The sequence below is a fragment of the Strongylocentrotus purpuratus genome, unplaced genomic scaffold (assembly GCF_000002235.5).
Source record: "Strongylocentrotus purpuratus isolate Spur 01 unplaced genomic scaffold, Spur_5.0 spur5_scaffold_20, whole genome shotgun sequence".
Classification (NCBI taxonomy): Eukaryota; Metazoa; Echinodermata; class Echinoidea; order Camarodonta; family Strongylocentrotidae; genus Strongylocentrotus; species Strongylocentrotus purpuratus.
The window spans coordinates 27,364,473-27,436,561 of NW_022145606.1; the positions used below are offsets into that span (position 1 = coordinate 27,364,473).

General features: G+C 37.1%; 2 protein-coding genes and 1 long non-coding RNA gene across 3 annotated transcripts; all 3 read right to left on the bottom strand.

The window, feature by feature from the left end:
* Nucleotides 1–4,820: 4,820 nt before the first annotated feature.
* LOC105444645 (fibrillin-3-like) lies at nt 4,821–16,690 on the bottom strand. The gene is made up of 10 exons (XM_030993813.1): nt 16,684–16,690; nt 15,671–15,864; nt 14,934–15,087; nt 13,405–13,568; nt 11,676–11,778; nt 11,025–11,204; nt 9,042–9,175; nt 7,996–8,136; nt 6,541–6,615; nt 4,821–4,991 (listed from the first exon to the last, which is right to left on the bottom strand). The coding sequence occupies exons 1-10, from the start codon at nt 16,688–16,690 to the stop codon at nt 4,821–4,823; spliced, it is 1,323 nt and encodes a 440-aa protein (XP_030849673.1).
* An 8,114-nt stretch (nt 16,691–24,804) lies between these two features.
* Nucleotides 24,805–26,722, bottom strand: LOC105444643. Its single transcript, XR_004065573.1, has 3 exons — nt 26,598–26,722; nt 25,304–25,414; nt 24,805–24,956 (listed from the first exon to the last, which is right to left on the bottom strand). It is a non-coding gene; the product is annotated as an uncharacterized LOC105444643 (long non-coding RNA).
* Nucleotides 26,723–31,176: 4,454 nt separating this feature from the next.
* On the bottom strand, nt 31,177–35,931 carry LOC105444629 (plasminogen-like). The gene is made up of 4 exons (XM_030993814.1): nt 35,708–35,931; nt 35,289–35,438; nt 32,574–32,768; nt 31,177–31,625 (listed from the first exon to the last, which is right to left on the bottom strand). Exons 1-4 carry the CDS (start codon nt 35,763–35,765, stop codon nt 31,252–31,254), a joined length of 777 nt encoding a protein of 258 aa, XP_030849674.1. The 5' UTR covers nt 35,766–35,931; the 3' UTR covers nt 31,177–31,251.
* Nucleotides 35,932–72,089: the final 36,158 nt, after the last annotated feature.

A 72,089-nucleotide genomic window follows, 5' to 3' on the forward strand; every position in this document is an offset into this window, starting at 1 on the left:
ACAAAATTACAAGTGCCATAGCTAACAAAGAGCATGTTGTAGGTATATTCTGTGACTTGAGTAAAAAGCATTTGATACGCTCAATCACGCTATTCTACTCTCCAAACTCAGTCATTACGGAATTCGGGGTCAGCCACTCTTATGGTTTAAAGATTATTTAACAAACAGAAGACAATATGTTACATTTAATAGTTATGATTCTGATCCTCTTTTAATTCAATGCGGTGTTCCTCAAGGCTCCATCTTAGGTCCACTGTTATTTCTTCTTTATGTAAATGATATTATCAATACATCCCCCCTTCTTTCTTTTATCTTATTTGCCGATGATACAAATATCTATTATTCCCATAAAGACCTTAATTCGTTAAACAATACTTTGAATTATGAAATTAACAAAGTATCAGATTGGTTTAAATCCAATAAACTTTCACTTAATACAAAAAAGACTAATTTCATGTATTTTAAACATCATTCTTATAATACAGAAACACCTATATATATCAAAATCGATGGTATGCTACTAGAGAAGAAAACTACTTCCAAGTTTTTGGGTGTTCTTATAGATGAAACCTTGACTTGGAATGATCATTTACACCAAGTTACAAGGTGCATTTCCAAAAGTATTGGAATAATCTCCAAGTTAAAGTTTCTTCTACCCCATGCAATCTTATTCCTACTATATAATTCGCTAGTTCTCCCGTATATAACATATTGTCATAGTGTATGGGCAAATTGTGGTTCGACAAAAATTAATTCTATTTTGAAACTGCAAAAGAAAGTCATACGTATTTGTACAGGTTCGCATTTCTTAGCTCACACTGATCCTTTATTCTATAAACTTAAAACACTAATAATTTTCGATCTGAACACTACTCAAGTAGCAGTTATTATGTTTAAGTACATTAATAATCTGCTTCCACCATCCTTTGGTAACATGTTTAGGTTTAATAATTCCGTTCATTCATACTCTACTCGCATATCTGGAAACTTCCATCTTACAAACCCCAAATTATCAATAACACACAAATCTGTTAGACATTCTGGCCCGGACATTTGGAATGATTCACCCGACAACATAAAGTCTTGTTCAACCATCTACTCCTTAAAAGCTACACTTAAACGACAAATAATACAATCATATGCTCCCCTCTCTTTAAATTAGTATAACAAAACCGTGACTTATTTATTCTTTATCATGCAACTGCTCACTGCACCTGCACTTGCACCGCACTCTCTTGATCACTCAGTTTTTCGAAGAGAGTTATGTCGCCAATTCTTTTTACGAGGCCGCCATCCATCTCCAGCCTAACCGCTCACGATGGTGGTCTCCTGCGTTCCAAATTACCTCTCTAATTTATTAAAAATATTTCTTATGTTATTGTATGCTACGTACATGTTTATCGAATGATATAATTGTACATGATTTTTCATTCAATTACTTTTGTAAATATTGTATTCATTGTATTTGTTATTGTTCGAAATTTTGTACTTTGACTTTGAATTTGTATATTTTTGAACGCAGAAATAAAATCAATCAAACAAAACAAAGAACTGTGAGTTATTTCCCGAGTGGAATATGAATAATTATATATGAAATGGTCGTCAGTTTTCATGTGCAGTAGGTCATAAATTCGCTGACACCAGACCAAACCCGTAGTCTCATCAAAATATACCCCTAGTCTCGCGGAGAGTCTTCGGTTTAGGGAAATGTAAGATAATGAATTTTCCATATAGGGCGACTGGTGGAGAATGCAGACAATTAAATAACAGTTGTTGGTCATGCAACTGAAGGCTAGTCATGGTGATTAAAAACACTTGTAATTGGGTAAACACCCACATGGTGTCGAATTCCCCATGAGAGCCCACTTGCGTGCGTCTTTAACTATACGTTTATAGACAACCTTTTAATGTGATACCACAAAGGAGAACAACACATAATACAATATAGATGATATGTGCTGATTTCATGAACGAAATAGTGTACTAAAATGTTGTCAGAATCCAGAGCTAGTCTGTTGGAGCCATTGATATATCTTGATAAGCTCGATGACAACCGTTTTAATACTGGTTTAGTTAAATCTTGCAATTGAAACAGTTAAATAATTAGGAGGCCTTTGATATATCTTTCCATAGATAAATACAATGTGATACAAAAAGATTACGTGGATGGCATTTAGATAATTAACCGAGCGCAAAGGCTTATACATTGTCCTGATGCGCAAAGGGTATTCTACGGTTAACCTTTTATTAAATACGATGACAACGTAAACAACAACAAAGCAAAACACACAGTCCGAATAAAAAAAATAAAAAATAAAATTCTACTAAAAACAAAATGAAACAAAACAAACATCCCTCTTCGAGATCAAAAGAATATTTTTAAAGTACATTTACAACACGAGCAAATAATATAACTTTTTCACTGACCATCGTTGTCGTTGTCGTTGTCGCATTCATTCCCGGTACCATCCCTATCGTTGTCTTGCTGATTAGCGTTAGAGTTTGTAGGACAGTTATCACACGCGTCACCTGTGCCGTCGTCGTCGCCGTCCGCCTGGTCGAAGTTAGCCACGAAGGGACAGTTGTCCTGCGGGAAAGAAATGAACAAAAAGGCGATGATTTTAATCATGATGATGATACTCATTATGGTGATAATAATGATGATGATGATGCTTAGTGCTGATTATGATGATGATAACGATGATGATGACAGTGATGATGACAGTGATGATGATGGTGTTCATGATGAATATGCTAATGATGATGATAATGATGACGGGGATGATGATGACAATGATAATGATATTGAAATAATAACCTGATAAACATAAACATTAATAAAGGTAAACACAAAAAACGATTAAAATTGAATTTAAAAAAAAAGAGCGACCAGGTATAGTTCTGGCTGAATTATCTGAACAGGTATTGGATAATGTGATAATGATAACACATGGTTTAATTTGTATTATTTTGTTTTGTTACCCGTGGTAGCCCCATTGTTATTAAAATGTTTTTCGTAAGGGTTCCTCCATTGACTCATGATAACCTTTTAAATCCCTTACAGAGTAATCATGCTACTGGGGGTGTTTCACAAAGATCCTGAGTTAAACTTATCTCAAAGTTGGACTTAACATTTATGGAAAGCCATTAGCATCTATGGAAATATTTTGTAAAAGATATTTTAAAAGGCATGGAATTTTGATTCAAATCATTCATATTTTCTATTATCAAGGAGATTTCATTTTCTTGATGTGGAGTTTATAAAAAGTCTAAATAAGCTCATCGGGCCCTTCGGACCGGATGAGCTAAAAAATTGAATTTTCGCTTTTAAATATATTTTATTTTATGGCTACAAATGGCTCTCCATAATATTTAAGCCCAACTTAGAATTAAGTTCAACTTAGGAACTTTGTGAAACACCCCCCTGAGACAGTTAAATAATCTTGATATAATGTGGCACGGTGCGATACGTTTAGTTACATATGGCATACACCGAGTTAAAACGTATATGTTATTCGGATAAAGCATTAAGACCGTGAAACGAACATAGCAACTCAATATATTCATGAGATGAATGTGACCAAGGGTCAAATCCGTGCATAGGCAATGCAGAGAAGAGAGTTATACATTAGACCAACTCGTCAAACGTATATGTTCAAGTAATTCTAATACACGAATAATACACATCAGTGAGGGCATTAGTAAGAACTACCCACGCAAGGGACCTTTGGAACAGACTAACACATCCGACTGGCGATAGCCAAGGGTGTTTGGACTGTTTTAAAGGTAGGCCAACTGAGTGTGCGTAATTTTACTAATGCCAGAACAAAATGATGTGTATTATTTGTTTTTATAAGATTATGTTTTATTTGTTTTGTTATTAAATTATGTTTTATAACATAATTTTAAAAAAAATACTTATTACATGTTTTTAGTATCTGATAATGACCAGTCATTATCAAACTACGTGTAAGGCAAAGTACATGCCTGGTCACTTGTACGCTCTCAACCAATCATTTCATTAGGATACACATCACCATCTTATTATGTTTAATAATATCTATACAAACAGGGTCTTACGTCAGCATTTCTAATCCTATCGTTGTCATAGTCGGTTTCACACGCATCTCCTATCCGATCCCCGTCAGCATCCTCCTGCCCACTGTTAGGGTAGCCCGGACAGTTATCCCCGAGGCAGTTCTCGTCCGACGTGCCCGCGCATTTGATCTTGGAGTCCACGTGACCATCCAGGTCAAGGTCACGACCGCAGGTGAACCCATTTCCGGCTGACCCATCGTCTTCATCACACTGATGACGTCAATAAAGAACGCGAAATATTATATATATATATATATTTACCATAGCATTGTAGATATTAACTCTTATCATGCCACAGGGCTAATCCCCATTGTGCCAAACCCCAAATCCCCCCCGTGCCAGATTGTTTTGGAGATAATCTGATGAACGCGATAATTCTATGAATGGCGAGTGCAAAACACACAGCACACTATAATGAGCATGAACAATAACTGCTACTTTGAAAGTGTGCACGCACGCACATGGCATCATAGCAATGGTTTGCTCGCATGTACAAAGCACTATAACGATAGCGTTCATGCATCCTCATGGCAGGCTATGAGTTAATATAAAGATACTGATATACACAATATATATTAAAAGAGAAGTGGTAACAGTACGATAGAATAATATCTTATTTTATAGGTCATGACCTTTCTTTAATTTCGAGGATTTTTTTTTGTCCCCTCTTCTACAGTAAATTTTTCAATTTACAACATTACAAAATCTGAAATATTGAAAACTCAGTGAGCACTCCATACCAAACAGTAATAGTATCCTGGCCGTGTATAGTGGCAAGAGGCATGCTCGTCACATTCATGGGTTCCTAATGCACAATGATCTACACCGAGTGTACATCCAATCTCGTTATTACCGAGGAAACCCGATAGACACCCTCCACAGTAGTAACTTCCCTGTATGCCAATAGATGAGGGGAAAGAAAAAAAGGTGGGAGAAGTAATGTTTGTTTGATCTACTTCGCTTTATTCGTAATTCATACACCAGCAATAATCTTTGGACATGAATAACTATAAGGTTAAAGCCATACTGTCCTACTGGTAACTACTTGTTCCCGCTATGTTGAAAAAACATTGCCTAATCGGTAATCATTGGTCCCCCATGATCCTTTTTTCTTCTTATGTTAATTGAGAACTAAGTTGATGAGATAACCTTGAGTGACCTTGCAGAGTGGTCTAATCCCTCCTATGAACTAGTACAGATAAACTTTAATCGATGTTGAATATGAATTTTATATCCCTGCTGGTCGTGTACACATGATTATATACCACATTCCCACATTCCGAATTTACGCACAACCACACGCCACATACAGACGCAAACCCTCACCCACACAGGGTTGCAAACCATAACAAGTAGCTTATCAACGACGGCATTTTCACAGAATATGCTGTATAAATTGAAGGACATATAACTACTGTTTTTTAATTTTAGCTCTTCTTTATAGAGGGGAATATTAAAGACCGTCAAATACTACTGGGCTAGAAGGGATTATCACCAGACAGCGAGGTCACTGACAGGTGGCTATCTCATTATCTCAGCTCTGAACTAACATAAGAAAAAGAGGATCATGGGGGACCAACAGGCACCGATTAGGAAAAGTTTTCTATATAGAGGGAGCAAGTAGCTACACGTAGGACAGTGGGGCTTTAACGGTAAGCCTATATATGCAGGATGAAGAACTGCCGTTTGGTCAACATCCTCTTCGTCTGCTACCCAATTAGTCTATACCCATACGGTCTACACACATTCCCGTCTACCTTCTATAAGTTAATAACAATCATCAAATCGGTATTGGACCTTAAAGATGGTAGACGAAACGGGCATTAGAAAAAATGGGAAATAGACCAAATGATTATTAGCCTAAATGATCATTTAAGCCCCACTGTACTACTTGTAGCTACTTGCTCCCTCTCTATAGAAAACTTCCCCAATCGGTGTCTGTTGGTCCCCCATGATCCTCTTTTTCTTATGTTAATTGAGAGCTGAGCTGAGTTGATGAGAAAGCCACCTGTCAGTGACCTCGCTGGGTAGTCTAATCCCTTCAGGCCGAACTAGTACAGACGGCCTTTAAACGAAATGATGTGTAGACGAGACCATTATTAGACCAAATGTTGACCGTAGACGGGCTGGGTGTAGACCCTACGGCTATGATTGAATCCATGACTAATAAATTCATATATGTCTAAGATTAGACTGGCGAAAATAATATTATAGCGGCGAAAATAATATTATAGCGTTGAAAAGCGCCTTGATCATTTAATTAAAATGAATAATGTCGCTATATAAATTTCATGTATTATTATTATTATTATTATTAAAAGTTTAAAAATCCTTATGTATGTGTAATCGTAAATGAACCTAAAGATATGAAATTGAAAACAAGATTAGATGAAACAGGAACTCTTTGACGACCAAAAAATAAAGAAAAGTGGACCCTCTTACCTGCGTGTTATTGCAATGTGCGTTTGGATCGCATCCTCCATTATCGATCAGACATTCATCAATATCGGTACAGATCTGAACTCATAAGTCATACAGGGATGATAAAGTAGAATTAATGTAATGTGATTCTGAGGTATGAACTCGAACCTTCGAAAGTAATATGTACATGGTATCATATTCATTTTGTTATTCAAATGGCAAGTCACCGAACTTTGGCTTTAATGTTTCGCGTTTGGTGTCCCAGCCGCGTTACCAACGCCCTTCAGCAAGACACTGATTTACATCTGCAACTCGCAACCCGGTTAAAGCGCCTTAGATTAATTCTCATGTGCGAGAAGCTGCGGCTTTTTAACCTAAGAGCGCTTGCAGGAAAGCTGTATTGAGGTAATCCCGGATGCGCGATTTGCCAACGAAAAGCCGCATTGTGTGTGTCTGATTATTACACAGTGGGAATATGTCATGTCATTATTCTAGCGTCTTTAGACAGCCTAGCTAACAGCAGTCGGGATGAAAGGCACCTTTCGTGAACACCTTTCGTGATCGAAACGTACATTTTGTATTCGTGTTTTTTTTCTGTCAGAAACAAAATTATCTTTATTCGGCATTGTTCATGATGTTTTTTAAATATAGAATAGCATAGTAAATGCAGAAACATTATGTAAAGCATGTACATTATACATTAACCTCCATTATACGGGACAAAAAACATATGAATTTGATTATTAGCAGTAATTTCTTTCCTATTCAGTATACAATTAGTTTTTATATCACTAATTTTGCTTAAAGGTAATACAAAGTTTTGGGAAATTTTGAAAATTGGGTGGATAGTGATTTTTTAATTTTAAATATGTTTGGCTGCCCCTGTGGACGTATTATAAGCACTAGAAAATTAGGCCCTAAAAAACTTCTGCTTTTGAGAAAAAGTTGAATATGAAAATTTACCGGTGCTCCCGGTAAATTTTGATAAATTTCAAATAGCGCCTATGGCCGTACAATGGTAGCTGCGACCATGAAAATCTCAGAATATGTTGTTGTGATATATAATTACCAAACGGAAGTAGCTAATCGGTCGATTTTAGTCAAGAAACATTGTTTTATAGCTTAATTAAGATCTTGACCTTGAGAGGGAGCTTTACAACATAAAGAGCTTAATATTTACAATTTCACAACTTTATACTCGATTTCAACCGCGACAACGATCACTGAATATTGAAGGATCGCATATGCTTCCAATATATTCATTTGAACCAAATTCATGACACTATACCAACACTTTGTAATACCTTAACGTTGTACATTTATGCCTAATTACACTCTTTAAAAATTTTTTTATAAAAAACGCAACATTCAATAATATAACAAGAAAACAAAAAAAAAGGCATGTACAAAAAACACATACACAACAATGAAATACAAAGAACCAACACATTACTATAAGAAAAAGCACACACACACCTGTCTATTTTCTCTTGTGTGGTTTAAACCGTATCCATGTATGATGTCTCCCTCGGTTCCCTTGGGACATCTCCCGCAGATATAACCCGGTGATAGATTGTAACATCCAGCGGAAGGCCAACAGGGGTCGTGGTCAGCACACTAAAATAATGATAATAATAATAATAATAATACTATGGATATTTATATAGCGCCGGTATCCGCCAGGCTCTGACGCTCATGGCGCTGTACATATTACTATCACAAACATATAACTTTCTTAACTAAAATAAAGTAAACTAAAACAACACAAATTATCACGCTACATTGACATGATTAAATCACTGTTTAGAAAGAGATGGGGTTTTAGAGCAACTTTGAAGTCATGGAGGGTAGTTAAGTTACGAATACTAAGTGGCAGCTTATTTCAAAGGGACGGACCAGAATGAGAAAAGGCTCTATCCCCCCAGGAACTGCGCGTCTTAGGGACATCTAATAAGGAGGATTGAGATGAACGAAGATAATGATAATCCCTTCATATATTACGATATCACGTCCCTACCCGGTCCTTACGTGCTCTGAAGAGATGCTAATCCACATTTTGTCACTTTCCACCTAGGTGTCAAATGGGTGTCCGACGATTTCTGGCTTAATAATACTACCAGGGCTGGCATGAGGAGCAGTATTATTAGGGACTTTTAGATTTGCGAGGACTGATACGTGTGACGTCCATTCAAGGCGGTGCATTAAAAGGACGTCGATCGTAGCAATCCCTATTGTCTCTGTGCGAATCTAAAAGTCCGTAATACCGAGAAAATAAGACCTACATATTATGTTTTATTTTTTTTCTCAGATGTATCTAAAATGTGCTTGGAAGTTAAACTTTTGAACTCAATACAAAACTTTTACCTCCGGAATGTTAAGCTGTTCAGCTAAAACTTACAGCGTCAGCCTTCGTCGGGGAAGTGACCCGACTTGACATGTAGGCCTATACCAAATATTAATAATTCATATCATGATGCATATTTTTTTAACCCGAAAATTCGAAACAAAATGTAATAAAATACCTCATCGATATCTATGCAGTCATCCCCGTCTCCCACGTAACCGGGTGGGCAATCCAGGCAGAGAAACTGGCCCCTCCCTGTATTAACACACGTCACTCCTTCAAAGCAAGGCCTTGGCACAACCATGCATGGACCTCAAACAATAATAGTAAAAATCGTACTCGGAGAAATAATAATGTCAACAAATATTGCAGGATTGACAAACAAGGAACGTTTATTTGTTTACTTAAGAATGTAGATGATTCACAAGAGCTTCTAACTTTCAAATCAAGGCCTGGGGACAACCATGCATGGACCTTAAACAATAATAGTAAAAATCGTACTGGGAGAAATAATAACGTTAACAAATGTTGCAGGATTGACAAACGAGGAAAATCTTTTTTCTACTTAAGAATGTAAATGATATATAAGAGCTTCTAACGTTCAGCAAGCAAGATAGCCTTCATTTCGCATATTTGCCATTTACACGCCGGACCTTTGAAAGAAATCCTGACATTATATTGTTCGTAATAAGTGTTTGAAATATTTTAAATATTCCCCATATGCATGAACATATAACAGAATTAATATTCATTGCTGCTGCTGCTACTACTACTACTACTATGACTACCCCATTAATTGCACCCGATTAACAAATTTCACAACATAGTATACTGTACCGTATTTGTAAAAGTCATATTTGTTTTAATGTACCTGGATTATAACCCCTAAGTCATCTTATGAATGACTCAATGTTAGTAAACCATGTACTATCATAACCTAACATGTGGATAATATGACGTCTAGGTAGAAGTAAACGAAAACTTTGCCAGTTCACCAGAAAGTGAATTTTGCCATTAACATGTACCTAACATGATTGTGTAGTCTTAGGTGTCATAATCTTTTCATAAATTGTTGAAGTTTGATATTGCAAGTATTTGTATTATTGCTTAGAAAAATGATATCAAAAAGAAAAAACAAAACAAACTATTCATCAGCTGGGATAGAGATTATAATATAGGTACAGTTAAAACGGTACAGTATACATAACATATTGCTCCGGTTGTCTCATTTTCGCTCGCTGGAACATTGCCAGCACAAACCACTGACCTCTACCTCCTGAACGGATCATCGCCCATGCACTATACGTTACGGACTAAAAGGCTCTGACCGTTCATAAATATTCATGTTTTTGCTTACCTCGGCAAAATGTTTGCTTTTACTAAATGGAGAAATGACGGTGGGGAGTTGGATGAAATGGACATAATGAAACAAGCAGAAGTGATCTATGATAATTCATGCTTCTTATCCTTCGTGTGCTTGACCTATAATCTTAAAATCGCTTGGCAAACTGAGTCCAAAGTTCGACTTGTTTCACATGTGTATTATAAACGATGACGAGCTTGCAACCTATTTTGATCAACGGTGGGTGAACTTTCAAAAGTCAATGGGGCATGAGGGTTCCAATGAAAGAGCTAGTGATAACGTACGTCGGGGTGGATGTGCTTTTCGTTTAAAAAAAAAGGAATTTTAAACTTTTTTTTTTTTGGGGGGGGGGGATAAAATTCCATAGGCTAACATGTTAGGCTGCTGACTCTGACGATAGAGGGCGTTGCGAACTTAGACTGAACATAGCTATATGTTACCCTGTGACAATGGCGGATCCAGGGGGCGGTGCATCGGGTGGACAAACGTGATTAGCGTAGTCATCTACTTGTCCTACTAGCATAACTACAGCTCCTGCTTATACTACCATTAATATATATTTACTACTGCTAATTTTTATGATAGTATACATCGTAGTTAACTTAAGTTAGTCCACATCATAGGACAAAATAAAGATTTACTTCCACGTGATGCTTGTCCATAGGTACTGTACATTTGTGTTATTGTTTGCTCTATCTATTGAAATTAAAAGTTGCTTCTTCTACCCCCCCCCTCCCCCCCATATCCCCCCATATCTCCCTCTCTCTCTCTCTCTTTTGTGTGACTATTAATACTTACAATCGTACGGAGATGAACAAATAAGGCAATCCCCACACTCCGAATCGGAGTACTGATTAAACTCGCAGGGGGCGCATTCCCACTTGCCAATGTTACTGGTAAAACCACTAGGACAGCATTCACAAGATGGTTGTCGTGGTAGAGACTGGTAGGTGCCGTCTGAACACGGTAGACACTCATCTATTCATATGTGATAACAATAGTATGCTCTAAAAAAAATATATTGCGACATATTTGCGATAGACTAATTCGGAGGCAGGTATAAACAACCCCTAAATATCCACGGATCTGTTACAATGAAATATAATATTTTGTTTTAATTGAAAGGCAATGTGTTTTGGTGCAAGTACTGGTATTTATTTTATCTTGGCTTTTGTGCCTCCTATGGTTATATATATTATTTTGTATTAAGCATGCATGCTCTTCTGTAAAAAATTCAGATGAGCTAGTGTTCGTTTCCCTTTGTTTAAAATCGATTAACGTGATGGTAAGAAAGGCATAATTATACATTAGACAAAGAGAGAGAGAGAGGAGAAAAAGCGAGATAGAGAGATAGAACAAAAGAAATATATAGACAGATATATTGATAAAGAGAGAAAGATATATATATATATATATATATAAAGAGAGAGAGAGAAGTTCAACGATTACCTTGTCCATAACCTATGGAATAAAAGGCTGGTTTGCACTCTGTCCTAACACCATCAAAGCATGCCGTTCCAGCCTCACACTCGACGCAATGATCATCACAAAACTAAAAATATTCGTACATATCAAACAAATAATGTTACCGTAAGCCTATATCACCGCAATCATTGGATGTAACTGATTGGTAAGTTCGAATATGAAACAAATAAGCTTACTATAATCTTAACTGACCGATTTCTAATGACAGCATTTATTTTGAAAAAGAAGTACAAACGAAAAAAAAAAAGGATATTTGTTTAATCAGGTATTTACAGTCGTTTAAACAAAATTATGTTGTACAAGGAAACCTTCTTTGATCTCATTCACGATCATGCCTTACAATTTGAATTCAAAGACATATTTTTCGCGATTCTTTACACTCCGGAGGAAAATCAAAATGAATATAATAATCAAATAGTATATTTTTAATACATTTATATATTTCTGTAGAATAATGTGCTAATTGAGTACGCTCTCCAGTGGAATCATCAAAATGATAAGAAATTTGGCCAAGTCTTGGTAAAGTTACAAACACTGTACACAGAAAGATGTATATGGGACTACACGAACACGTGGCGTAAAAATCCTACCCCGGATTTTTACGATGTTACATGACATATTTAGAATATGAAGGCATTTGAAGAGCCGTGCTTTTCAGGGACCATGTTTGATCTCATGTTCTTCCACACTTGCGTAATAACAATGATTACACTCAATACATTAGTTTTCACCTCTTCCCAGAACTCAACCTTCTCTTTAAACAAAACATATTTTTCAAGAAGTTTGAAACTCTTTGTTGTATCTTACCGATTCATTACAGGCTGCATACGTATTATTTGAACATAGCCATGCATATCCCTCATGGCATCTCTAAGATAACAATGATAAACGTAAAAAGTAAATTAATTTCACGATATTTTCTTCACAATTATTTTATCACACTTTGAAGAGCGTATAACATTGAAAAGCTTTAATAATAAAGTACGAATGTTAAAAGCATTCCAAATTAGAAATATATTAAAATAGATTAAGTAATAGATTTTTATGTACCTCCCTCATCCGAGCTAACGAAAATCTTATATTACCAAAATTATTTCACTTTGAAACGATTGCGTCATTCTATTACAGCCTTTATTAAAGTGTAAAGTGTTTGATATCATTTCATACAAAATAGTGCTCATTTAGAAGAGGAGAGCTTAGAAGAGCTTGATTTCAAATTCGTAATAGTTTTCTTCTGTTTTTATCCTCCTTACTAATTAAGTAATTAAAAAATAATGCTAAAGGAGGCGCAATGGTTCGGTGCAGCAGTGGTCTCGTATTTAACCGGAAGATCCCGGGTTCGAAACTAATTCGCTCGTGCCCTTTGGTATAAGACATTAATCCTCATTGTCAAATCCATATGAGAGGACTTAAGGCCGACGGTCAAATTGTTTGTTGCTTACTTACATGCAATACACATGCTTTCTTAGCAGTCAGGTAAAAAACAAAAACACACACACAATAGATCTGGGCCCCGTTCCACAAAACTCACCGATGATGGTAGCTATGCCATCACTGGTAACTACCATGGAAACCTTGATTTTGATTGGCTGTTGAGCCCTGGTACTATGGTTGTTGCCATTGATGACAAATTTACCATCAATGGTACATTTTATGCAAAGGGGCCCTCGTCGATCTGGCAAATGGTACTCACATGCCCCGGTGGACACGGGCTACATTCGGTGGCGTGGCCGTAGGAGTGTTCTACAGGCGACCGATCACAGTCCTCGCTTGGCGGTTCACATCGTCCACATGCAGAGCGAGAACCATCGCCAGGACAGTAGTATGTCGTCTCACATCGCTCGCATCCCAACATATCTGCACATGATTCAATAATAATATTAATAATAATAATACAAGCTATAATAATATACACCATCGCCAGGACAGTAGTATGTCGTCTCACATCGCTCGCATCCCAACATATCTGCACATGAGTCAATAATAATATTAATAATAATAATACAAGTTATAATAATATACACCATCGCCTGGACAGTAGTATGTCGTCTCACATCGCTCGCATCCCAACATATTTGCACATGATTCAATAATAATAATAATAATAATAATAATAATAATAATAATAATAATAATAATAATAATAATAATAACAATAATATTAATAATAACAATGAGAATAACTATAACTATAATAGTGCAAATAATTATCGTAATAATACAAGTTATAATGATATACACTATATGATAATATTAATAATGAAAATAATAATAATAATAACAGTTAGAATGATATGACAAATTTAAAATGATAATGATGATTTTAAAAATAATGATAATAATAAAACTGATAACAATAACTCGAATTATAACTAGAAATAGCTGACTAATGAAAGAAGAGACTCCTTTCACTTGCATATCTATTTTCATATTAGGCTCATGCAACAAAGCTCTTTGCATTTATTCCATTGTAGTTGTTTCTGAGAGTTGTTTTTATATTTCATAATCTCCTCCAGCCGAAATTATGCAACAGTTCACTAGCCTAAGTTTTAACGTACATTGTTCATACATGAACTTTTCCTGGGGCGCAGCTACGGGTACAGGTCGGATGGGGAAGTGCCAAATAAAAGGAATGAAACATCGAATGGGGAAATGAAAAGGTGACACCTGAGTAACCCGTCGGCATCTGGAACACGCCAACACGGCACTAATGTACTAAGACAAAGTATACATTTACATTTGCCACTCTGTACCCAGGAAAGAAATTGGGACCTAGTCTGATGACAAAGGCATTTGTGTTATTCAATGCCATATGCCCTCACGGTGACCATATGGTAGGAAAAGTCCACAGGGAGTGGATTTCTTGCGTGAATGAATCAGATGCGTGTCAATTGAGTTCCTTATAAAATTAAGATCATTATTATACTTCACTATATTAATTCTTAATTTCGCGTTTACATTATCCAAAAAGACACCCTACCACCTCATCAGAGCCATCTTTACACAGAGTTTAGCCAACTTAGTTTCGCTGGGACACAACATGGCACAACATTATTTATGTTCTGCTTGCTCAACAAAGCAGTAGTCGCCGTAGTGTGTCTAACTCGAACCGGGTTGGCCAAACTCTGTGTATAGATGGCTCTGCACTTTATCTACCAAGTGCCCCCCTCAACGGGCGGACTCACGCTCCGCCTCTCATTATTGTTTGAACTTTGAACTTACGTTTAAACTTCATATACGGCCTGCATCCAAGTAACTCATAGCGCAATCCGATTCTGATGTGCCACGTCATGGGATAAACCCGAAAATAAATCGCGTACACCTCGTCGAAGTAGTTTGTTACCGTACTGTTTTGGTTGACGTTTCCATTGAATAGCTGTGGGTTATTGAAGATAACGAGAAAGATGAAACGATATACGGAGGAAATAAATGAGAATCCGAAGCGCAACCCTGTATAATGCAATAATGTCCATAATTCATTTAATACAGATTTCCTAGCGTCAATATATATTTTCTTCTATGAATAAAATAGGTAATTCTTCCTAAAATCGCACAATAAGAAGTGTTGTATGGAAGTTCGTATACTTAAGTTCAATTTAAAGCGTATGTGAGTTTATCATAATGGTTCGAGGAAAAAGCCATTCCCTTCCCCCTCCACGTCCCCCCAGGCCCCCCCCCCCAATTAACATATATACTATAACACTTCGACAATTATTCATTACCTCTGCCGAAACCTGTAACTGAAATTATTTGATAAAAATTAAAGTTTACCAGTCTAGCGTAAAAGCTGAAGTATGAATAAATTAATTAAATTTGGAAGAATACGGCTGACTGTTATACGTTGACCTTGCATCAAAGGTCACTAGAGATTTGAAATTTTATACGAAGCTTCTAAAGTGTGATACAACGTAAACTCCTTTTGTGTTTAAATGTACTGTAGAAATGTAAGAATTACATACTTGGGTGACGTTGTTTGAGTCGGAGATATACGTCCAGGTCAGAGTATCGTTTGAGATGGCCAGGTTAAAGGTCGTGACCCAAGCCTCGATCACACTGCTGCCCTGGGTTTTGATTCCGGCAAAGACTGTTGTTTCGTTCATTGCAACCTCGATCCATTCACCAGGAAGTGACGGGAAATCGCTGGGAACCCAACCTTTTTATAACATTAAGAAAGAACACATTACCACGGACATTCGTGTGTATAATTGGGTGTACTACAGACATGTATTTTTTCTGACTTGTTTTTCAATTACAGATCGATAAATCGATCTTATTTACTGGGTGTAAGCCACAAATATGTTTAAACTATTGAAATTTCTCCCAGGAAGCATTAAATTTACTGGTATAACAAAGACATGTATTAAAGATAAACTCCAGTTCTGGTAAAAAAAAAAAAAAAAAAAAAAAATTCTCACAGAATCAAACGAAACTTACACTGAATGTTCAAGATTACAAATAAATGACATGTGCCAAACAATTTTGGAAAAAAATGTATACTAGCTGAGTAATGAGCATAGAAAGACAAGGAAATTAAGGTAGTACTAGCCACGACACCATGTGTGTTTTCCCATACATAGCTTTCTGTGGACAGTGCTTGTTACTTTACCAAGACTAGGCCAAATTTATTATGATTTTGATGACTCCAGAACCTTGCAGTGCACACCAATACTTACATGCTACATGATCAACTGTTTCTGATCCATTCCACACCTTTTCTTTCACAATGCAATCGCATTACCAGAACTCACCTTTATCTTTAATCGGATATACAATTTTATCGTCACCATCTGAAAGTCGTGACTCAATTCTGAACCTGGGTCCGATCAAAGTCAGTTTGTAAACATAGACGGACCAAACCGCCAGATCAACTCACATTTCCAAGTATACAACGCCATGCTCAACTCACTGGTCCGTCACAGAACGAAGAAGTCAATGACGCATTCCTTTGCCAGCAAAGAATGCCTGTGTTTACCAGACATTATGGACTTTTAGATTTGCGTGGACTGATACGTGTGACGTCCATTCAAGGCAGTGCATTAAAAGGACGTCGATCGTAGCAATCCCCATTGTCTTCGTGCGAATCTAAAAGTCCCTATTATCACTATGAATAAGACGGACAAAGAAAGAGGACAAAATATACAGTTCCACAGGTAAACAAAGGAACATCCCTTCCCTGCTATTTTGTAAAAATGTGTAGAACTGGTGTCACATGCATATTCACCTGTTCTACACATTTCTACATAATAGCAGTGAAGGGATGTTCTTTTGTCTACCACAGCAATTGTTGAGGGTAGAATGGGGAACTGTATATTTTGTCCTCTTTCTTTGTCCGTAATGTTCATAGTGTATGCTACCCTTAAACATTATCGTAAGTAACTGTCTAGAACTCAGCTCATGGGGGCATTATCAGTTTTCCATTGTAATGCATTTAGAAACCATGTCCGAATCTACGGGCAGATTAAGTAGGGTATCATTGAACAGAATGTAGATAATGCGACATTCATTGAGTTGGAAATATAGCTACAATAAGGGAGTTTACAGATAGCACATGGTACAAATGACCCCAAATATCCACAGATCTTTTACACGTGGAGAAGTTCCACTTTGAGCATATTAGAATAATAACTGCCAAAGTCCTAGATGTGCTTCATGAATACCTTTTGTTTGCCCTTTTGAAAAGAATACTTCCACCTGCGTATCATAGAATGTACCGTTGGTGCATAAATGAATAATGTTACATAACTTTCATGAGCGCATATCCAGTATTCATCTCTGTGGGTTTTACCTTTTTGGTACAAATGACCTTTATCTGACCATGCGCAGATTGTATCTATGAACTGGCTTATTGAGGATGCGCGATGGTTCAGTTGTAGAGCAGTGGTTTCATAACCTTGAGGTCGCGGGTTCGAAACCAGGTCGATGCGCAAATGCTGTTATTTAAGGTATTCGGAGAGCATTAAGAGAGCATGTCATTCTGAGAGGACTTAAAGCCGCGTCGGTCCCCTGGCTGCTTACTTACACGCATACATATGTTTTCTTACTAGACAGGTAATGATACGGTCACAAAGGTTCGTACGGACGATAATTTCGTACGGATCTCCCCGTTTTTCCATTGTCTTCCCGAATTTCCATTGTCTGAAAATCGTTCGTACGGCGTTCGTACCAGTTCGTGATGGCATTTGTGACCGAGGTTTAAAACAAACAAGCAAGCGGACATTGAGTTTTTACCTGAACCACACTGGTATGACGGAAGCCTGTTGAGTCTTGCACAGTCAGTATCATATTTCTCCAAACCATCATTAGATGCACTAAGATCGTATGCACTAATCATCTTTGATTCCATTCCAAGTGGTTTCAGGCAAACTGCAACATTTGAAGAAGAAAAAGAAAGAAAGAATGAAGTCAAATTTTAAAGGCCGACTGTACTAGTTCAGCCAGAAGGGATTATACCACCCAGCTAGCCAGCGAGGTCACTGTGACAGGTGGCTATCTCATTAACTCAGCTCTCAACTAACATAAGAAAAAGAGGATCACGGGGGACCAACAGGCACCGAATGGGGAAGTTTTCTATATTGAGGGAGCAAGTAGCTACGAGTAGGACAGTGGGGCTTTAAAGTATCAGATTCGTATTGGAACTCTTCATTTTCAAGAGGAAGTTGAATTGTGGTACGGGATAAATTATATATAATTTGTGATCTTTCACTGATTCACGTTATAGTGCGGACGAATATCATAGTTGGCATCGCATGTTTTTTGAAGTACGACTTATCATTCTCTAATCACTGTGATCGTTTTAAATCCTCACAATAGACCTAAACAGCAAATCATAAGTGTTACCTATACAAATCAACCCTTTTATATTCCTTACAGAGTGTTCCTTTTTACAACGCGATTCCTTTAACAACTCTTTACTTTAATTTGTATGCACATTGTTATTTTATTTAATTGTTTTAAACTTAGTAAACTGAGTTTAAGGACGAAATTTGTCAAGATAGATAGAGCCAACACACATAAATATAACCCGATGATTACTGTGTTGTATGATTCCAATTTCATTCCAATGTTTAAAGGTGATCACTGTTATGTAAGTTTCTTTTTAATACAAAGTTATGCAGTTTAGCTATTTCGAAAAGAAAAGTCGCAGAAACGGAAATCATGACAACTCATACCAAAACAGCTCGCGACGAAATATACAAATACCGGTTACAAGCGAAAACAAAAGAAGGACTATAGACTCCAACAAATAGATTCATAGATTAATCGTATTCCAAGTTAGAGCTCCTCTATCAAAAATGTCCAGGAAACCTAACAAATTTTATATGCGCAATTGCACAGAGTTCTTTGCAGAAAATACATACATTATATTGGAACCTGCATTTTTAACAGGGACCTATAACATTAAAAGTTTCACTTAATTCTATCTCCCCCAGCTTTGTTCGATCTCTATTTCAATTCATCGTAACGACAGATAAGATGCAATGGACGTTAATTAACGATTAATAATAATAACAATACTACTACTACTACTACTAATAATAATAATAGCCTAATAGTCCACTCCAAATTTTATTAAACCGAAACGGAAATTCTTTTTGCCCAATAATTGTAGCAATATTGACGATACAATACCATTTTTTCACGATCGATTGCAAGTCGATTTTCATGATTTAGGGTGTTTATGGTAATAATAATTAAAGAAATGATTACACGTTTTGGTATAGCGCATAACACATAGATATATTCGCAAATCTCTATGCACTTTACAGAACAGGAACAGAAGGAGTGGAAATGGTGCACTGGGTTCAAAATTGTGAGATTTTACAAAATGCTAAATAAAAATGTCTGTGTCGTTTTTGTAACATAGCTTCGTTTTTTGTATGTATATTTTTTTCGTGGTTTATGAAGTCCTTACCGTAGTTGTAGAAGTAATATTTAGGAACCGCAACACCTAGTTTCCCAGTGTAGACACCCGTGGTAAGATGAAGGGGTGTCCTCTCTTCTTCGGCATCAAGGACACACGTCCCGGTTATTATCAGAGTGACGTTTGTTACCGTGCCTCTCCGTGGAAACCCACCGTCTATGGCTGCCAAACGAACGGTGACTTCGTGCAAAAACTCATCATCCAGTGGTCTTCGAAGGGATACAAATGACTCCATAACATTAATTAATTCCTTGAAATGCTAGAGCGCTGTATGGCAGCCATGCTGAAGCCAGGGTAATGATCGGGAACGCCAGGACTGTCCCGTATGACAGACATGAGCGCTTTACAAGAACCCCACTATTATTATTATCATTATCAATTTCCGTTACCAAACAAATATATTTCGTATTTACACAATTAACACTATTAATGAATTAACCCAGTCATATAAGTATTTCTAATAACACAATAATAATTTTGTAAGAAAAACAACCAATTTTTTTTTCTTCACAAAGACCTTAAGTTGAACTTAACTCTAAGTTGGACTTAAAACTTATGGAAAGCCGTTAGCATCTTTGAAAATATTTTGTAAAAATGATTTTAAAAGGCATAACATGTTAATTTTAACCATTCATATTTTCTATTATGAAGGAGATTTCATGTTCTTGATGGGCAATTTATGAAAAGTCTAACATACTTCAATTTTTTATTTGAATATATTTTATTTTAAGGCTACAAATGGCTCTCCATAATATTTAGGTTCAACTTAGAGTTAAGTTCAACTTAGGATCTTTGTGAAACACCCCCAGGTCATGTTAAAATAAAGCACTTAGTGAAGACATTCAAATATTAGACTGTGGAAACCCTATCTAGGTATTTCAAATAACCTTCTAAACGACGCCCGGACCCTTTTACAAATATGATTCAATATATTTGTGTAATCCTAAATGAAAAATTGAAGAAGCTTTAATCAAGAAAAGACAATGTAAAATTTAACAGAACTAATATTTTAGAAACTTACACCGAGTCCGACACTTCTGAATAATGAAATATTAGACTGGAAATCGGAAAATACACTTAAAAGGATAAGACAATGTGAAATCTTACAAATCTAAAATGTTAGAAACTTACACCGAGTCCGACACTTCTGAATAATGAGATATTAGACTGGAAATCGGAAAATACACTTAAAAGGATAAGACAATGTGAAATCTTACAAATCTAAAATGTTAGAAACTTACACCAAGTCCGACACTTCTGAATAATGAAATATTAGACTGGAAATCGGAAAATACACTTAAAAGGATAAGACAATGTGAAATCTTACAAATCTAAAATGTTAGAAACTTACACCGAGTCCGACACTTCTGAATAATGAAATATTAGACTGGAAATCGGAAAATACACTTAAAAGGATAAGACAATGTGAAATCTTACAAATCTAAAATGTTAGAAACTTACACCGAGTCCGACACTTCTGAATAATGAGATATTAGACTGGAAATCGGAAAATACACTTAAAAGGATAAGACAATGTGAAATCTTACAAATCTAAAATGTTAGAAACTTACACCGAGTGCAACACTTCTGAATAATAAGATATTTGGCTGTTGTATCCTTTGTCGTTGTCAGAAGCATTGACGGTAGTCATGTATTGCTGGAATGCAGGTATAGGGTAGAGGGTATAGTTCCCCTCGAATACAGGACATTGGTCATTGGAGTCGTCAACGTATATCTGAAAAGAGGCATACAAACTTATGCTAGGCCAACCACACCAAATAGATTTGTATGTGTGTAGACACATATGTATGAACGTATGTGTACATAGGCCTTACAGCGTCATTAGAAAGACAGAATGTAGTTAACAAAATTAGTCATTGGGGAGACATGATAATTAGAAGGGCATGTTCTTGTCCTGTTAACCCTTACTGTACTGGGCTATTTTGTTTACGTAAGGAACAACACTGTATAATTAGTTTTTTCCTAGTATGCACATTTTCTCGTTATAGCCTAATTAATTATGCAAAATGCTAATTTTATGCATTTTACTGAAAACTCTACATGATATTGTATGATATTTGAAAATGCATAGGTCAATTTGCATAAATTATGAATACGCAAATTACGCATTCGTGAATATAAAATCTGGAAATATACAGGGAACTAGAATCATTACAAAAAATGTCAGACTCCACTTTTTGAATGAAAATTATTTTATTACACAACATAGTTATTTTTATATAATTAATAATGATAATTCATGCACATTTTATGCGATTATCAAATATTTATTTTCTTATGTATTTTATTTCTTATTATATCTATTGTTTTATTTCTAATGTATTATTTTGTTCTGGAATACATCAATTTACTTTGAGAAACATATAAAAGCAATTTGATATCAATTCATATCTCCCACTTAGGAACAAATACATCTAAACCTGTATTCACATTTATTCTTGTACTTGAATATATGCAATTATAACACTTTGTGAAGACATGCGCATACTAATTGTTATGTAACACCTTACAGGTATATCCGATTTCGACGAACATGGTATCAAAATGTGCGTAAGACTTGAGGAAAAAAGTCATGAAACGACAATTCAAAATTCTGAGCGGTTGCGGCGCAAGCCCCCCCCCCCCCCCCAGTACAGTATACAAATGATGCATGCGCATGAGTTCATTATACGATCTATCCGCACTCGAGTTGAGGCTGTGTGTATCTATCGCACGAAGCCGTTAGGCTGAGTGCGATAGACACACACAACATTCAACGAGGGTGGATAGATCGTATAATAAACGAATGAAAACATGCATCATTTGTTTTATACAACGAAACTCCTAGATCCTTGTTATTTGATGTAAAAAGAATTCATTCAAGATTGTTTCGTGACAGTATATGGCTGACAAATAAATCTCAAGTTTAATAAGGCTTAATTTAGTGCGCACACATATCTATAGATATAGCAAGCGCACTTACCTCTATACCCATTTACGCATAGTGCTGCGCAATAATAGGCTCATGCTCACGCAGTATTAAGCGCTCTAACCTCTACGCGCACTACTGCGCTCTGAAAACGAGTTCAATAGTACTGGAAAATATTGCACTCCTTTTCATGAAAACGAGTGCAATAGGCTCAGTAAATGAATCACACGTGACCGCGCATGGCCAATCATTTGATTAGGATCTGGGAGTGTGTTGTATAATAAGGGTTAACGATTGAACAATATAATTACCGCCATGTTTTCTAACGTTTACAGGCAGAGGAAACTTAAAGGCCTCCCAACTTACAATAGGTTTACTCTTTAGTCATTAGTTCATTAAAATAGTCATTTTGTTTTTAATTTAGGGTTAGGGTATTTATACAAGTTTTTATGATGTCCCGTTCATATACCATTTAGGGTTAAATATAGACGTCTTTTTAGTACAACACGTACGTTTATACATTTCTATGTTGATATAAATGTTTTTAGTATTGTTTGGTTTGTTTCTTCCTTTTTTCCTTCTCTTCTATCTCCTCGTTCTTATTGGTATTTTATGTAGATTATGATTGAAATGTAGTTTGTATGTATCATAATTATGTCTGTTTTGCGATCCTACCACAAGCCTTGTGTTGTTAGGGAATTTCGCTCCCTTCCTATATTACATTGTAACTATACGTTTCGTGATATGTTAATTTTGTCCAGGTTAAAGGTACTATGTCCCTTTTGCAGCTAACCTCAAATTCTGTATAACTTTGTAGGAATTATGAATATGTCATGTATGTCCTATCTGTGAAATTTAAATATTAGCAGTGTCCTCATATTCAAATTATGCAAGGAAACCTGTTTACTTGCTAGACTTAACTGACTGGCTTTTTTCTTCTTTGGTAATAACATACATGAAAAGAGTTGTAAAGGGTACATGAGCATTTGTCTACATCAATAACCCACTTCTTGTGATGGCCAAGATTAAACCGATTGAATCTTTGTGCAGCATAAAACGTATGACCATTCGGTACAATTGTCTGAAAATCAAGACTATTACTTTTGGGCTCTATAGCCCTAAAGTCGATTTGACAACTAATAGTCGTTATTTTCCCACTTGAAGACATTTTCAAGCCCCACCTTTTTTAGGGAAGTTATAAATTAGTATTATCTTTCAAATGCAGTTGGAATTTAACTTTTTCATTTTTTTGGCCTGCAAATGGGACATAGTACCTTTAAGGAAATACATTAAATTAAACGCAATTATTCCGTCAGCGTGCTTGTCTTTTTGTAATATACATATCTTATTAGCTCAAAATTGCCTATTTTTTTTAATTTTACAATTTCCTCCATAAATAATATCAAACATTATATTAATTATTGGATAAATCGAAGCAAACCATGATGGCTGAACTCGATAACCCCGATTAACCTGTTGCTATTTGTTAGGTTTAGTTACCAAATGATATATATTGAATTGAATTGAACTGGCAAGGTTTATTGATAAGAATCCAAGTCATAGCTATTAAATGATTCACCTTGGATTCGCATATAAAACTGCGACATATGTACGATGTATTGACTATGTTTGTGATTTTGTTATGCATTACAACTCAAACTCTAACTCAAACTTGCAAACTATGCAAGGTGACGAATTGATATATTAGGCAAAAAACATCGCTCCCCCTTGCGAAATTGTACTCTTATAACCGAGTTAAACAAGGGCGTTTCCGCATACTTTCCATCGTTATTTTTTTACTAATATTAAGCCCACCGCCCACACACACACACACAAGTTGACTACGATCCGATTTTAGAAGGATTTTCATAGTATTTGATATAACACTACGAACATTTACAATCTTAATGACAATGGATTTTGATAGCAGTATCGTTAATTCAAGAGATTTCGTGCTTCCTCTGAGAAAGAAAACAAATTGCGTCAGATGTCGTGCGATTGTCTACGACTTGAAGCTGATTCGGGTTTTATTCTGACTGGAAGAGATAAGTGCAATACAATTTCGTTTGTTAATATTCTTTCATTATTTACAAGTCAAATCCGAAAGATGATGATTGCTTAGATGTCCATATAATGCATTATTAATAACAATTATATAAATAATTGCAATTTCTTCGAAAATCGGATCGTAGGAGGATCGAACAGTTTGCGGTGACTTTACGAATATCTTCACGTACCTCTATAACGACGAATGTAGGGTTGTCTCTATCGTAAATCTTGTAAAACTTCAGTAAAACCTGGTGAGAGTACTGTTCTTCGTGATCAAGGTTCGTGTTTGTGATGACCGTGATGCTGTGATTCGTCGACCAAAAGATGTCGTCAAGATTTGATGATTCTAAAAGACAGATTACAGAGGAAATATAACGTTAGGTCCTGTGTGTTAAATTGTTATCTTACTAATTCATCTCAATAAAGACTAATTTACATGCTTATAGACATATCTCAACACAAATAATATTGTTGCTAATCTCCGGCAAAAGCGGATGGAGGACCAGAAAAAGAAGACGGAGAGGAAGATGATTATGATTTTTGTTTAAAATCATTATTCTAGAAATAATTACCATTAACCCATTGTTTACTGGAACCTGGAGGTCCATGTGTTAGGTCTATGGGAATTTGATAATTCAGGAGTCAACGGGTTAAGAATAATCATAAAGAAGCATAAGGTAAGGAAACACTAACCATCATTACAATTCCATCCAGTCCAGGGACCCACGCATTGGCAGAAGTACGAGGTTGCGTTCCTGATACAAGAGCCTCCATTCAGACAGGGATTAGGTACGCATGCTTCTCCTTCAATTAGCAACAGTAGGGGAAAATGATATTATTATTTTATGCAAGCTTAGTATTGAAAAAGGAAATTGCAGTATGGTGCACATGCCATCAGGGGGGGGGGGGGGGATTTCACCAAGAAAGATTGACTTCAAGTTGGACTTAACTACGGCAGGTCGTTCATGTCACTGTTACTCTCATCATTTACTGACAAGGGACTCTCAATGGACGTACAAATCATGGTCACACTTTTACAGAATTGAGCTTTCTGATAGTTCCTTATTGAAGGAAAAAATATTATCTAAAGATCATAAATGAGAGACCAAGGGTGAGAGCAACCAGTGGCATGAATGGCCTATCATATTTAAGTTGATCTCAGTCTTTGTGAAACACCACCCAGGATCCATAATATCTGTACCCACATTATTGAGGATCGAATCAATGGGATGCAGTCAGGAGGAAGGCAATGAAGGAGTTGTACAGATTATATTAACCAGTTGACAGGGAGATCCTTTGTAAAATTCACAGAAAACGCTAGATAGAGGAGACAGCGGAGAGCATTGGTTTAAAAATCTATGACACCCGACCCTTAGTCACAACGATGGGAGTAGAACAAACGAACAAACGAGTATTGAATACCCGAAATGTTTCCTAAGGCTTGGCATCGACAAAATATTAGATTGAGACTGCATTGTGATTATTCAATACGTATCAAAGTGAGTAGCTCCGAATTATCCCTTTTGTTGACATCTCATGGAGCATATTTAATCTGCGAATTATTCATCAGATCAGATTGCCCCCCCCCCCCCCCCGTCTAGGGACCGGAGCAATGTTAGATGTATGAGATTCCATCCATGATACAAGAACCGTCATTGTGACCGGGATTGGGAACGCACGCTTCTCCTTCAAGTGCCATGAATATGGAAACAACTGAACATATATTAGCATTTTAAAATAATTTGTGTATTGAATGAATTAAATTGAGATGGTTTATTGATAAACAAAATCCTCGCAACCATAAAAATCTGAATTGTTATTTTGTACACAAACATACATATAGGTAGTAAATTTAAATGAAATGAATGATAGATATTCATCATAATTCCGATCATATTATTTCGATACCGAAAGAAAATGGAAAAATATGTTAAAAACCAAATGATTCAGACATCAAAAGCATCATACCCATAATGCTGCCGTTTACCTTTTATGCAGTCTACAAACTCCACCCCGTCGACGGAGTCAAACTCGAATCCACTGTAGTCTTTAAAAGAATCCTCCTTGAACTTAGGCCACGTTCCATTGTTATCTGATTTAAAGATTACTACAGGTCTCCCTGCATGAATAATTAAAGAGAAGGTTGAGTTCTGGGAAGAGGTAAAACATAATTTGTGAGCATTTTCATTGTATTATGCAAGTGTGGAAGAATATCACTTAAAAAATATTCCCTGAAAAGTATGGCTCTTCAAATGCCTTAACATTCTAAATATGAAATGTAACATCATACAAATCGGGACGGATTTTTACGCCACATGTTCGTGTAGTCTCAAGTACATCTTTATGTGTACAGTGCTTGTAACCTTACCAAGACGGGCCAAATTTCTTATCATTTGGATAATTCCAGAACCTTGCAGTATTACACACCAATACTTACATGCTAAATGGTCAACCTTTTCTGATCGATTCCACACCGTTTATGTCACAATGCAATTGCATGACCAGAACTCAACTTTATCTTTAAACCACAAATTGTGCATCTAAACATAAAGAGATAACCTACCAATAACATTAAATTATCTATAATTAACCACTTCGAACCTGTAAGTCTTGCAACCTGTGAATGAAGTATTAATGATATTATTAAATATGTATGTTAACCATTTCATTGAAAGTTGGAAATCTCACTTCCCTCCCTCCGTAGTATTACCCTTTCTATCTTTGTCCTCAACCCTTTCAAAAGTTTGCTATGAAGTCCATGTTTCTGGGCTGCAAGCACATATGTTTAAGTATCTTCTTGTGGAGTCGAAACAATGACCGCTAACAAATAATAATGACTAACAGGAACGAAGAGGCATCTTGACCATGCTTGTCAAATCCATTCGATCTTAGGAATATAGTTGACATAATAAAAATTCAATCCTCCTTCTTGTTTCTCATTATTTGTTGTAATTGTTTAACAATATAATGTATATTTTTAAACACATGCACATATTCATAAACATATAAATGGCTTATTGCTCCTTATTTTAAAAGACTAAACCTTCAGAACTTAAACATTATTGATGTTGATAGAGTTGTTATTTTTCTTTAACTTGATATATATTTCATTGACGGTGTTCATAAATGTTTCGAACAGTAAAGAGTGTCCACTTTCCTATAGAGTGCGTCCCAGAAAAAACGAAACCGAGAATTATCGATGTTTTATCATAACTTAATCACAACTATAATTGATAAATGACACATATTTGGAAAGCTTGGATCCTCTTCTTTCATTTGACGTAACTCATATAATGCATATTTCACGCATGAGTGATTAAAAGCAATTTGAAGAGAGGAAACCAAAGAGTCATTTGGCGGGCGGTATCTGAATTTTAAAGTGCTATTTCTAGAAAGTTGAGTTTTTGCCCTTTCATAACATCGATAATTCTCGGTTTCGTTTTTTCTGGGACGCACTGTATTATGCTGAGTATATTTTTTCGAAAGCCAATCACGGTTACCTACACTTTGAGGGTGAGTTTGAGGCAATGCAGGCGGGATGATACATGCCGACGGGGCAATACTCCCACGGAACCAGCGGGTCGGTGGTATAGCACCACGCCGTCAAACGCTCGTCAATATTCAAACATCTGTTATGGTCTGAGTAGTTGGTGTAGGGGTGGGCGTGAGGGAACTGCGAGGACCACTTCTGGCACTGACGCCCGCTGATCGTCCAGCTCACAACCCCAGAGTAACTAGTTACGTGTGGATCGTTGCTGCAGACTTGAAATTGAAAAAAAAAATCAAATAAACATATCATTTTTATATTTTATATTTTTGGTATAGATTTTAACTAACTTTTTTTACCGCGACCTATGGGTACATGTATTGTCTTGCTAAAAATATTACTCATTTCGGATATAGTATAAATAGTATATACCCCAGAGTATAAGTTACGTGTGGATTGTTGCTGAAGACTTGAAAAAGCAAACAATTTTTTTTTCAAATAAACATATCATTTTTATATTTCAAATTTTATATTTTTGGTATAGATTTTAACTAACCTTTTTTTTACCGCGATATATGGGTACATGCATTATCTTGCTAAATATATTACTTATTGCGGATATAGTATCGAAAATAATATCGCTAGTGACATTCGTTTGTCTCGCAATGTATGGTCAACAAGGGATCTGAAAGATCACGACGTTTCGTGCACCGCTGCTACACTTCGTCAGGTGATAAAATATATTGTAAGCAAGCGTTTTTTCTACTTTTATACGTGTCAGGCTAATGGGTATTTGGTCTCAGAAATTTCCTTAATATCATGAATAAGCCACCAGAGAGAACCAAGCCTCTACAGGACCACGCCAATGCCGCTCTGCAGTTTTTAGACCGCTTACAGAGGAGATAACGTAAGTTCGTATGACTGTTTGATTTTTACTACACTGATTTCCTTTATACATATCTATGTATGTTGACGGTGCTTGATAAAGTAATCATTTTGAAGATCTTAGAGTTCGAAGAAGAAAAGGGTAAAATTAATCAATAACTCTATAGTTTACCTTATTTTACCATGGATCCATATCTCTTGAAGTTAAATATTGAAAGGGATCAGTGAATATGCATGTGAAGTACCATATATCATTATGTAATTACAGAGCCACAAGCTGAGGCTCATGTATTTAGACAGTTTTACATGGAATGACTATTGGAAGGTTTTGGGTACCAGGGCGATGGGGCTGTAGACATTTCTCTACTCTATCCCGTATGTATATGTATATGTATAATCTGTATTATGGCTTACGTTTGTTAGTTTCTAAGGGGTTAACAAAAAGAGTAAATCCCTTTTTACAGCCGTTCCTTTGGGCTTACCTGGACTCCAGGCCGCTAGTAATCGCCGAACAGGATTCTCGCTAGCCGGGTTAGCATTCGACGACTTCACGGACTAGGGGTCACATGAAGGTCACCCAGCATCAGGGCAAGCCGACCCAACGTAGATGTCTTATGTATAGAGACTGAGTCAGTCGGACAGCATTAACCCTATTTAGCCCGGGCTATTTTGAAACTGCATAGCCCGGGGGGGGGGGGGGGGGGGGGGGCTTCTCAGGCCCCCCCCCTATGATCTCAGCCGTGAAACGCCCGATCGCCGCGAAAATTTGCATACATGTCAAGTGAAGTGTAAAGAATACTATGGTAATTTCAATTTTTTGAAAAATTCACTCATTTGCATATTTATGGTAATTTATGCAAATAAGGTCATAAAATTCACATTTTTGCCCATAAATCAGACATTATTCATATTTAAGCATTCTTTCTCACTGCATATATTTGTTAGACCATTTGGAATAATAATACAACACAAACAATTGAAAAACCAGGGTTATTCCTTATGTTATCTATTGTTTTGATAATTTCTTATGTATTTCTTTGTTTTTTTTACTTATGTATTTTATTGTTTTTGTTGTTTTATTTCATTTTCACCTATAATTCAACTATTTTGACCCCAAAATAAACACCTTAAACTATCAACAAGACCAAATAACCAATGTTTTATCTGTTTGTTTGAAAAATGAGATTTCCATATGTTTTGTACACAAATCACAAAAATGAGCGATTTTCGGGCTGACATGCGAAGACAAAAGGACACGTGACTTTGTAATGGTAGGTCCGATTTTCGAGAAATTTCTTTCAAAAGATGCGCAAGACTCGAAAGAAAAAAGTCACAAAATTTCAGTGCAAAATTTTCTTGCGTTAAAAAATTATCGCGAAAAATGTCGAGGGGGGGGGGGGGGGCTTCTCAAGCCCCCCCCTCCCCCCGGGCTAAATAGGGTTAAGCAGGCCATTCAGTTCATGTGAACTCAACCAGCCTTTCCACGTATTTTCTTGTATGTATCAGGTGCCTTGACCTAGTTCACTCCTGGGTATATTATTATTACAATTAATTTATGTGCTTTAATAAAGAAGCTTAGTATATGTTGATTTTATAATCATACACAATTTGTGCAGATGCTGTTATTTACGTGTATGTGTTAAGTGGGGACTGGTGCTGACATTTTGAAGTACAATATTATCCATCGTGGGCTGGCTTGGACGTTACTGTTAATGCCACTCACCACCCTTTATTGGTTTCTGGATGGATAAGCAATTGTTTCCCATCTATACGTATAAATACTTGTATGTATATTCGAATTGATCTTCTTTATATGTGGAATGTCTGTATTTAAAATTCCTAATTTATATTTGTTCACACTGTATGTAGAACCCTGTATTCTTGTATTTGTGTTTGTTTTGTATGTATTTGTGTGTATGTACCTAAGTTAAGGCCGCCCCCCGCCCCTCATTGAACACCAAGTCTTGTTGAATGAGCGATCCGTTTCAGTATAATTATGTGAAATAAATAAATAAAAAATAATCCGCTGAAGGGTGGGAGAAAATAAATTAGAAAAAACAATAGAAATGATATACCTGTGCCAAATCTACACTTAATGATGATCTTGGCGCCGTTGAGCCCCCCCCCCCCCTAACAAAAAAAGGGGGGGGGGGTCAAAGTATAATCCTTCGTGATCGTTTTTGGTTTACAATCGTGACGTCAAGTATGACACGATCCACAAGACGGCAATACGCGCAGGACCTAATTGCGCGTAGCTAGTGCCGTTCCTTCAGCACGCCTTTGCCGCGCCTTGAAATTCTGAACAAGCCGTTTGGAAGTATTTACCTGATTCAGCCGTTGCCTCAGTACAACTTGTTTGCAGCGGTAGCAGGTTGCATTCTTCATAGCGCTTGCCTGGGTCAGTGGTATAACACCAAGCCGTGGAATCTCCCGGGTCAGGATTCCGGCAAAAGTTCTCCACCAACCCCGCATCCGGGTATTTAGATAATCGGTCGTGGGTGTGGGGAGACTGCTGGTCCCATCTCTGACACGCCCTGCCGTTCTTAGTGGTATTGATGAAGCCCCTGTAGTCCCTTGCCTCGATATCTGTGTAGCATTCTGCGAATTCTGAAGAGCACCAGAGGAGGCTGACTGATATTGTTATTTGTATTTAACCATGATCCTCAAATTGAATAATGATGCGCAAACCACTTCTCTGTGGGGCTCATTTTACGAAATTTACCACGCATTTTTGAAATAAATGTATTCATGTTTTTTTTCTTTTGAGAGGGAACCTCTATTTTATCATTTGTTAATTTTTGTTTAAGGGGAAGGAAGTCACCATGTATTGTTCCTTACTTCATTAATTTTCATCTATCGAATGATTTTAAAATTTAGTATATTTAGTTTAATATTATAATTATTATTATTATTGTCATTACATTTTGTCCTTTTTTCTATAGGGGGAGGGGCCTGTTTCACAAATCTTTTTTTCAATGACAAATGAAAAAAATCAGTGACAAATCTCTGCTGATAACCAATCAGGATCAAGGATTTCAGTAGCTTATAACAAACACTGTCATTTGTCACTGATGACAAGTTTTGTGAAACGCTCCCCTGGCCTTCGGTTTTGTACTGACAGCACCCTAGCTGCTACACATTTCTCGAAAATACACCTAAGCTAGCGAAAATGCTTTCCATGCATGTGCTCCTCGACTCTGTAATGAGCTTCCACGGTTTATTCGTTTATCACCTTATAATAGTAATAATAATAATAATAATAATAATAATAATAATAATAAATTGTTTCTTTTATACCACTATATCCAATTTACGACTGATCAAAGCGCTTTACAAAACAAATACATCAATGAATTAAAACTAAACAAACATATGATAGGAAATGTAATGCAGTTAATTACTATGTAAATGGGTGTGTTTTTAGTTGTTTCTTAAATACTTCAATTGACATACAACAGCGTAATTCACGAGGGGAGGGGGGGGGGGGGTGACAAACACCTTCGCTGGATGTCTTCCAAAAATGTCTAAAACAACTTCTCGTTGACCATGAACAACAACCATTTTCATGTAAAGCGCTGTGAGACAACAGTTAGTTTGTAAGAGCGCTGTAGAAATTACTTGATTGCATCTTATTGTTATATCCCCTCTTACTTGGCTGCTCATGCTCCTCGCTGCACACGTCTTGAGGAGGCGGTATGCTACAGAGCTCCCATCGGAGGTTTGGGTTGGTAGTGTAACACCATGCAGAAGAGGAGTCGTCTGGATTTCGGCAGTAGTTGTGATCTCCTACGGAGGAAGAAGCAAAAATATAACCCCGGCTCTATCAAGTTCATCAATCTCGGTGCTCACCGCATCGAATGAATATTTTTCTCGTGGTGCAATCCCCCCCCCCCTACTCAGTGTTATTTAGAGTACGCGTATGCATGTTCCCTCCTTTTGAAATCACTCCCCTATGTGTAAAGTGTAGAGCCGGACTTTGCTGCGTGAAAAGTACTCTTTAAAACCGGACATTTTGGGAACATGAATGCGGTCCCTCCTATCCCGGAGTGGGGCTCTGGGGTGAAATGAAGAGTTGTCCTGAATCGACTGGGATCCTATTACGCCGTTACCTTTTAGATTTTCGATTTTGTTGTTGATGGAATCTGAATGACAAAAAAATATAAATAAATACTTACCTATTAATTCTGTATGTAATTGAGTTTTTTTACAGACAGTCTGCTGTCAATCAGATATGATTATTTACGTCTGGGGACCAACCTTCAACGTCGAGGACATATATCCGGCCAAGTGAACGTGCCGCTAGACCAACTCACAACTACCTAAAATTTCTAACTTGAATAATACTGCAAATTTTCATAGGAATACCCGATGCCATTACTAATTCAACTGTAGACACGCATGTTGGAATTTTTCTTTTTACATTTTAGTCGTAGATCTAATTAAATTAGTTAAAAAATAGGTTTAAAGGTATTATGTCCCTTTTGCAGCCAACCTCAAATTCTGTAGAACTTTGCAGGAATTATTAATATGTCATGTATGTCCTATCTGTGAAATTTAAACGTTAGCAGTGTCCTCATATTCAAATTATGCAAGGAAACCCGTTTACTTGCTAGACTTCACTGTCAGACACTATTGAGTGACTGACTGGCCTTTTTTCTTCATTGGTAATAACATACATGAAAAAGAGTTGTAAAGGGTACATGAGCATTTGTGTACATCAATAACCCACTTCTTGTGATGGCCAAGATTGAACTGATTGAATCTTTGCGCAGCATGAAACGTATGACCATTCGGTACAATTTTCTGAAAATCAAGACTATTACTTTTGGGCTCTATAGCCCTAAAGTCGATTTGACAACTAATAGTCTTTATTTTCCCACTTGAAGACATTTTCAAGCCCCACTTTTTTTAGGGAAGTTCTAAATAAGTATTATCTTTCAAATGCAGTTGGAATTTAACTTTTTCATTTTTTTGGCCTGCAAATGGGACATAGTAACTTTAACATGTGTCATTTATGTGTATTTCCCAATTTACATCTTATGATGTATATATTTTGTGATCTCCTTTGTTGTAGAAATAAAACAAAATAATCACCTTTCCTTGTTTTGGTCGACAACGTAGGCCTCGATTTTTAGTTAATAAACGAACCCCTCATCCGTCAAACATCCGCTCGTAACTATTTCCCCAAAATTAACTCACGCATATTGAAATTGCCTCAAAGCAATACTGACCTGAACACAATTCTTCCCTAGTGTACTCTCTATTACAGAGCACTATCTATTTTTACATGGTCAACTTGTCAATAGTGCGTTATCCAATACACCAGTTTACGGTTAGGGGCGCCAATTTAATTGACGAGCAAACAAACCAAATGACCTCTAGAGGTCAGTGGTTTATGCGTAAATTAAGATTGCGCCCATGCAAATTATGATGACATCACTGCCTGCGCGCTGCGTTGTGCGCGCACATCATCATTTGCATGGGCGCAATCATAAATATATACCACTGACCTCTAGGTCATAGGATTTCTTAACTCGTCAATACACCAGTTTACGGTCGTGTGCGCCATTTAAACAAAGCCAATAACCTAGAGTCAGGGATTTATGCGTAAATTAGGATTGCGCCCATGCAAATTATGATGACATTACTGCCTGCGCGCTGCGTTGTGCGCGCACAACATCATTTGCATGGGCGCAATCTTAATTTACCATCAATACCACTGACCTCGGTTCATTGGCTTTGTTTCAAAGCCAATGACCCGAGGTCAACTGTCTGCGCATGCGCACTGATACAACCGTAAACTGGTGTATTAAAATGGTGCCCATGTCTGCGCATGCGCACTGATGTAACCGTAAACTGGTGTATTCCTTATTCCAACCACACAGAAAAAGGACTCAATAGGAGAAAAATCAGCGCAGATTGTCAAGCAGCAAGTAACGGGACCATATTTCTACAGCTGACCTGAGACTATTGGCAAGGCATTAATCTTCATTTGCCACACTCGACCCAGGTGAGGTAAATGGGTACCTGGCAGGAATTAATACCTTGAAATGCTGGAGCGCTGTAATGGCAACTAGGCTAAAGCAGGGGTGATAATTAATGCGCTTCTGAATAGACGGCGCTCTAGAAATAGCTATAATTATTTTTCATTTTTATGGCGCTACAGGGGATTCGCCATTGTTTCTAGTGCAGTGTGGCTTTAAGTGGATTTCTTTGCTAATTGTTGCGATTATGTTGGAATATAATAAAATGAAACTGAATGGAAGTATATTACAGCAAAATTAATTGAGGTTAGTAATAACTTACCAAGTCCCCTCATAGGATAATTTGGATCAGTTATTGTGTGAGAATGGGGCTTGAAAGCAGTCCATTTTTGGCATACAGTTCCTGACCTTGTGTAGTTAATTATCCCTCTATAGTCTAACGCATTGGGAAAACTATAGCATTCACTCAAATCTGTCGATGAGAGAAGAAAAAAAAGGTTTATTTCATTATCATATTGTTAAACATAAGAACTTTCGTTGACAATATGACAAAGGAAAAATCAAATAAATGCTCAATGTCTACTAGTGCTAAGATGAAATCGCATAAAAAAAAAAAGGTTTACATTTTACAGAGAAGAATATCAGGGTAAAGATAGCACATCTCCAAAGTGAACTAGAACAATAAGACCAATCGAAACACATACAATTAATGACTACTTTTAAACAATAAAGCTTATTTACCTTTGGGGAAACGTTTCCTACTCGGCCCCATGTCTCGCCCGATAACCTCAAACCTCATGGAAGGACGTTCATTAAACTTAGTAACCACAAACCTCACGTATCGGGAAAGGACTGGTCTGTAAAAGTAGTTCGTGACGATGGTGTCCTCGTCGAAATTGCCGCCATAATCCTATTACAACCGCAGGATTAAACAAAAATACATGAGAAATCCCATCGCACAGTATACAATTACGATTTTATTTTTTGGAAGAATTTGCAATAAGCATATAATTTGAGCATTCAAACGACTGCATTATTAAATATTGACGAATGGTTAATCAATTTAAATTCCATTAGAATTCATAGGAAGTCTTTGAAAGTCTCTGGAAGTCTTTACCGACCACTTTGGCATGTTTCATTTACCTATGTGGAGATGATGGGGTATAGTGGTTCTTTCATCTGACGCACAATCCGAGGTTTTTTTTTACTTTTAGGGTTCGAATCCCGGCCCGGCACTAACGTCGTTTAACATGACATTAATCAAAATGTACCACTCTCTACCCAGGTCAAATTTGGTACCTAGCAAATACTGGGGGTAACAATTGCATGTTCTGCAAGGAAGGGCAGTATTAAAACTGATATGGTTATGTGGGTAAATAATACAAAAATATGATTATTACTTATCGTCGGTGGGGTGACAAAACCTCGTATCTCAATTTTTTGAGATTTTGATTTTTTTTTGCATAATTTTGTACCTAATGGCCTACGACACCACCTGATAAATTCATGGAACGCCTCCTGTCTCGGTTTTCACAAATCTACACAAACACCCTTAAACTAAACCTCGTAACTTTAACCCCCTTTGAAGCTCCACTGAAAAAACCTCGTAACATAAGATACGTAATTCCTTTCCCTCGTAACTCACACACGGCCTAACAGTACCGAAGTTAGTGTAGTCAAATCCTCGTAACTTAATTAACCAAAACCTCGTAACTCATTCAGAGTTGAAAGTAAGAACTCGTATCTCAATTTGAATAACAACTAAAAACTCGTATCTCAATGTAGATAAAAGCAAAAACCTCGTAACTCACTTTCAAATATAAAAACAATTATTTTACTATATTTCAACAATGACATTAAAAATTGTATAAATATTCCAGTTTTAAAAAGAAAGGACAGTGTCACAGCACTACATTTGTTGAGACAGGAAAGTTTTTTCGCTCTCCTGAAAATTCATGATTTTTGAGATACGAGGTTTTGTCACCCCACCGACGTTATCACTTACTTTTGATCCTCGAAAGTCGGCCATGGGTTGCCAAATATATCCATCAAAACTCCGATGCACTTTGAAAGACAGGACCCATTGTGTCCATTCTTTATTTCTGCCTTGGGTCATGACCCCATTGACGATATGGTTTGACCTCAGGTCAACCTGGATCCACGGATAAGGGGTGGTAGTGCTACCGACCCAGGCACCGGCAAGACCAGGCTCTGAATCGAAATGAATGTTATTGTGTATGCGTTTGAGAGAGAAAGAGAGAGACATAGAGGAAGTTAAAAAGAGAAACAGAGAGAAAAAAAAAGTTTGAAGGTTGATTATTGGGGTTTTCTTTAATAATTAGGAATTACAGCGTATGTAGTGTTTGTTATTATTATTATCATTATTATTATTATTATTATTATTATTATTATTATTATTATTATTTTTTTCTTTCTTCTAATTAATCGTACTAATTATGGTAAAAGTAGTAGTAGTAGTATTACAATTTATAATTTACTAGGATTCTACATACCTGCGATCGTGTTGAGACGCGCACGTGCAGGACGATAACTGCTAAGGCTACCATGAAAAGAATCGGCCGTAATCTGCGAATCATCTATATCTCCATTTTCCATCCCCAATGGGTAAAATGTCAAAGGTTTTTCTGGAAAATGATGATATTTGTTAATTTCATTTCATAAATTATGTATACATAATTATATATATATTATATATATACATTAAGTGAACATCATAAAAATCCTAACCCTAACCCTTACCCTCAAACCTAACCCTAAACCTAACCCTAACCCTAACCTTAACCCTAATGTCTACTTAATGACTCTTTTTTTTTTCTCACTCCAAATGTCCCTCCAATGACGCCTTTAGTAAAATTACATATATATAGAGAGATATATTACAAAATTGGGCCTTCTATGAGAAATAAAACGTAAAAAACGTTAAGAGGACACCAAATTGTCCTAATGACAATGTCTCCTTTTTAATTACTCATTTTTTTCACTCCAAATGTCCCTCTAATTACGCCTTTAATATACATTGTTATATATGATGCAAACAGGAATGAGATAGTAATGGTTGCGTAGCATAAATCAAAGTTCCCCATTGCTGTCCTTCCTCGAGGAATAATTTGCCAAGGTTGAATACAAAATTGTGGCCAAATATTTCCCACGGAGCGGAGCGTGCGCACTATCATGTGCGGATTAGCAATCGGATACAATCACCGGGTATTAAAGCCCCACTGTCCTACTTGTAGCTACTTGCTCCCTCTATATAGAAAACTTCCCGAATCGGTGCATGTTGGTCCCCCATGATCCTCTATTTCTTATGTTATTTGAGAGCTGAGTTGATGAGATAGCCACCTGTCAGTGACCTCGCTGTGTTGTCTAATCCCTCCTAGCCACACTAGTCTTGATAAGCTTTAATAATTACAATTTTAAGCGCTTATATATGAAGTATTGAGTGGTATACAGGGTTATTAGTTTACGGTTACTGCTCATTTAAATGTTTATGTAACTAAATTGATGTTATATTAAATAATAGTAATGATGATGAAAATAAGTTTATCCTTAAAAGAGTATCGAATGATTTGCATACCAAACAACGTCAAGATATTAATTTAGCTATGCAACAAAGTTTGTTGACTAAAATCGACTGATTGGCTATTCCCGTTTGAAAACTTTATATCACAACTACATATTCTGAAATTTCCATGGTCGCAGCTATTATACAAATGATGCATGCGCATGAGTTCATTATACGATCTATCCGCACTCGAGTTGAGGCTGTGTGTATCTATCACGAAGCCGTTAGGCTGAGTGCGACAGATACACACAGCATCTACGAGGGTGGATAATCGTATAATGAACGAATGAAAACATGCACCATTTGTTTTATACAACGAAACTTCTAGATCCTTGTTATTTGATGTAAAACGAATTCATTCAAGATTGTTTCGTGAAAGTTTATGGCTGACAAATGAATCTCAAGTTTAATCAGGCTTAATTTAGTGCGCACACATAGCTATAGATAGCAAGCGCACTATTTACCTCTATACCCATTTACGCATAGTGCTGCGCAAGAATAGGCTCATGCTCACGCAATACTACGCGCTCTAACCTCTACGCGCACTACTGCGCTCTGAAAACGAGTTCAATAGTACTGGAAAATATTGCACTCCTTTTCATTAAAACGAGTGCAATAGGCTCAGTAAATGAATCACACGTGACCGCGTATGACCAATCATTTGATAAGGATCTGGGAGTGAGTTGTATAATATTGTATAGCCGTAGGCGCCATTTGGAAATTATCGAAATTTACCGGGATCATCGGTAAATTTTGATATTCAATTTTTCTCGAAAGCAGAAGTGTTGTAGGGGCTACAGTTTTAGTGCTTATAATATATCAACAGGGGCATCCAAATATTTCTGAATTGTAAAGAATCTTTAGTTTGGCCAGAAGGGATTATACCACACAGCGAGGTCACTGACAGGTGGCTCTTTCATCAACTCAGCTCTCAATTAACATAAGAAAAAGAAGATAATGGGGCACCAATGGTCACCGATAAGGCATTGTTTCTATATAGAGCGAGCAAAATAGCTACAAGTAGGACAGTGGGGCTTTAAAGTAATATTATCTTATTCGGTATCCAGGGCCCCGTCTTACAAAGAGTTGATATCAATCGTAACTACTTTGCGATTGATATCAACCGTAACTATGTACATAAGAGATAGGAGACTGCAAACTTGCGATTGATTGGAGGACTTACGATTGATTTGGATCGATCGTAACTCTTTGTAAGACGGGGCCCTGGTCTACAGGACAAGTCTTTGGACTTTGGATCACATGGTTTCGCGGTTCGTGTCCAGTTGCGTCACTGATATATTGTGGCAAGATATAAATCTGCATTTGCCAGTCTCCATCCAGGGGATTGTTTCACGAGGACTAAGATCGACTTTAAGTTAGACTTAACTCTAGCAGGCCATTCATGCCTCCGGTTGCTCTCACCATTGGTCTCTCAATTATGATCCTTAATTTTTTCCTTCAATAATGAACAATAACAACATGTAAATTCGGTAGTTTTGTCACAACGATTTGTACTTCACTTGATAAACCAATATCAGGAATGGATAGAGGAACTAGTGGCATGAACGACCTGCCATAGTGAAGTCCAACTTAAAGTTCATCTTAGTTTTTGTGAAACACTTCCCCGATGAAGTAGATGGGAACCTAGCCTTTAAACAAGGCCACATGTCTGATAGACGCCGAGCGACTAAAAAGAGACTAATCGCGAAAACCTGAGTGAACGCCAGTGCGAGAATCACTCGGTCGTGCGTTTACCCCGGGTATCTAGACTCATCTCAGCCGCTTAGCCAGAGTCACGAGGCCTTGTCAAAAGGCTAATGGGTACCCGGTACGAAGAATTTCCTTGAATGCTTGAGCGCCTTATCAGATTGTTCAGATTTCTTACCAGCACTAAGAACATCGCTTAACGGTACTGTCCTCAGGCCGAGAAGCTCGAACCTCATGCTGAGATAATCTTCCCACGTCAGTGGATTAATCCGAACATATCTGGCTGAAACCGGTTCGGCAAAGTAGTTGGTTACCACCGAGCGTCTGTTGAAGTTTCCGTCGAAAATCTGTGAGAATAATCGTGAAGAGACACACAAACAAACCAAGATGATGACCGTAAAAATGATAATAATAATAATAATCATCTTTAAATCATAGCCTGCCATAAGGCTGCATGTACGCTATTGTTACTCTGCTTCTTGCATGCTACCACTCATTCGTAATAGCAGTTATTGTTCATGCCCATTGGACTGTGCCTAGTGTTTTGCTCGCGCTATTGTTAGTACCATCGCGTTAATCCGATTATCTCGTTATAAATCTGACACTGGGGGATTAGTCTTGTGGCAGGACAAGAGTTAAAGTCCACTCCAAATTTTATTAAGTTAATCCGAAATTTGAAATTCTTTTTGCCCAAATAATCGTGATCCTGGCAGCCACCAAGCGCCAGATCGACGTTGCGCTATCCCTTATATTGTTGAACGCCAAAAAAGGTAGCAGCAACTTCCGTCTGTTAACGTCTTTTGGTATGACGAAAAAAGAATGATGATGGGGATGATCATTATAGTGTTGATAAGGATGATGGTCAAAATTAGGATGACGATCATGATCATGATGGGCATAATTTCAATTTCAATTTCAATTTTAATTCTTTTAATTCATCTATGCAAGTTCACAAGAATGCATGGACATTTGTTTTGGTCACACATTGCACAAATACGTATATATATATATATATATATATATATATATATATATATGAACAACTATATGGTGATAACGACAATCATGATTATCATTTTGATGATAGGCCTGTTGGTGATAATGGTTATGATGACGATGACGATCATGACAAGGATAATGCATATGTTGTTGACATTGTTGACAATGGAAATGATGATGAGGATAATGATGATAATGGTGATGACAGTGATGGTGGCAATGATGATGTTGGTTACGATGCTGCTGCTGCTGATCATGGTAAGATTATGGAAAGATCATGGTAAGATGATGGTAAGATGATGGTAAGATCATGGTAAGATCATGGTAAGATCATGGAAAGATCATGGCAAGATCATGGTAAGATCATGGCAAGATCATGGTAAGATCATGGTAAGATGATGGTAAGATTATGGAAAGATCATGGTAAGATTATGGCAAGATCATGGTGATTCTGATTGGGTATCTTTGTTTCAGATACTGAAGAAAAAAATCCTGGATTTAGCTCATACTGCAATGATAATTATAAACCTTTAGGTCAGTCAGGAATCCCATGACTTTTACAAGCCGATCGCCTGTATGATTATCAAGATATAATTATGATTGAAAATCGAAATTTTGAAAAACAGTTTTCCTAACCGTTTTTATAACACTACAGTCTACTGGGGAAAATGAGTATGGTAAAACCGGTAACTCAAATTTGTTAACCTTATTGAGGCACTTCATGATCATTTTGAAGCGCAATTTCCTTTAGGGCTTCAATATTACACCATTTCACAGACACTGATAACACGCAGGGCCATGCATTTCATATTTAACATTGTTAAATGATGTCTTTAATAATGACGAGGATGTAAATAGTAGTACTTGTTGAATATGAAATGCAAATTTACAAGCCCATTGATTAGACGAGAGTTGACGTGCGGTAAGGGTCATATTTTCTTCTTTTCCCGTACTTAGATGTATAAAGTTGCAAATAAATTTCTATAAATGAATGAATGAAAAATGAATACAAAGTATATTTATACAGATATTAGTTCATAGATAGATGGATAGATGGATGGATGATTAACAAAAATACATACATACATATGTACATACATAAATATGAAACTATATAAATAAATAAATGGATGAATAACACGAGTAGATACATAGATAAATTAATAAATAAATATATCAATATATGAATAATACCATATATAAAGAAATGGAATAAATATATACCTTTAAACCTTTCGTGTTGATACCTTCCACCCATACGGACTCATCGACACTGTACTGGACTCTGTATGATTTCACCCACTGGTTTTGATCGTCTCTCCCTTGTGTTTGTACGCCTATGACGTCACGCAGGACGCCCAGATCTGCTTGTATCCATTGGTTTGTGTCTGCAATGGATGCCGACCAGAAACTCTTCTCATCTCCTGAACCTGTATAATAACAGCATCATTGATATACTTCATCACTAAAGCATATATATATATATATACATCTATACCCGATATTAATTCCATGTCTTGGTATATGATGACCCAACAAGTTATGCAGAACAGAGATTCATGCATTAAATCCAATTAGATACCTCTCTTTAGAAATCTAGCCATCTGATTGGTCGAAATTGCTTTTAGCCATTCCCAGAGACGAAAATTGCCAGTAATGGTCAATAAAGTTCATGAGTGATATTCACGCAAGATTCCGGGTACCAGAAAAAACAGTCAATTGCGATGCGATCCCCGTTCATGAGTGACTATTCCCGCAAGATTTATGGATTCCAGAAAAATAGTTGCGTGTTAAAACTTAGTTTGTGCGCAGCGCGGCTTCCATACAGTTTGTGTGCGATTAATTTGGTCGCTTCATTTGTACACAGCGCAGACGGCCACCGATCTTGATTGTAGGCATAGATCTACGAGATGACAACCCCTAGGGACGTTGCATCTTGCCATCACCCCTCGGCACGCCTCGGGGTGATATCAGGATGCATCATCCCCATGAGCCTATAAAACAACTATTTCTCTCAAAGCAGTCATTATATCTATACACTTTCTAACAGGTCAAGAATAAGCGAGTTCGTAAATAGCTCTGGACCGCATGACCCCAAAATATCCACAGATCTTAGACACGATGGATACTTCCCACCTGTGCATTTTAGAATAATCACTGCCAATGAGATTGAGGTGCTTCATGCATACCTTTTGTTTGCCTCTTGAGAAGAATACTTCCACCTGTGTATCAGATTAATGTACTGTTGCTGCATAAATGAATACTGATCACATAACTTTCATGAGCACGATCCGAGTATTCGTCATAATGGTTTTATAATTTGGGTACGAATGACCTTTATCTGCCCCTTCGCAAATCCTAATTACGAACTCGCTTATTGTTGACGTAAATTACTGTTAATCAAGTGATTATGACAAAAATAGTGAATAATTATTTAAGTCCATGTGCAAACTGTTTATACAAATTTCTTGAGCTGTAAAGCATTTCTTAGGCAATGCACCTTCTTTTGCCTGCTGTTTTCATATCTCCTATATACAGTTTAAAACAAAATATATTCATACGCCTGGTAAAAGCGATGGGTTTTTTCCGCGTATTTCGCAACTCAATAATGAAAGATGAACTAGTGGAATTAGGGCCTTGATGTTATTTTTAATTTGTTACTTTATAAAGAAACTTAAATCGGGACAAATCAATGTGTCATATATATATATATACTAAATTGTTTACATACCACATTACAACATTTGGTAGGATTTTGAATAATTTATTTGGTAACTGCATATGATTGCATTCACAATGTGCTAAACCCCGTGTCGACACACTAACAAATTTATCGTATAGCTATCCCGAAAATACCGTTTCGGGATAGCCATACGATGAATTGTGTGTGTGTTCGCTTTAATACTAACGATATTGCGCATAAAGACCATGGCCTGTGCATCGTACTAGAATTCGATAAAGAATCACGGAATGTTTTTTTGTGTGGACGTATGGTCGAACTAGAACGGTATAACTGGGCGGGGTTTAACGTGACCGCACGTTCATCATTAGCCGGATGTCATGTCAACCGATCTCGTCAAACACAGTTTCTTTTTACGATGTTTCTTACCTTGTGTGTGTGAACGACCTGTTCGCTATACGATGATTCTTTATACGACGTTTCTTATGTGTGGACTCCCTGTTCGCTATACGATGATTCTTTATACGACGTTTCTTATTTGTGGACTCCCTGTTCGCTATACGATGATTCTTTATACGACGTTTCTTTATAGAGTTTTGGTATAATTCTGTGTGTGTGTTGACATTGGTTTTTATATCTAACTGAATGCTGTACGTGTAAATGTGCGTAAGATTATTCGATTTACATAAGTATGATCTGGATGATTCCTGCATGTAAATCTACGTGTATTCAACCCAGCGGTCTGTTTTTTATGATATTCTTCAAAATAATAGGGGTCGGATATCCGGACGCTTAAAGCTCATCTGTACTAGATTGGCTAGGAGGTATTAAACCACCGATGAAAGTCACTGACAGGTGGTTATCTCATCAAATAAACTCTCAATTAACATAAGAAAAAGAGGACCATGGGGACCGATGGTCACCGCTTAGGCATTGTTTTTTTATATAGAGGGAGCAAGTAGCTACAAGTGGTACTGTGGGCCTTTAAAGATACTATGTCCTATTTGCAGACCATAACAATGAAAAGTTTAAATTCCAACGGCATTTAAAAGATAATACTACTTTAGAACTTCCCTCAAAACAAAAGGGTCTGAAAATGTTTTTTGTGGGAAAATAATGACAATTAGTTGTCGATATCAAGTTTAGGGATTGCAGTAGTTTAATTTTGGTCTTTACAAGAAGTGGTTTATTGATGTAGACAAATGCTCGTGTACCTTTTACAGCTCATTTTGTGTATGTTACTACCAAAGAAAAAAAATATCAGTCCGTCACTCAATAGTGTCTGACAGTGATGTCTAGAAAGTACACGGGGTTCATTGCATAATGTGAATACTAGGACTCTGTTAACGTTTAGATTTCACAGATAGGACATACATGACATATTCATATTCTTGTCAAGTTCTACAGAATTTGATGTTGGCTGCGAAAGCTATACACTACCTTAAACAAACATATAAACTGATTTATGAAATATTGCTTGTAAACTCTTCAAATTGCTGTTTTAAATTTACTGTCCGCACACACAACCTGTCCAGTACACACAACAACGTCTATGTAAACTTTGGTAGTGATGTCGCTCTATTTTCGTACACGCATACCAATTTTTTTCTTGAGAATTATCAGTATTTGGTTATTGGTGGTTATTCTACCTGACTGCTAAGAAAACATAAATACTTGTAAGTAAGACCACTGCTCTACCAACTGACACTATAAATATGACGAACAAAGAAAGAGGACAAATACACAGTTCCTCATTCTACCCTCAAAAATTGTCTACCACAGCAATTGTTGCGGGTAGAATGAGGAACTGCTTATTTTGTCCTCTTTCTTTGTCCGTCATGTTCATAGTGTGAGCTATCGTGCCTACTATTATCACTTACCTGGAAGTCTATTCAACCTGCCAAACTGTGCTTTATGGTATAACTCTGTATATACAGAGCTAGCAGTAATATGTTCATCCTTGACGGTACCATCTTCTATGCCTAGGGGTTCGATATCTGGATGTTAATCATGACAAACGAGATTTTAAATAATTGAAATCAATAAATCAGTTGTTTTGGTCTCGCAAAGTCCAAGATCGACTTACGTTAGACTTGAACTATGGCAGGCCGATCATTTAATTAGTTGCTGTCACCATCATTGGCATTCGTCTCTCAGAGGACGTGTAAATCGTGTTGAAGATCGTCAGAATGTACATGCAATTAAAGTTCTATTATAAAATTTCTTTGATATTTGTAATTTAATCTGGTCCAAAACATTTCAAGGGCATGTATTGCCTACTACATTATAATTCCAAATCTTAAGTAGAAATGAAATTTAGGTATACTTTTTGTTCCTACAATGAACTATACCAAAAATGTCAACTATGTAGAATTTTACTACAAATAAATATTGCGCGTCTCTTTAGAGACCGATGGTGATGAACAGCCTGCCATAGTTCAAGATTAAGTGGATTTTCTTCTTGGTAAACGCCCCCACCCCCGAATTCACGCACCGCCTAATACGAAATACCGTCCCTAGGAGCTTTACATATATAATAATAACTATTGTCATTATTGTTATTCTTATTATTTTCATCATTGTTTTAATGATTATTATATTTACTATAATTATTCATCTTACCCCGGTAATCAGATTTACTCATTTATTGAAAAACCAACAATAATTTGATAGCTTTCTCATTCCTTTGTATTAACGTTAATGCCATTAAAGGGATAGTTGAGTTCTATTTTCAGACCGCAAATGCCTTCAAAGTGCAAAGTTATTGTCTTATGACATTTCTAGTGCCCTTTAAGAACCTACAATTGCTATGAAGGTAAATTAGACCCCAAAATGTGTGAAATTTAGCCAATACGATCATATCAATTCAGCTCCACTTCAGCTCCAAAAAATACGGTGACCGTTAATTAATCATTTAATTAAAAATAATAGTACATGGCTGGCCGGCTGGTTGTGCGTAATATAACCAACACGAAAATGCCACCAAAAAGCCAACATCGGCATTAGCTGAAATACGACGTAAAAGGCGCTATTTCGTTCTTTCAACGGCTTTTTCAAATTATCTAATATTTGTGGTGGTACACAAGTATTACAAATCGTGGATATTTACGGATATTTCAGCCGTCTCTGAACCAATTTTGATCAAACAACGATGATTTTGTCATTTAAATTGTATGTTCTTTCAAATTTGACACTCAGTTTTTCATTATAGCGCCCTCTGCAACAGAACTCAACTATCCCTTTAATATGTCTCCTAAAAAAGATTGATCTTTGAATGCTCTCATAATCAAAGCTGAAATATTTGGATCAGACGTTTATCGAATGAATAGTTTGACGTTTAATACCGCTACCGATCTGGGCCCTGTTTCATGAATCTTGATATCAATAACAAGTTACAAGCTACTGTAATAAGCTACTGAAATCACGGCATCTGATTGGCTGAGAGCAAATTTGTCATATCGATTTAGCAGTTGTTATAGATATCAAGTTTCATGAGACGGGCCCCTGGCTTTTTGTGTGACATTACTATAATGGTTTTAGCATTTGTTTCCTCGGCTACAACATAGATCTAAATTGAGCTTCCGCACGAAGTAAACATAATAAACCCCTTCATTACCGGATGAACAAATTGGCACTGATTGCGTAGGCTAGTCGAGGTCCAATATTAGGCCAGCTCCGATATAGAACAGCACTAAAGCCCTTTGGCATGGCATTAGTCTACATTTGCCGCTTGATACCCAGGAGATAAATGGGAACCGGTAGGATGACAAAAGCATTTGTGTTGGTAGTTGTCATATGGCCTCACGGCGACCGTATGGTATACCCCCCCCCCCCCCCCCCCCCCCTCCGGGAGTGGGATGGTGTACTTTGTGCGTGAATGAATCCGATGACCGGGGTAATACTATTTGTAAATCGGTTAGAGACGGTATTTCGTATTAAGAGCTATATAAATCCAGATTAGTATTAAATGACCCCGAAGTAATCATAGATCTTAGAGGCATAATTGGGTAGTCCCACTTTGTAATAATCACCGTCAAAGTGATGGAGGTCCTTCATGAATACTTATATTAACTCTCTTGAAGAAAAAAACACACACCTGTACGTGTTTCTTATAATCTACCGTTGGTGCATAAATGAACAATGATTACATCACTTTCATGAACTCGTATCCAGCATTTGCTTCGATGGGTTTTTAACAGTTTTGTTCAAATGACCTTTATCTGCAGTTATTATCCCAAAGTATGTATTTCAATTTTACTCAATGTCGTTTATTAAAAATACAAAGAAGTAGCCCATATTGACTAATTGCACAATGTTTACGAAGTAAAATTCGTCATCAAAATAGGATCATCAATTAAAAAAAAAGGAAAAAAGTAATAAGAATTTAAAGTACATGTATATTCATAATCTATACAAGTAACAATTAGACTATCGTACAGGTAAAAAGCTTTGGCAACCAAATGTGAATCATTACAATGAAGTCGAAGTAAAACAAACACTTAAATATCGTAACTGTCGTCAGGGGCGGATCCATCCGGCGCACAGTGGGCCAGGGACGAACCAAAGTGCACCAAAACTCATTTTTGGTGATTTTTTTTTCTTCCAACTTTTGTCTTGCCCAGTTGAAAGGTAAGACATTGAGGAATACCTCAGTAAAATATTTAATTCCGGTATGCACAATAAGGGTATAAATTTACTCCTTCAAACAGCAAAATCCTACATATTCACTGTTTTAGTGCAAAAGTGACTTATTTTATAAATCTTTCAATTTAACATATAGTTTTTAAGTTATTAATATGAAATTGCTCTCACATATTCCTGATAGTTCATTTCGTTGCATGAATGGGTTTAAATCGATATAAACACAATCTTCATGATATTCTATAGGGTAATTCACTGAAAATGGACTAATTATCCATGTTTTTTATAAATGCAAAGAAAATGTTTAGATCTCCTCAGAACTCCGCTTCAATTTTAATACCACCATTTTTTCTGATGTCTAAGCTTTAAGTTGCTACCAAATTTGGCCGCCCGATCTTGCCCGTTGTTATGTTAGAGCCGATTTCCCTTGCCACATTGCCCCGAAAAATGTGATTCGCGGTCATAAATCACGGCGCGTGGGGGCGCGTGACACACGTTCTGACACCGCGGACCAAAATAAACACATATTTCGGTGCAATGTTGCAAGGAAAACGGCTCTAACATAATAACGGGCAGAATCGGGCAGCCAAATCTGGTATCAACTTAAAGCTTAGACATCAGAAAAAATGTTGATAATAAAATTTAAACGGAAATCCATGGAAATTCAACATTTCCTCTGGATTTATAAAAGATAACCCCCCCCCCCAAATTAGTTTTGGGCGCACTTTGGTTCCTCCCTGGCCCACTGTGCGGCGGCAGTGGAGGAGGCCCAACTCGTGAGAAAATATTTAGCTGCGGCTGATAATTCGCTAAGAGGGGGGGGGGGGGGGGGGGGGGGGGGGGGGGTGAGCACTAATTCTTTTGGGGGGCCTTCGAAAATTTGAAAATCCCCCCCCCCCCCCCATTGCATTGAGCGCCAGGGGAGGGCGCCCATCTCCAAAAAAAAGGTAAAATTAACGTGTTTTTACACGTTTCCCCCCAGGGGAAGATGCCCGGACCCCCGGCTGTCTTAGTTTCCTGCGAGAATCTACGGATATTAAATAACAAACACAAAGTAACATATACAAACATATCAACGTTTGTTATTCAAAGAGTTAACTGACCTAATTGCGATATCCCGCTGCCATAATTCGGTAGGAACTCCAATATTTCAAGCCTGAGAGCAGGGTTGACTGATTCCCATGAAATAGCCGTGAAGCTTATGTAGCGTGCCAACGCAGGTTTGTTAAAGTAGTTCACCACGACTCTAGGGTTGTCGTAGTTGCCTGCGAAAGCCTACGGATAATAAATAACAAACACGATAACACAAAATGGCGAACGGTGTTAAAGTGTAAGACTTTTAAAAGCAATTAGTGACAATATTTGGTTTTTAAAGTTACCCAAGCTTGTATTTCGTTGTGGTGGTTCGGAGTAACAGTAGTTGTAATAGCAGCAGCAGGAGCAGTATAAGTAGTATTAGTAGTATTGATGGTGGTAGTAGTAGTAGTAGTAGAAGTAGTGGTAGTAGTGGTGGTGGTAGTAACAGTAATAGCAGTAGTAGTAGTAGTAATAGTAGTAGTAGTAGTAGTAGTAGTAGTAGTAGTTGTAGTAGAAGTAGTAGTAGTAGTAGTAGTAGTAGTAGTTGTAGTAGTAGTAGTAGTAGTAGTAGTTGTTGTAGAAGTAGTGGTAGTAGTGGTAGTGGTAGTATCAGTAATAGCAGTAGTAGTAGTAGTTGTATTAGTAGTAGAAGTAGTAGTAGTAGTATTAGTAGTAGTAGTAGTAGTAGTAGTAGGCGTTGTGGTAGTGATATAATAATGAGAATGTCAGTGAAGAATACTACTAAATATACTACTATTACTACTTCTACTACTACTACTACTACTACTACTACTATTACTTTTATTACTATTAATTATTATGATAATAATAATACTGTTATTAATAGGTAAACAGTAATATTACACCTCACGTCAATTATATTGATGATTACAGTAATAACAAATATGATTTAAACCTCTGAGTTGCTGGCGTCTTTAGCTGTCGTCCAATCGGATCCGTCCAAACTTAAGTCGACCTTGAATGAACTCGTCCATTGTTTTAACTGATCCCGTCCCTGGGTCACCACGCCGCCGATCAATTTGACCTCTTTAAGGGCAACCTTCACCCATTTGGCAATGTCGTCATTTTGTGGTACCCATCCACCAGTCAATGGGTTATCTAATAATAAGAAGGAAATAATGGTTAAGAGATGAAAACAATAATAATAACAATACAACTCATTTCAAAACGTTTGGGTCACTAAATATTGTTTGTTTTATTAATGTTCTATGGAGGATGACGTGAAAAACATGTCTTTTTTTTTTTTTTTTACATCTATCTCCATTCTGTTAAAAGTATTACATATTTTGCCTTGATTGACTAGTATAATACGAGAAAGACTTGCTTTATTCTACATATAATCCTTTGTCATGTACATAATTTGCAATGATTTGTTTGTTATATATTTGTAAAAACTGCAAAAGAAAAAAAAAACAGAGAACAAAAATCGAATAGTAACAAATACATTTTAAAGTCAGTGGGTTGCCAAATTGCATGTGCAAAAGGTCATTATTGCTGACCCAAACTGTGTCAAATTCTTCATGAGAGTCCACTTTTAAATTACTTCTTTTGAACGTCCTGAAAAAGTGGTACGTTTCCAGAGAGAATACTTTACCATGGCGAATATTTAGCCGAGCACGGAAAGCACAATGGTTTTCATTCCAGCAGGTGCTCTGCGTTATCTGGTCATCCTTGATGCGTCCATCCTCCATGCCGAGAGGGACGAACGAAGCTTAAAAGATGAAGAAGAGAAAGATCATTTAAAGGCCCACTGCACTACTTGTAGCTACTTGCGCCCTCTATATAGCAACCAATGCCTATTCGGTGCCTGTTGGTCTCCCATGATCCCCTTTAATTGAGAGCTGATTTGATGAGAAAACCACCCGTCAGTGACCTTGCAGGGAGGTCTAATCCTTCCTGGCTTTAAAGCTACACTGTATTCGAACCACTACCGCAAAAATCCCGCAAGCGCAATCCTAGGTCAGCTATTACCGATGTGGTCCCGTAACTAGCTGCGCCGTTAGTTCTCACATCAAGTATGTCTGCGAAGCGGAAATTACGTTTTGGGTCACACGTTTTCGGCAAGTTGACAATGGAATAGCGTTGCACAATAAACAGTAGGCTAAAGCAGAAAGTTCATCTATGTCGCTTTAACGCGGGGCTGCACTTCTTGTAGCTACTTGCGCCCTCTATATAGAAAACAATGCCTAAGCGGTACCCGTTGGTGCCCCATGATCCCCTTTGTTAATGTTAATTGAGAGCTGATTTGTTGAGATAACCACCTATCAGTGACCACGCACGGAGGTCTATTTCTTCCTGGCCAAACTAGCGCGGATAGGAGTCAGCTAGTGTGATTTGGCAAGCCATTAATCTACACTTGTCACTCTCCATCTGTAGTCTACAGGCGCAAACCCTTCTCAGTTGCTGTGGATAGCAAGTCTGTACTATGAGACTATAACGGGCCCTGTACCATAGCCAGCATAGCCAGCTACGGTCAAATCTAGGATCTGCTTCGGGATCTAGGAATTTAGGGTGCGTTCAAGCGATTTTCGAACGTAGGCTTTACATGTAATTGATACCATGCACCTTCACATTAAATTTAATTAAAGTTCGTCAAACATTACTCAAGTTATCGAATGGAAACCAGATTCGCATATTTAATGAGCTATGGCCTTTGACCTATATACTCCGAAATCGAACTTAGGCTGTGTTTTGATACCATGAACCTTCATATCAAATTTCCGCAAAATCCGGCAAACATTACTAAAGTTATCGATCGGAAACCAGATTTGTATTTTTCGCATATTTAATGAGCTATGACCTTTCACCTTTTCACCTACGTACTCCGAAATCGTGAATCTTCATATCAAATTTCATTAAAATCCGTCAAACATTACTAAAGCTATCGATCGGAAACCAGATGTGTATTTTTCGCATATTTAATGAGCTATGACCTTCTGACCTACGTACTTCAAATTCAAACTAAGCCTGTATTTTGATATCATGTACCTTCTTATTAAATTTCATTAAAATCCGTCAATCGTTACTGAAGTTATCGATCGGAAACCAAATTTTTTACGGACGGACGGCCGCACGGAAGGGTGGACGGAAGGACGAAAGGGAGGACGAACGGCAGCGTTACTATATTACCTCCGACTTCGTCGGCAAGGGGATATAATTATCCATACTGATAAAAGGAGACTGGTTGAACTAGTGCCTATGTTGAATATTTATAAATGTCATATGTCAAATTCACAAGAAAGAAAAAATGGGACTAATCCATTTTCACATTTTTAAAGGGGTGTAGCATGTTGAGACTACGAGTCTTTCCCGTGGCCTGACTCGGGGCCAATTGTGTATAATACGACTACGGACGATGCGACCGCAGGATTTACGTGCGTGCAACATACCCGAAACCGGAGTGTGGGGAGAATTTCGGTCTGTTTCGCCATCGCTAGCGTCCGCTAACCGTTAATGAAGTCAATTCGTTTACGTGCAGTTTTCCAAAATAAATCATAAATGGCGTTAACCAGTTTTTTGCCATGTTACACAATCTTTAAACAAATAAACAGCTTTTCGAGGGCATGAATAATTTAGGCAAGAGTCCACTTACATGGTGACGGTATTTCCAAGGCATTTAGGTCTGTCTCGTATTTAACACCTATCAACTCCATTCTCATACAAGCAATTTGGCTGACTGGTGCATAGATCAGTGGTATGACCCGGATGTATCTGGCAGGAACAGGCTTCGAGAAGTAGTTCGGCAAAACGTAATATTGCTCAGTATTTCCGTCGAAAATCTGGTGGGGAAAAATACGAAGAGATATAATCTTATTCACAAATGAAAACGTAACCATATTGCTCCGATTATCTCATTTGTGCTCGCTGGAACATTGCCAGCACAAACCACTGACCTCTACCTCCTGGACGGATCATCGCCCATTCCCATTCACTATACGTTACGTACTAAAAGGCTTTATATACCTCACTTAAGAAATCCAGCCATCTGATTGGTCAAAATTGCATTCATAAACTTTAACTATTCTTGTAAAATTCCCGGTAAAATTCCAAACCCCTGTAATAGTTCTAAAAAATAGTTCTAAAATCCCAGTAACCAATGAACCAAGCAGAAGTGATCTATTCATGCTTCTTATCCTTCGTGTGCTTGACCTATAATCTTAAAATCGCTTGGCAAACTGAGTCCAAAGTCCGACTTGGTTCACATGTGTATTATAGGCCATGACGAGCTTGCAACCTATTTTGATAAAATAACGGTTGGTGAACTTTCAAAAGTCAATAGGACATGAGGGTTCCAATGAAAGAGCTAGTGATAACGTAAGTCGGGGTGGATGTGCTTTTCGTATAAACAAACAATGAATTGTTAACGATTTTGTTTGTACAATTCCATAGGCTAACATGTATGGCTGATGACTCTGACGATAGGGGGCATTGTGAAATGAGACTAAACGGAGCTATATGTCTGATGTGACCCAAGGCAAGCTTACAGAGAGAAAGGACTTCGGCAAAAATTAAAAAGTAATCATTTATAAGAATTTAAAACAATGGTGTGGATATATTCATTACATAACGTCTGCCATTAGGAAGGTATTTTTAAAATTAATAATCCTACATGGATTTTAAATGTTTGCAAAGTTTACATAATGTGTATTGATTTTGCAAGGGTTACCGCATGCCTTTTGTAGACATCGTCTTTCAATTAACACTGAGGGTTCTATCCGCACTCGGTGTTATTCGCCTGACCATCAAAATGCCATCTTCGTACTAAATATTCAAATCTGAATCTCTAAAATTCTTGAAAAATGGACCCCTAAAAATCTAAAAGCTGCCATAACTTTCTCATATAAATTCCGTTTTGTATTTAAATCTCACAGTATCTTTATCTCATAGTTGCACATAGCCATGCCAAATTTCACGCTCCAATGGCTATGCAAAACATAACAAGAGCCCTACCTAAATAGCGCCCTCTAAAGTTCTGAAATAGGCTATCTTCCTGTGGCCGTATCTCTATTGTGTCTTGGCAAACCCGTACCATAGATTTTTGGGTTTAGATACTTGAAGATATGCCCTTTCTAGCCAAACGCAAAATTATATATCCTAACGGTGACCGACTTTGCAAAAAAATGCCCTCCAAATATGCAGTTTTCAAGAAAATTGCGAAATATCATTAAGTTGCTCTAAAATTACGACTGTCTGCCAAGTTTATTAAATCTCGATGACGTCAGCGCAAAGTTATCGCCCAAAATTATGAATTCACTATGCATTACGTAATAGCGCGTTTAATGCGTGTAATACATTGCGCGCAAATAACAATGGTTTTGAAACTGACCGCAATAAAGTGCCCTTTCGAATGATAAAAATTTAAGTCCGGTCATAATACAGATCCTGTCCGTTTTCCGCCCATGCATTACACGCATTAATCACAAGGTTCGAGGCACTAATGTCCTATGGCAAGATATTGATCTACATTTGCCACTCTTTAAAGATGATATTCATAGGAGATCTCTAAATAGGAAGATATTCATATCTACAGAAATCTTATAAGCAAAACAATGACCTTGAATGACATACTAACAATTTAACACTTCCGTAACAGCGAAATTTGGGTGAAAACATCACCCTATTCTCTGGGACAAATTTGCCCTTTAGTCATCAGAATCGGCCTTAAGCTGTGACGTCGGAAAAGGGAGTCGTGGCTTGTGGTCCACTTCTGGGTAACTTGTAAAATGCAAGTATAATATTATTAGGTTGGAAGACAAGCTTCAAGTTATGTGTTATTTGTCCCTTACTAGAATAAATTATAATACAACACCTTTGTAATTTAATTCTCATTATATCTTCATCTTGATATACTAAAAACATATTGTTTGTGAACTAAAAACGTTAAAAAGGGGGGAAAAGAAGGTAAAACTACGGCTGTGTCCACAGCTGTGTCGTGAATATTTGGGAGCCGGCGATTTTTACATTTATTGCACAATGAAGTATCACTTTGACATATAAGACGAAGACTTTATCTCTTCCACTATGGAGAAGAAAAAAATACATTAATGGTGATTAAATTAAGATTATGAATGAAATAAAATTCAAACTAATCGAAGAATATTTCATTTAGTCGATCGTGTTCGCTGGAAAAATCGAGCGATTCTGCTGTTGTTACGGTTCATCCGCGAGAAGTGCGGGTCTGGGCAGCCGCATTAATAACTATACGGCTGATTGAACGTAGTCGTAGTATCGCTGGCGGATTTGCATTACCTGCGCTCACATCAAAACAAACGTAAACGTGCATTCGCTTGGCGTTTGCGTACGATCTACTACTTACTATCGAGATCAATTATTTTGCTACTAATTGTGGCCAAATTTATTCATTACAATTAATTGTATACTTCGAAGTCCATTAAAAGGCTGTTTTGTACAAATTCTTCATTCATGTCGAAATTTCAGCCGTAATTCTAGTGCGAAATCGTGTATGTAGACAGCTTCGAATTTAGCGCAAATAACGGAACTACTTTCTAAATAACACTGCACTTCACACACAGTAATCGCTTGCATTTCGCGATAGACGAACCCTTTCGAAACTAAACCAAACCAAAACAAACCGGAGAGAAATACACTATTCTATGTAACTATAGTTATCTACAAATGAAAATGGAGAAAAAACATTATTCATTGTTATGTCCCAGGAAATTCCACCTCAGAACATGATTTTACTAAAGGTAATTTTGTTTTGAAACACAGCTAGGTTGGTTTTTCATATTACTATCTCGTACTAACAGCACAGCTGGCAAGGTAAAGCCGGTGAAAAAATTAAGTTGTAAACAGTTATTTTACGGATATTGTCACTTTTTCAATGCCAATAATGACATGAATATTGACATCAGGATATGTTTCAAGACGGGAGAGGACAACTGTATGTCAGATGTTGATCATTCAGGCTATATTAAATCGGTTTGAGAGAGTACGTGGAACTGATATCCACTATATGACCATTGTGTAGATCGCAGTTAATAGGGACTTTTAGATTTGCACATCGACAGTTTTGACTGCAACGTGTGACATCATTTTAAGGCACTGCGCATGCGTCACGTCGTTTCAGTCGGCGATCGAGAATGCGTCAATCTTGATTTTCCTAAATCTAGTACGGTACTAGTATGCCGCGTGCGCATTACATATACAGTTCCTCAGGTAGACAAAGGAACATCCCTGCTATTATGTAAACATGTGTAGAACAGGTGTCACATGAATATTCACCTGTTCTACACATGTTTACATAATAGCAGTGAAGGGATGTTCTTTTGTCTACCACAGCAATTGTTGAGGGTAGAATGAGGAACTGTATATTTTGTCCTCTTTCTTTGTCCGTCATATTCACAGTGTTACTTCCTGCATGCATGTATGTCGTCGAGTGAAATCTAAAAAGATTATAATTGTAGTCAGCATGGGCAGTTGAGTACGTTGACACGCATGATCAGTAGGTGTTCGTCGTGTTCTCGTCCACTCAATCTAAAAGTCCCTAGTCTCTGTAGCTGCGTGAAGCATATCCCGGTTCTGACGTCACGCAAAAAAGCCACTTATCTTTAGCCGATTCCATAGGTCAATTTTTTATTGTTTTATTTTTATAAAACACTAAAATGCACACTTTCGTGGCATGTTAGCTGCATAAATTGCTTTAATAATTCATTCAATTATAAAATAAAAAAATATATACTTAATTGATTTTATTTCCTATAAGTATTAACTTTATGGATACCCGGTTGGATGCGAAAGCTAATTTGCTTAGATTAGCAAGTGTGTCGTTGTAAAAATGACGCCAGGCTGGAATGCTCCCCAGGGAGTGAAGAATGTGCATACATTGTGTGCCGGTAAGCCTGAATCCGATTACCGGGGTAATAATATTTATATCTTTAAAGCGCTTTGAGAGGGCCTTCGGCCCTGAAAAGGCTTCATTATCTTGCTTTGTGTTCATACCTCACTTTCTCTTTTACATTAATTCCTATTCTTTTTAAGTGTATTCTCCTGTTATCGTTTTGTTTCTTATTACCTCATCATTAGCCATGTTTCTTGCCAGGAACCACGTGGTACTGTCTGTACTATAGCCGACGTGGAAGGTTGTCACCCACCTGGGGTGGTCGTGGCGACCTTGGGTCATTACCCCTGCAACAAGATGAATACCCCCAAGGTCAGCTTGCAACCAGTTACCTGGGTATATATCTTTTGCACACCAAGCGCCCGCATGCCAAGCGCCCGCAAGCAAACCTTCGAAAATAATTGAAAGAAAGAAAAATTTATCATCATTTTGTTACGCCACTCAAAGAAATTTCCTTTTGCCATATTGCATTTATGTTAGCATATCACATGTACAATGTACTGGAAGCTGCATGATGTATTTGACTCTTTTCATTATGAAAGGTCAAAGATCATTTGGCTAATCAAGACTAGAAACTGACAACTTTGCAAAAGAATTGTGTTGCATAGAACAAGCCTTTCATAAATTGATACCTAGTGTTTCGTGCAAAATGGCACCTTCGACAAACAAAGGACTGTGCAGAGAGGAAACAAGACCAATAAAAGGCCTATTCCTAAATTGTAGATTACACACTTATTCCACCTTTGTTAAATTAAATCATGATTTCTTACAGGTGGTTGTTTGTATATATTAAAAAGTAAAGTTTATGTTTTATATTTCGTTTATCGCTTGTGTCGTGGACCTACAAGTCAACAAACTGTTGACAAAGTAATGAGCGATTCTTAATTAGGACTACAACACCTACTACGTAATTATTAGTATTATTATAAGTAGTAGTATCATTATCCTTATTATCATCATTAGTAGTATAACTATCATCTACTGTTAGTTATATTTGTTATCTACTACTACTTCTGATATTATTTATGTTAATATTATTATTATTATTTGTCATTATTAGCATTGTTCTCCCCTCTCTCATTAGGTGCAACCGTACGCCTACTGCACGGCCATCAGATGGTAAAACGGTCTAACTCGAAAATCGCTGTTCTGAGGAAAATGACTTTGAAGCTTAGAAGTTTCAGCTTTTTTAGGAGATGGGTATAATCCATTTCTAGCAAAGGGACAAGAAGAAGCATATTAAACACTGATAACTGAAGAATTTTGTGCTTATTTGGGGTTTTAATTATAAAATAAATGAGATTTTTGTGCAGATAGACTGTTTAACCACAGCACATGCATACACTCCCCAACACATCATAATATGGTAAAATGGTCTATCTTCTAGAAAGACCATAAACACTATTGCCATACTACTAACTCGAAGATAGACCATTTTACCATCTGACAGCGATGATTAAAAAATCTCAATTCAGAAGGTTAAAAGGTTTATGTAAAAGATAGCTCGTTTTACCCCCAAACGATATTACTGGCAATGGGCTAACTCAGAGATAGACCGTTTTACCATCAAATCTGAAGGAAAAATACAAAAAAGTACCAAGATAGCGGAAATTATCTCTAAAAGAAGACATGATGGGATTTTCTCGATAGCACCATTGGAAATAGCGCCCTCACATTACCCGGAAAGTGAATTTACCTCAAAAAGTCAAAATTTCGAGTTAGACCGTTTTACCATCTGACGGCCGTGCATATCTTCATCACCATGCAAGCCTATACTTATAAGCAACATAACTATCATTGTTGTTATCATCATCAATATTAGTATTATCATTATCATTACTAGTATTATAATCATCAGCTGTATTATCACTATTATACATTTAAAAACTAATATTATACCAGGTTTCGTATTGAGTCGGCCTCGGTCAGGTCCATACTTATCAGTAAATGAAGTGCTTGCTGAGAGCGCTATCGTCCCATCCTCGACGCCCAGAGTTGCAAGATATTCTAGGAAAAAGAGTGATTTAAATCGTGATTTACCCTTACATCAATGTCCTGTGGTATTTACTTTATTGCATGTTGTTGCCACACACAACTTCTGATACAACAGGTACTCGTGTGGTACTGTACCGTACACTTGTGTGGTAAAATAAACGACTGGATGTGATATCCGTTCGGTTATGTGATATCTTTTGTTGTATGTATTGTTACCACAAATAATACCCACACATACTACCTATTATATCCTGCATCAAAAATGTGTTGGCTTTTGATTGGTTGAGAGCTCGTTACATGACCAGAAATATTTGAACTATTTTTAGAAAATACTATATGAGAGTACTTTTTGGGAGTTGAAGAAAAAAATGTGAATATACATATTTTTTAATTTATTTTTTTTCTTCTCCCAAATTTGTATTTTTATTTAATTTGTTTAAAGGTAAAGACCAGTATTGGAAACGCCCCAATTTCAAAAAATGAAATGGAAGCTCTTATTACCAATCATGTGAAAGAATATGTTTTGAATATTACATGACGATACAAATTTTGATGGGAAACCGCCTATTAATTGATGTATTTGGTAAATTAATATATCTGTTGCCTGTTCAGAGATACACATGCACGTGTCGCGCACGTGTGTGAAGTCCCATTACCTCTTTCTGTGTACAGTGCTTCTAACTTTATGAAGACTTGGCCAAATTTCTTATAATTTTGATGATTCCAAAATCTTGCAGTACATCTATGCTAGATGATCAACCTTTTCTGATCGATTTCACAACGTTTCTTTCACTATGCAATTGCATGACCATAACTGGTCTCTAGCTTTAAAAAAAAAAAAAAATTGAGGGCAGGATATAAAACAAATATACCATGCATGCCTTCTATTCGAGGTAATGGATACAACTATGGGCCTCGGTGACTCCAAAAGTACCATTTGCTTCGGGGCTGCGCCCCTCAGCGAATAGTACTATTGGAGCCACCTCTTAAATTACGCATAGTTTTAACCAGAACCTCTTAAGCCAGTGTATATTTGTATATTATTGCCACACAAAATGACAAAGAAATGTCTGATGAAACAGGTACTCTAGTGGTACTGTTCTCTATAGACTTGTATGGTAATGCAAACGAAGAGCTGTGGTATCCATGCGGTTCTGTGGTATTTCCTATTGACCGTTTTGTTACCCCAGAAAATACCCCAGGGTGGTGTTTCACAAAGATCCTAAGTTGAACTCATCTCTAAGTTGGACTTAACAATCATGGAAAGCCATTAGCATCCTTGAAAATATTTTGTAGAAGTTATTTTGAAAGGCATAAAATGTTGATTCAAATCATTCATGGGATATTTCATGTTCTAGATGTGGAATTGATGAAAAGTCTAAAATACTTGCTTTTGAATATATTTCATTATAAGGCTACAAATGGCTCGCCATAATATTTAAGTCCAATTTAGAGTTAAGTTTGACTTAGAATCTTTGTGAAACACACCCCAGGAATGTTTGTTACCGCAGGTATGTACATTAAGGATGTCAAAGAGATGGAGCAGATAAGGGCTGTGGCCTGTTAAATGCGATAATAATCGAACCCTCTGAGGTGACTGCCAAAGTACTAATTTCAGTGGGACGCATTGTAAGGTAAGTCCTATTCAAACAGGAGCTCAACTGCTTCCAAAAAGTCAACTTAAAAGCAACACCAATTCTATATCGTAGATTTCATAGTAATCATATTTGAAATACGAAATACTTTAATGTAACAATAATAAATACTTAAATAATAAAAATTATGATATTATTTATAACAATAATAAACAAATATACCATGCCCTGAGAGGCTCTAGATGATATTATATTTTTGATCAAATCCTGTTCATTGATTGGTCAATAGAGCATCACGTGACCCAACATAACATTGCTATGATGTAACTGTGACGTCATCCATGGTATAGTGCACAATACCATAGCACTATACCATGGATGACGCCATAGATATGCGATCGATCAAGATCAATGTGCTATCGGTCGCGGTCGCGTTATGTCCGTCTGCGCTGCTCTCACCAGCCAGAGCACCTGCACTTTACACAACTTTAGTGACAGTAAACAGTATTATTGATATTTAATAAATAAGGTTGGTTTGAAAAATATAAAACAAATATACCATTCACTGAGAGGCTCTAGTAGTAATTATGGATTCCTCAGTGACAAAAAAACACTATTTGTTGGGGGGCTACGCCCCTCAGAAAATAGTGCTATTCCTGCCACCTCGATCCATAATTTCAACTAGAGCCTCTCAGTGCATGGTATATTTGTTTATTATGGATCGAGGTTGCAGGAATAGCACTATTTTCTGTCACCGAGGAATCCATAATTTTAACTAGTGGTTTGAAATAGTGCATGATATATTTGTTTTATATTTTTCAAACCAACCTTCCTAAAAATAATAATAATAATAATTATGTTAAACTGTCACTGAAGTAGTGTAGAGTGCAGTGAGAGCAGCGCAGACGACAGTACCGCGACCGCGTCCGATAGCACATTGATGTTGATCGATCGCATATATATATGGCGTCATCCATGGTATAGTGCCATGGTCTAGTGCACTATACCATGGATGACGTCACGGTTACATGATAGCAATGTTATGTTCGGTCACATGGTGCTATGTTGACCAATCACTGAAGAGGATTTCACTGATCCAAAATATAATAATAAGTAATGGAAATAATGATAATAACAATAGATATACTCATACAATTATGATATAAATGATATTAATAATAATAATAATAATACTAATAATAATGCAAATGATAATGATAATAATAATAATGATTATAGTAAAAATGAAACTAATATCATTAATCTTGGATATTTTCATACTGCAAATATACACAGCGCAAGGTTAGCTCTGAGCTTCACTATTACTCGGGTCTATACTATGCTACCGTTTTTGGTTCTCACAGACACAGCCTTCAAGGAATGTTCTCTTATTCGAAAACGGGATAGAAAGGACTAATAAATTGCTATAAGAAATTGTTTTGTTAAGAAGTTTCAAACCCTTACCCTGGTAGCTAATACAGAGCAAGTTAATATCCTTTGCACATTGATACCGCTAATACAACATTGTAGCGAAATCATTATTATTATTCTCTTTATTATTATTATCATTATTATAATCATTCTTGTTATTAATATAATTATTATTACAATGACGTATTACCTAATCCAACCATGATTTCTACAATAACTAAGATACATACTGTAGATGTAGAAGGTTTCTCTATAGCACCATCGCTGAGGAGGCCCGACGTTGCAGTATTCCTTTTTGACCGTTTCCACTGCTGTGATGCAAAATGGAGCAGACTCACTTGAGGGGTTTCTGCAGTAGTTATGGTCCCCCAATCCGGGGTACGTCCCAGGGGTGTAGGGGTGGGTGTGGGGGTGCTGGGATGACCACTTTTGACACGGGTTTCCGTTTTCGGTGACGCTCACGTTTCCCCTGTAGTCAAAGCCCTGGGGGTCGGTGTAACACTCCTGTCTTAGAGAATCAACTGTTAATACAGTCATAAACATATTACATCATTTTAGATTGGTTGATTGATTGATGTTCATTCATCTTCCGTATACATCATCACAATGATTATGATACCCGGGGAGAGTGTCACAAAGACTAAGATCGACTTTAAGTTGGACTTAACCCATTGCTTACGGGAACCTGGTGGTCCCTGTGTAAAGTCTATGGGAATAAGATAATTCAGTAGTCAACGGGTTAAATATGGCAGGTACTTGATGCCACTGTTTACTCTCACCATTTACTGGCATTGGTCTCTCATAAGACGTACAAATCATGGTCACAAATACAAAAAAAGATTTACATTTTTGTATAACATATTATTGGAGGAGAAAATATTATCTCATGATCATAATGGTGAGAGCAAACAGTTGCATGAATAGCCTATCATAGTTAAATCCAGCTTAAAGTATATATTAGTATTTGTGGAATACTCCCTTGCACTAAAATGATATCGAATAGAAAAGTGATAAATAAGGGATGTGTCGATATATCGCTCTTCACATCATTTAAGTGTTGGCATAGGTAATGTTAAAATATAGGGAGAAGGGGAAAAGGGGTGTAACCTCTGAATTTTCAGCGAAAGAGAGGAGACATTGGATCGAGAGCATTAGTGCATGAATCCATATGAACCCCGACCCTCAGTTGTCAGGATGGGAGAAGTACAGGGGGGTGTTTCACAAAGATCCTAAGTTGAACTTATCTCTAAGTTGGACTTAACAACTATGGAAAGCCATTAGCATCTTTGAAAACATTTTCTAAAAGTTATTTTAAAAGGCATAAAATGTTGATTCAAATCATTCATATTTTCTCTTATCATGGGAGGTTTCATGTTCCTGATTTGGAATTTATGAAAACTCTAAAAAAAATGAATTCTCGTTTTTTTAATATATTTTATTTTAGGCTACAAATGGCTCTCCATAATTTTAAAGTCCAACTTAGAGTTAAGTTCTACATTGGACCTTTGTGAAACACCTCCCTGAACTGTAATCTGTGTCAGGCATACCACTGTCTGTGTCTTCCACGACCTCGCCCACGTACAACTCGATGTCATTGAACTCGCTAATCAACCACGTTCCGATGTCGACCCCGGCGCCCGTCCATTCATTGGTATGGAAAGAAGCCGCGATTACGGGCTCGTCGTCTAGGGGGAAGTCGAAGTTTTGAAATTCGAAGAAGAGTTCAGAACTGCACGGCTTCCGTTCGGTCACGAACAGGTCAAAGGTGTATGCATCCCCAACCTGTCCCGAATAAATGAAATAATTACAACGAAATTGCAAATTATTTTATTCCTTACGCCACCAACCACATCATTTTATTTTTAAACACAAGTCATGATAATCATATTAAGTTAAAAGCTTGGCTACAGCTAATGTAATTTCAAACCAATAAGAAAATACTATTTTAGATTTGAAATTTCTAACAGTACTTCAATATACGTATTAATATATATATGGGACTAACATGATTAAATACCTTCAACACTGCAAAATATTGTTTGATAAAGCCCCCATCACACCAAACTAGTTCTCAATACGTTCTGGAACAGTCCTAGAAAATCGTAAAACGGTTTGGGGTCGGGGCAGAATGTGTACAAAAAAAAAGGTCTATAATACGATCCTAGTTCGTTCGTAAACATTCCTAAATACGTCCATCTCGTTTGTACCCCGTCCACAGCCAGTTCATATTAAGTTTAGATCGGGTAGATTAGGCAGACAAGCCAGTCCGCAGTCAGTTTAAACCCATTATTAACTAGTTCTACCTCGTTCTCTATACGTCCAAACCCATTCTAACTAGTTCACCACTTGTTCTAACTAGTTTTTAATCCGACCACTCCGTTCAGACGCAGTTCAACTCTTCCTCATCTCGTTCTGAGTGCGTTCGAACGCACTCCTAGAGCGTGTGCAATCCCGTCCTGACTCGGGAGTGATAAAAACCCAGCGCGTTCTCGCCATTCCTCATTCCCGTTCAACTTCAACGCTTTAGGCTTTGAAGATCAAGACGTTCAAGTCAAGCACCTATCACACAAAACTAGTTCTCACTACGATCTGGAAAATGTTGCCAAACTGGCTCTAACTGTTTGTGAACGGAGTGAACTTATTAGCAACTATTTACGATCTTTTTAAGGACTTTTAATGGACGGGTTCGAACTGGCTCGGGAAGGGTGGTCTAGAACTTTTAACCTGTTCGAAATTGGACGTACTACGAAAGGAATTGCCGTACTTCGATCCTACTAGGAACGTGTTACCACGTGATGTGGATTGCAAAGCACGATAGAAGCGCGTTCGAACAAACTAAGAAGGAGATGAGGACGAGTTGAACTGTCTCTGAGCGGGGTGGTTGGGTTATAAACTAGTTAGAACAATTTCCGAACTAGTAAAATTGGTTTGGACTGCTTGGAAATATCAAATTTATCCGATCTGAACTTGATATATAGACGTATTGTGGACTGTTAATGAACGAACAAGGATCGTATTAGAGACATTAGTCCAGTCTGAGCCCGTCCATTAAGTCCTTAAACAGGTCGCAAACAGTTGATATTACATTCAACTCCGTTCGCACACAGTGTGAGCCCGATTGGCAACATTTTCGAGAACGTAGTGAGAACTAGTTTGGTGTGATAGGGGTTTAAGGTATACACGTTACTTTGTTCTATATACTCCCCCGTACCAATTTCCATGTTGGGAATGGATCTATTATTGCAAGGACTTCTGACAATTTAATGTAAGATCAATTTTGTAATTCCAATCATTTACGAGCTATGCGCATATTTAAATTTTTAGATAAATTGCGTAATTTTTTTAGAGTAAAGGCTTGTTCAGGTATTAAAATCGCCGCCAAAATATAGTAGCTGCGGTTTTAAAAAAGTGTAAAAGAATGGCAACTGCACGCAGCAAAGGGATTGTTAGTATTCACCGATAATTTGCTAGATACAGGAATATGAATCGTATGCACTTTACGTCATTAAAAAAAAAAAAAAAAAAAAAACAGCCGCGTTTTTTTTTTTTTTTTTTTTTTTTTTTTTGCGGTATACCGCGGCACATCTGAACGAGCCTTTACTGTAGAGTTGAGAACAAAATTCACTTACCCGTAATGAAATGCTGACATTTTCTTGGGGAACTGAACTAATTCCAGCACACTTTCCAAATATGATGGTACCTTGATGTACAGACACGTCCACTTCCCCTGTTACAAAACAACAAGACGTAATAAGATGCAGTAACTAAATATAAAAATATCATCTTTAATACAATTTAAAACAAGAACGGTTTTCATGGTTACCATGAAAACCGTTCTTGTTTTAAATTGTTTACACAACCCATCCTATTTGTTAATGAATATCATCACAGAGATTTATACTACTTTCTATTTTCCGAAGACGTGAGCCATGTGCAGATAATCCTGAAAGTTTTCTTAAAGATTTTCCCTCCAGTTTCTGCCTAGCAAAGTTTATGTATATGTCCATCAATAGCTAACACGGAACATAGATGACAATGAATTTGTCAAAGCAACTGATTTATACAAATCATCAATTTCTAAAGTACATTTCTTGACTAAATATCTTGTATTAAATGATTGTTAATTTCCAAATGTTATCAGGTTGCTTGTATCGGGAACTTAGGGCTGACACCTGGGACTCAACAAACCAGTGCTTCTAAGTCAATACAATCAGTTTTAACTTCTACTTCGGCCCCAAGTCGGGGTCATTTTTCCCCGAGTATAGCAGATTGGCCACCGCAAATGCGAAAAAAATATGTTTCACAATTACTTCCGGTTCAAAAAGTGTAACATTAGTTATTTCTCTCTTGCTATGTGCATTTTTGTTTACCTAGGTATATCTAAAGTTGTTCTTGACAGTTGTTCCAAGTAACTTACCATTGTTATTGCTTAAGTCTGCAATTTTGCAAGTGGTTTTGTATTTTTCGTTTTTCCCGATTTCCACGACTAGATGTCCATTCATGTATAGCCATATCTCCTCACCTCCTCCTAAGGCGATCACCTCCTTTCCAGTGTGGTGAAAACTGGTTCTAAGGACACTTGTGAATCTTCGATAGTTTGATGAAGATCGGTTTTTTGTAAATAGAGACACAAAAAACAAACAAACAGAACGTTAGAGGGAGTGTGTCATGACGAGACTATGTGTCTTTCCCGTGGGCCTACTCGGGGTCAATCGGGTATAATAGGGACTTTTAGATTCGCACCAAGACAATAGGTCTATGCTACGATCGACGTCCTTTTAATGCACTGCCTTGAATGGACGTCACACGTATCAATCCACGCAAATCTAAAAGTCCCTAATACGACTACGGACGACGCGACCGCAGCATTCACGTGAGTGCAACATATACGCGAAACCGAAGCGCGAGGAGAATTTCGGTCTGTTTCGCGAACGCTAGCGCGCGCTGACCCAGTTTATCAAGTCCATTCGTTTACGTTCAGTTGTCCAAAATGTAACGTAGATGGGGTTAACTAATATTTCCTATGATACACTCCCTTTAAGCAAAGTATCAAATGTAACGAAACGAGAGAGGAAAATGAATAGACGAAACGAAAGTAAGCAACAAAAACACAGATGCAATACTTGTCATTAGCAGATAGGCCTGAATGTTAAGGCCAAAGGTAAAATAAATCATTTACTGATTTACGATTTCAAAGTTGCTGGATACTTGTATGGGGTTTAGATGAACTATTAAACATTTTATCTGCTCAAAGTTATTACTTATTCATGATTCCTGAATAAGAATATGTAAATCATATATTAGAATAAAAAGTATTCTTACCTGAATATAGGCCTTAATGTTAAGGTCGAAGGTAAAATCAATCATTCATATACGATATCAAAGTTTCTGGATACTTGTATGGTGTTTAGACGAACTATGAAACATCTTGTCCGCTAAAGTATATTACTCATTCATCATTGCTGTATAATAAATGCAAATTAAATTGTGGAATAGGACATATTTCTCACCCGAAATTGCGAAGAGATCCGTCACAGTCAGTTTTGTCCTCGTGGCCAAAACCTTGTCCATCGATTGGAAAATAAGATGGATTCCAATACCTAATCGAAAGAAAAAGCTAAAATACTAACAAGCTGGAAATAAATAAAGCACATAAATATCTATTATATAAGGAGTCGGTGGTACCCTCATAAACATTCTACTAGTTTGGCAAGGAGGGATGGGACCTCCCTGCATGGTCACTGACAGGTAGTTATCTCATCAAATCAGCTCTCAATGAACATACGAAAGAGGGGATCATGGGGGACCAACAGGCACCGATTAGCCATTGTTAGCTATAAGTAGTGCAGTTGGGCTTTAAACCAAAATAAACGGTGAATTGAATTTGTATCTCATCGAGTTAACCTTTAAAGAAATTCCTTCCTTTGCCTAACCTTAAATATCCAAACACACTGATAGACTTCATATAAAAAAATAGATTAAGTAAGAAATTTACGAAATTCCTCTTATTATTTTTATTTTTTGTATAGCTTACAAGCTATACTGTTTATTTTCAAGCTTTGTTTAGGGTTGTCTGAGCTTTCTCCCTTGTTTATATATTATTATATGTCTTATTACATCTTTTAATCTGTTTTTGTGCGTATTCATACTAAATGTTTTAATATCCTTTCTTCTTGGATTAAAAATTGTCCACATTCTTTCATGAGGGGACTGTCTTGACAAGACCAACTTGGGCCTCGTAGCACAAAACTTACTATTGATGGTGACTTTCCCATTAATGGTAGCTACCATGGAATCCTTGAGTTTGATTGGCTGTTGAGCCCTGTTACCATGGTAGTTGCCATTGATGTCAAAGTTACCATCGATGGTAAATTATATGCAACGGGGTCTTTGGTGGTACCCTTGATTCCATGTATAATGATTTTACATCTGGGGAGTGTTTCACGAAGATCCTATAAAGTCGAACTTAAAAATTATGGAGAGCCATTTGTAGCCTTAAAATGAAATTTCTTTAAAAGCGGAAATTTAAGTAGTTTAGACTTTTTATACATTCCACATCAAGAACATGACATTTTTTGATAATAGAAATTAAAAGTGATTTGAATCAACATGTTGTGCCTTTTAAAACAACTTTAAACAAATATTTTAAAGATCCGAACGGCTTTCCATAAATGTTAAGTCCAACTTGGAGATAAGTTCAACTTAGGATCTTTGTGAAACGCCCCCAGCTCTGAATTTCTGATCATAAAATGTATGCTATTATTGGAATGAAAATAAATTATACTTGATCTAGATCGTTTCAGAATTTACGTTTATATGGAAGGCGGGGGGGGGGGGCATAGGTTGCATGCAAGATAAGTTTAGGCGATGGGCCATGTCCATTGCGGAGAAAGAGAGAAATCGAAAGATAAATAGGTAAATACGTATATATATCGGGAGAAAAAAGAGTAGGAGAGAGAGAGAGAGAGAGAGTATTCGAAAAATATATATAGAAAGAGAGGTTGGAATCTGTGCGGCACTTCTGGCTGGAGGTGGTTCTCAATCAGATTGAATACAAGGTAGTGATGAAGTAAATGCCATCATTTCATTTCTCGCCTTTCTTTCCTCCTGTCTCTAAGAATGTGTTCCCTTTCCTCTCCCTCCATCTATCACTCGTCATTTCAAATCAAACCACGGCACTCAGGATAAATAAATACCTGTGTACAGAGTCATCCGGAATCCACGATACTACAAGTTGTGACGTCAGCACTTTGTTTACGTGTTCGTCGACCCTGAACCAGGAAGTGAATGAGTCTGTTTCCGGGTCGTCAGATACTCGCAACCACGCGCCGTGGAAGATGTCGTGCACATAAAGTGGTGATTTGTAGGTTAATACGTCAGCGGATACAAATAAGTCCTCAGATGAACTTTATCACCCGAACAGTCATGGAAATCAATAACGAAAACAAAAACAATGTCAGTCGGTTTAAAAGTCTGAAGAACTGACGTGAGAGAAAGAGATCAACTCATATTTTTAGTTAGGGTCGTTTCTGTTTTCAGGAATGTCATGCCCAAACAGAACTTGAAGAAACCGCCAACAAAATCAACTATAACGAAACAATGAGTACTACTCCTTCTTCTCCTCCTCTATCCCATCCCCCTCCTCATCCTACTACTGCAACTCATTGTGCATCTGCTGCTACTACTATACTACTAATACTACTACTACTACTACTACTCTACGACGACGACTACTATTACTACTACTGCTGCTGCTACTTGTACTACTACTACTTCTACTTCATGTACTACTACTACCAAAATCTTGTGCTCCCACTTCAACCACTGATATCGACAGTAATACTAAAAAAATATTTAATTTGTGTTAAGGACCTTCTGCGGTTCTTTTTTTTAAATTACCGTTATGTAATAATTAGACCCGATAAACATGGTAAAGGCATGCTAGAATCGTTTATATTGAGGCAGGCAGAGGAACCCATATAAGAAAAGGTACGGAATAAGATGTTCTGAACAAATATTTAGCTATACCGTGTAAGTAAAAAAAAAAAAAGTTTACACCTACAAAAATGCTATTTATTTAAAAAAAATCATCTATGAACAGAAAATTATTATACATCTTATGAAAGAGCGTTTTATCCCAAATCAATTGGTATCATTTGTGTGTGGTTTGTGTTCACGCTTGGATGAACAGGAGGATTGTTTGCGAGAAAGCAAAAATCGACTTGCGCCAAAGTGAGGCATACAGTGTGTATTATGTTGGGATTAGCGGAGTGAGAGAATGAATTGAATGTATCAAATGATATGCATTGCATATGAGTTTTGCAGAAGCAAAGTCACACACACAAACACACACGCGCACAAATGTTTGTTGATATTTGATATGTGTGGCATGATTAATGTTGTCAGGAATGTTATTTGGATCTGCAAAGATCGAATTAATAACCAAATCCCAATTGTTTTCTTCAAACATCACATAAGCAACTTTGGCGCGAGTCGATTTTTGCACTCTCGCGAGGAATGCCTCCTGTTCATCCAAGCGTGAACACATACCACAAAAAATGATACTAAATTATTCGGGATAAAACACTCTTTCATAAGATGTATAATAATTTATTGTTTATCAATGATTTTGAAAATAATAAGCAATTTTCTAGATGTAAACTTTTTTATTTTTTATCAAAGGATGAATTTACCTGTGGTCGTAGTGCGTTATTGTAAAATTGACCTGTTTGCTGTTAACTTCCGGGGGCGCTGGAGGTTAAAAAATGTATTTAGTATCAATTTGAGTTATCACGGTATATAGAAAGCTACACAACGATACGCTTAGCGAGTTCGTAGTCGCATAGAACAATTCTATGAATAATAGTATTCATTTTATGAAAAGAGTTGCAAATGTCGAGTATGGTCTTACCATACGTTACTAATGCTTGGCTGGGATTCGTCCCATCAACCCTAGTCTGCAAGCACAAACCCTGGTCAGTCGTAAAAGTGAGTCTGCACTATAAGACTACCACAGGCCATGTACTGTAGCTGCTCCTGACACAACCAGTAGGTAGCTGGGCTACACTTCTCTCAAGGCACAATGATTTTGTGATAAAGTGTTAAATTAGGGTCTGTGTCTGCAAACTACATCAACCCTTGTATTGAGATGTAGCTGAATGAACCACTTTACCACGAAACTTGCACGATCAAGTAATCAAAAGTTCAGTAAAGTCGTGTTTATTTGTGCCACATACATGTAAAACAGGATTTGTAAGAAGTCGTAAAGACGTTTTTGCCATAAACCTATCCAAAAGTAAACTGATCGTTTGAGACAATCCAAAGGGTTCGATGGCTATAGAGCAGTGGTCTCATAACCGGAAAAGTCAATATGCCCGTGCCATTTGGTAAGGCATTATCCCTCATTACCAAGTTTCCCAGATGGGACTTAAAAAGCCGTCGGTCATTTTTTTTTTTTTTTTGGTATTATTATTATTTTTTAATTTTTTATTTATTTATTTATTATTTTTTTTGGGGGGTGGGGGGGGGGGCAG

Coding starts and splice junctions, on each gene's coding strand:
- LOC105444645 (XM_030993813.1), bottom strand. Junction 6,616..7,995: donor ACACAAGAGAAAATAGACAG/GTGTGTGTGTGC, acceptor TTATGAGTTCAG/ATCTGTACCGATATTGATGA. Junction 4,992..6,540: donor CACATTGCAATAACACGCAG/GTAAGAGGGTCC, acceptor ATTGGCATACAG/GGAAGTTACTACTGTGGAGG.
- LOC105444629 (XM_030993814.1), bottom strand. CDS start 35,765: ATGAGGTTTGAGGTTATCGGGCGAGACATGGGGCCGAGTAGGAAACGT. Junction 35,439..35,707: donor TAGGAAACGTTTCCCCAAAG/GTAAATAAGCTT, acceptor TCTCATCGACAG/ATTTGAGTGAATGCTATAGT. Junction 32,769..35,288: donor TTATCCTATGAGGGGACTTG/GTAAGTTATTAC, acceptor CTTCCTCCGTAG/GAGATCACAACTACTGCCGA.